This window comes from Cryphonectria parasitica, assembly GCF_011745365.1.
Source record: "Cryphonectria parasitica EP155 unplaced genomic scaffold M406scaffold_1, whole genome shotgun sequence".
Classification (NCBI taxonomy): Eukaryota; Fungi; Ascomycota; class Sordariomycetes; order Diaporthales; family Cryphonectriaceae; genus Cryphonectria; species Cryphonectria parasitica.
In genome coordinates this window covers 4,597,395-4,663,839 of record NW_024468909.1, presented here as the reverse complement: position 1 = coordinate 4,663,839, position 66,445 = coordinate 4,597,395, and the positions used below count along the sequence as shown (strand labels likewise).

Sequence of the window (66,445 nt, the reverse complement as noted above, 5' to 3'; positions counted from 1 at the left end):
TCGAGTCTAATACGGGACGCATACGGAGAGGAGAAAGGGGTCAGCGGAAAGGGGGAGAACCAAGCGGCACTGCATACAAGACAGGCTGGCGGCAAAGGGGGCCCGGAGCCAACCTGTCGTACCATGGACGGTCATAATGCATATCCTTTTACTTCTTTTTTTTATTCTCATTTCTCTTTCCTTCTGAAAAAGGCCAAAAAAAACCAGCACATTTTCTTGTTTTGTACATAGGACAAAGATTCAACACACTAAGGCGTTGTTGGGAGGGAGTCGATTCATATACCATGACCGTGCAATTTGCCTGGTATAATGCATATAGCATAAGGAAAAAAAAGGAAATGGCATTATTGAGCATTAGCGATCCGCTACTATGGTTTTTTTCCAAAAAGAAGACTCTGAAGACTTTCCTGGCAATAAGCCAAAGTGACCGCCTCCGCTGGTTGCTCTTGGACGGAGGGAGGGCTTGATATTATATTTGCTCGACAGTGTATTTGATCGCCACCGAACTAGGGACATTTTCATTAGCCTGTGGAAAGACTTCAAAACAGTGGATACGATCTGCACAGCACAATAGCAGCCCTGCTAATAATTCGCTGCAATTTGATTTCTCATAATATAGACAAGACGCCTTCTTGATGGTAGTCCGCATCCCGTCAACGCCAACGCTATGCAATTAATAACATGATCGACCGTCCTGCGCTCTTCTCTGACCAAATTGGTAGCAATGAAAATTCATCAGTCCCGTACCTCCTCCGGCTGAGACGCAGTCTCGTCTGGAATGGATTCCCCGCTCAAAACAGGCGTGTCGGCACCTTCTTCCACCGGCACGACAGTCACGGAACTTCTTCGTGACACAGAGTTGCCTTCCGATGCATCTTCGTCTCCTCGTTCCTTCACCAGTCTGGGTCCTCCCTCCGCCGATCCGGCTGCCGGACCAAGCTCCGATCTGACGACCTCGGGCTTCAGAGAAGACACCTGCGCCCCTTCTGCGGCCAAGGCCACCGAGCTGATTGCTGATACGCCGTCCTCTTCGTTCGTGGTAGCATTGCACAAAGTGGCGACAGAAAACTCAGACCATGAAGGCGACTTGTGACCTTCCTCGCCGGCCGTCGTGAAGGTCTCACCGGCGTCGTCGGTCTCCAGAGTTTCCCCAGGCGTCACCAGAATCGAGTTGGGATCGGTACAGTCGTAAAACAGCATAAACACACCTCCCTGCAGGAGGACGTCTTGCTCACTGACCTGAGTGACGGTCTCGTCGCTGAGGCGCCACCATTGCGAGTCTGTGTCCTCGCTGTATGGGTCTTCGACCTCTGCTGCCGCAGCGACAGCCTCATCCTGTTCGTCCTCGTGAAAGCTGTCAACATCATCTGCTTGTCCGTCACCCACCAGGTTGGGAGGGCGAGCAGCATCGTCCTGTGGTTTGGATCTCTTCGTAGATTTTGAGGTGTTGACAGGGTGCCTTCTGTAACACACGTAGTGGCCATTCTCGTGTCGACCGTAATGTGTCACCACGGCGCGTAGCTCGTAGATGGGCCCGGAGATCCTGGATGGATGTGCGTCGCCTGCCACCATCGAAGCGGTAGCATCAATCACCCACTGCTCATGGTCGCCCCCACCCTTAGCAGAGGGTGAGCCGTCGCCAGCTACCTTGGCCTCTGTGGGAGCATTGACACCCCCCGCACTTCCGACGCACCAGGGACCCAAGTCGAGTGTCTTAGGGAACTGAACAGCAGCCGTGTTCTTGTAGGACCGGAACGTCATCGGGTCGAAGACGGAACGGTTCATGTGCAGCACCAGGCTCCGTGGGGGTCGCCCGATTGCTACCTGTTTGGTCTTGGTGGAGCTGACCTTCTTCGCATCAGGTATTCTCAGCTTCTTGAAGCTCTCATCGTCAAACTCGTCGTCCTCCAGCATTGCCTCAACAGCACTCAGCCTGTCTGCTGCTGCGGGGATGGCCTTCGCCAGATGCTGCAGGCTTCTGCGGTATTCCAGAAGGGTGCATTTCACGCAGTCGACACTGAATATGGATTCCAGCTGCACGTAGTTGTCGAGGAGCTCGAAGAGGTCGTACTGTTCGACGCCAACCTCGAAATTCAGGGTCAGACAGTTGAAGGGAATCATGGAGAGCCCCTCCGAGTACCCGCACACCGTGCATGCAACACGCTGTGCAGAGAGGCCCTCAAGGGGGTTGCGAATAGTCATGAGTTCCGAGCCGGCCTTGGAGAGCACCGGCAGGCTCTGATATCCACTGTCATCACTGTGCTGGCTGGTCGTCGTGTCGTCCCTGCTCGGCTCCGGCTCGAAGCCGGGTGGTCTGTAGGCGGCTTTCGCTCCCTTTTCTATATCCTTATCCACCTGATCCATGAGCCGCGAGAAGTATTCTTGGGCATCTTGTTGTTGTATCGTGCTCATATTCTTTAGCACCCCTGGTGTGGACAGGGTCTTGCCATTGTTGGAGACATCGTTGAGGTCAGCGGCAAAGGCACGCAAGGCTCCAGCCGTGGTCAGAGTGTCACTGCTTGGTACAGCATGCCCCGGGGCCAAACCGGTCAGATACCGGGGCAGATGCTTCAGCGATGCCAGTCCCTGCAGCACACTGTTCTGAAAGCAAGAGTTGTCCCAGTTGCTGAGGCCAGCGGGCTGGCATGAACCGCCCTTGGGGCCAGAGAAGGTATTTGTGTAAGCCCGCCTACCGGCCTCAGACACCGACGCCACAATGCCTCCGGGCTGGTCGACGCGTAGTATCCGGCGCAGGACGTCGCTCTTGGCAGCGTGTGTGGTAGGCTGTGGTTGAAGCATCGGGATCGGGAAGGCGGGAGGGTTCACCCATCGATCGACGGCGTAGAGCAGGAAGGCAGGAGTGAGGAAGACGAGGGCTTTCCAGAGCAGCTCGGCGGGGTTGGGCAGCTGTTGACCGCGCGAGGCGGCCCTGCTCTGGGCGAGTTGGTATCCGACTCCGCAGACGATCGCAAGAACAGAGACGAGGACGCCGGGCTGCGAGATCCAGGCCGCCAGGCTGACGTCAGCCCGAGATGTTCCGTAGACGGGATGGTTCTGCAAGCGATCGAGAGGCCCCTGGTTCTCTGTCGTGGAAGAGGGCATCATGTGGCAACGGAGAAGAGAGATGAAGACGGGGAGGGCCGTCCCATCGGCTGTGTGCAAAGAGGCGGTCGTTTAGCTCTGCAAGTCTTAGTAGAGGGAAGTGCTGAAGTGGTTGCTAGTGCTTGTCGCCATGACCGGAGATGCTCTTGCTCATCATAGGAGTGGAGAGGCGATGCAAAAGAGCGATGGACTTGTGTTGACATTCGAAGGTGTTGGTCGTGGTCGATTGTGTTTTTGCCGAAATATTTTGGGTGCAGGATATGATGCTAATCTTGCAACGGCAGGTTGGAGGAGGGTTGTAGCAGGGGGTCCCCCCAGGTCATCCATGCGCTATAAGTATGGGCTTTCCGCTGGACACCCTGTATCCACTAAATGCCATTGTAATACGGCTACAGTGCTAAGTAGTAAGCAATCCTCACCCCTTCTCTCCACCCACTCCGGCGGCAGCAAATGACTGCTGTCAGTGCTTTAAAGCTCAGGCGCTATAGCTACGGTCCAGGACGATAGCTATCCTAGACACAGAGGTTGCGAACTTAAGTCACCAATCGCTCTTTTCCACCCTCCAACTTCCTCAGAATCAATAAACCCTAGTACGTACGAAATTTTGGTTTAAATGCGGCACTAACATCATTCAAATAATTATCGAGTCCTGGGAGGTGCCAATGAGATGCCATTCTAGGCGTTTCCTGCTGTGAGCGGCGATGCGCCCCCCCCCCCCCCCCGCGAAAGAACCGGGGGATCATACCCAGTGGCCGGCCTCCCCCACGGTATTCACATAGTAGTACCATGAGCCTTGATCACGAAAAGAAATCGAATGCTTCCTAAGGAGCCGCGTGCCATCGGGACACATGAAGACGCGTAAACGAGACACGACGAGGATGGCGCAAGCCTCGGTCCTGTATTGAGCCGCGCTGACCTACCCACGATAAAAGCTTTTCTCCATACGCCTTCAGTTGACAGTTGACGATGCCGTCACTAGCGTCTTGTCGTCAGCACCCAAAGGCCGCTAGTGTTGGCAATCTATAAAAGATGCCATGCTGTGTCGCTGAGACCGAGGCAACTGAACATCATCGACATCCTGAGTACGGTAGCTCTTCTTCTTGTCAAATTGGAGGTGTAACAATCAACAGTCCAGCCCCTCATCTCATCAACAATTTCTTCCCACAGCAATGTCGGCCTCCTCACCCTCCTCCGGCCTCCACATCCGCAGAGCGCACAAGGCAGACATCCCCACCCTGGTGAAGATATCCTCCGAGGCATTCCGCGGGCGCCCTCTTACCGAGGCACTCTTCCCGCCACACCTGAGCAAGGGGCTCGATCAGGAGGAAAAGCTGGCGTTCAGAAGGGCGTGGCACGAGAACGGGTTCGATAATGAGAATCGGCACTATATTGTCGTCGTGGACGGCCCTGATGATAGCAACATCGTGGGTTCGGCGTGTTGGCAGAGCCGGGACGACCCCCTTGAGAGCCAGCTGATGCCTGAGCAGCTGAGGGCGCAATGTCCACCCACCATGGATCTAGCTGCTTTGGACATCATTGAGAGGGACACCAAGGTCCTGAAGAAGAACCTGCTGGATGCCCTGGGCGAAGAGGCATACAAAAACTCGTGGTGTGAGTTGTCCTTCTAAAATTATCGTCACCCCCCCCCCCAACCCCTCTCCCGCCCCCTCTTTCTTTTCCCTCCTTTTCATGCGCTCTTGTGCTGGTCATGTTCGTATGCGGTCAATCAGGATCTGTGCTGAGACTTGCCTATTCTAGACCTTGCAGCTATCTCTGTGGATCCAGCTCAGCAGCGCCGGGGTATCGGGAGGATGTTGATGGACTGGGGTGAAGAACGAGCAGCAAAGGAGCACAAGAACATCCGTCTGATGGCGAGCGCTGCGGGGGCCAAGTTGTACCGGGCCCTGGGCTATGAAGAAGTGGGTGCAGTAGAATGTCTGGGAGGTATGGAATATGCATTTATCAAGAAGGCTGCATAGATAGAGAACATCAAAGCTAGAATAGGAGCAGGACAAATCTCGTAGGCTTCAATATGATGCTGTTGTGGAGATTGCCTGTGCAGAAAGTGTGCGTGGAATCATGAAGGCAAAGACTAATCGCATCGATATTGAATAAAGATTCTTGAGTCCATAACAGCTAGAAGGATGAAATGAAGGAGCTTATAAGAGCAACACTGTCCTCAAATCAAATCTATTCATAGATATATCAAGTCTTGCGGGTTTAGTTGAGTTCTATTACTTACCAAGTATTAGGCCACAGCTATGAACATGTTTGGTAGCAACTTAAATGCAGTCCAAAATCATCTACATTACTAGAGACAATAGACTTTCATACATTGTATTTGAACAAATGAAGGCTTGGATAGTGACACCATGACATACCCATAGAGCCCCTTGAGAACTTGCAAGTGGGCATGAGATCTCATGAATTCATTCAAAGCTAAAAATATCAGCTCTCCATGAAGCTTTCTGAACAACTTGACTACATGCTATTCTCTCAGCCTGGTAATAGCTGACTTTCTTATTTCAATATAATATACATATGGAATTTGGTGTCAAAGCTTATTTGAGATAGAAGAATGATGCTCCGTGCCGGGTTGTGAAGACTAGCTTACAGCATCTACTCACTTCCCGGACTCTGCTCTAACAGTCTACACCACAAGAGAGTGGAGGGCCTTATTTCATGTCATAGATACTATGTGGAAGTGTGATTGGGTCATCAAAGTAGACGTTTTGTCTTGCGTGTGTGTATGTGTGCGTATAGTCCAGACTTCTTGCCATTTTAACCATCAGACAAAAGCGAAGGTGATAAATAAGGGGGGGGGGGAGGAGAAGAGTGACACTATCTCAGAGCCTGGCCCTGGCTAACAGTTGAGTCACCAATGAAAAGCTACAATGAGATTTCAAGGTTGCCTGAACCGGCAGGTGGGCTCGCTTACATAAGTACGCTGACCAGGGACTCTAGCCAAGTCTCCTCCTTCTTGACATCTTCTCTGGATATGTAGTAGAGAATCTAGTGTGCCATAATGGCCCTATAATCTAGAGCTTCCTCTTCTTGGGATGGCCTGACTACTGAATGCACAAGTTTTCCACTCAGATGACCTAAGAAGCGTTTTCCACGCAGTAGAATCAGTGGAATCGTCTCACCTACTCGTACTTGATACATAAATCGAACGTGTTGGCTTTAAATCACAATGTTGTCAGCAAGAGCATATGAGACAGTATAAACATCCATACCCACCCAGGATGAGCCAAGGTGGCAGGGAAATATCAGTCATGCTAGTATTGATTGAATGAATGAGGAGAAGGCAGAGAACGATTCCGAGCCCTGGGAAGAAATTAGTCAAGATGGGACAGGCTTAGTGTTGAAAGAAGGTGAAGAGGAAAGAGACTGTAGGCTTCTAAAGGAAAGCACTAGGTGTGACCGAGTTTGTACATATGTGCTAATGTGCCCATTATGCCACTGGCACTGACTACTGACTCACTACTACTTGTATGGTACTCACTATTCCCTTGGCGCTACTGTGCCAATTGCTGAGTATGGAAACCCGCTAAATGCACAATAGCCCTAAATGCATGAATCATATCTGCAGGGGCTTATTGTTCTACCGGGTTGCTAAGGTCACGCTTGACGCAAGTCGAAGCGCGACTTCCAAGCTCCCTTTCTCTAACCTGCAACCTAGCGCATCTTCTTTCTCTCTCTTAAGCTGGGTTCCAACACGCACAGCCAAAAGACCCTCCCTCTTTTCATTTCGCTCTCTCACACCACAAAGACCTTGTGCCAGCCGACTTCCCACCTATCCTTGCACTTCCGACTCCCATTCACTACTTGCAACCTAATCAACACCAGGTTGTCCTCTTTTCTCAAGCCACGATTCATTAATTATGACCGACTACGCGTCTCTCAAGGTCCCTGACCTGAAGAAGCTCCTTTCGGAGCGCAGCCTCCCCCAGTCAGGCAACAAGGCCGACCTCATCGCGCGCCTGCAGGAGCACGACAAGAGTACGTCCCATACCGTTCTTCTGGCTACCACTACCACTACTGCCATCGACCGCCCGTGACCCGTTGCCCGAACTTCGTCAACCCTCGACTTCCCTGTCGCGCGCCCTCCCTTACTTTCCGTTGCGGTGCAAGAAAGCTTACCAGAACCCGCCGTGATCCAGGCCAAGCTGAGGATGTGATTGACTGGGACGACGATGACACTAAGGTTGCCGCCGTCGCTACCAAAAAGGAGGATCCAAAGCCCGCTGCAGCTCCTGTCGCCGCGGCGGAGGCAGCTCCCGCCGCACCTGCGCCTGCTCCCGCGAGCGCCGAACCCGCCGAATCAACCGTACCTCCTACCGCTGAGGCACCTGCCGAGACCGATTCGACACCAGCTGCTGCAGCGCCCGAGAAGAGTGGCGCCGCCGCCACCGCCACCGAGACAGCTGCCGATAAGCCAGCCGAAACCTCATCGTTTGCGCTAGGCCTCAGCGCTACCGAGGCCGACGCCGAGCAGAAGAAGCGAGACGACCGCGCCAAGCGCTTTGGCATCACTGTCGACAAAGAATCAGATGAGGTGAAGAAGAATGAACGCGCCAAGCGCTTCGGCATCGAGACCAGCGCTGTTCCCAAGGGCCTCGACGAAGCTCTCCCCGAGCGCCGCCCAAAGCGCGGTCGCGAGCACGGTGATGATGGCCAGCGCGGCGGCAAGAGGCAGAGCCTGGACAACCGCAATGGCCGCGGCCGCAACAACAACCAGAACAACCGGAAGTTCGGGGGTGGTCGTCGAGCTGGTGGTGGTGGCGGCGGTGGCGGCGGTACCCGAAACCAGGCGCGTGGTGGCGGCAACGTCCTTGATGACCCAACAGAGAAGGCAAAAGCTGAGCGCCGGGCCAAGCGCTTCGGAGGCGACAACTAGAATCTGTTACCGCATGGCGTTCTGGCTGACAAGGTGGAAATGGCTAAGGCTAAGGCGCGTGCTGAGCGATTCGGTGTGGTCACCTGGAATGCGAGCCATCGAACCAGACGATAGGCGGTGCCAGCAGGGAGCAGGGAGCAGTGACTGCATTTGACTCTGCACCGATCTCCTGTGGCGTGTTGCGGACTTCTCACCATGAAAGTCCGCCTTGGCAACTTCAATTGCGAACCGCGGTGCGTTTGTATACTACCTTGACCACAGTGAGGCGCCGGGATGGATTTGATAGGGAAGAATGACCGGCGTTAAAGGAATGCATCTTTCAAGACATGGACACAAACCAAGATTATACCCTCGATCTGCTTTGCGCACAGCCACACCGCGCATTGACTAGGTGTCTCAAGCACCAATACGTGACGCTTCCTCCACTTACACGGGATATCTTCCGGTTGCTATATTACGACGTGAAAAGGACCTGAACCGGCCGAACAAATCCCCGTGCACGGTTCCCAGGAACACAGCTTTCATGTAAAGAATCACTCCGAAGCGCAGATGCTATTGACACGAGGCTTCAATTTTTTCAATCACAAGACAAAAGAAGGCATTGCACCAGAACTAGAACACCTCATACACTTTGTCTTTCGAAACATCTTCTCACATGTTGCGTCCTCATATCATCACTCAACCAGCTACTTCATTGTCCATAAGAGGCGTTGTCTCCCCCTGCCCGGATGAAGGTCGTCCTGACCCTTCTTCTTCTTCCTCCTCCCGCCGCTGTGGCCGCCGCGCCCGACTCGCTACATACCACAATACAGCCTGCACCAGCACGAACAAGGCATTGTCCACGGCCGCCCATCCTATTGTCTGGTACCAGTAGCCCCAGGGGATGCCATGGAGGGGCATGTGGAAGCGGAATGGCCAGTACAGCGCCGCGACGAGGAACACCATGGCCTGTAGGGCTAGGCCGTGGGGGCTTAGCGCGCCTGTTCTACTGAGCCTATTTTGGTCGCCATCGTTGGCGATTACGTTGTTATCGTTGTTGTTGTTGTTGTTGTTGTTGTTGTTGTTGTTGTCGTCGTCGTCGTCGTCGTCGTCATTTCTGCGGTTCTCGCGCTGCAGCTGTCGTAGCTCTCGCAGCTGCGGGAAAAGGGCCACCAGAGTGAACACGGTGATGACGGGAGCGAGGAAGAGCGTATGGATGCCAATAAACATAGCCGCGAACCAGCGACGGTCGTTCTCAGGGCCGTTGAGGCCTTGGGCGGGGAGGGTGGCCTCGAAGATGACGGGGATGATGGAGATGCAGAGGAAGAGGAGGTAGAGGGTGACGACTGTGACCTTGGTGCCTAGTTGGCGGGGCGGATACCACAGGAAAAGGGCGAAACTGGTTTTTCCCTCTCGAATAGAGGATGGTTAGTTGCGTAGATGATATCGAGCGAGAGAGAGGGGGGGAAGAACAAGCCAAGGGCATTTATAACACACAGTACCAGATGACCCAACCAGACAGCGGCGAACTGCAACGTGTTCAGGTAGTCTCCTACATCCGGAGGCGATTTAATGATCCACTGGGTCCCGGGGTCACTGACGACGATGATGTGCAGCCCCAGGGCGAACTGCTCCGTCGCCGAGACGAGGTTCAGGAGGAGGTAGAACGGAGCGATCCGGACACATGTCTTGTACGATAGGATACGGTGGGCTTGAGGACCAAAGGAGGCGAGACTTGCTATGAGCAGGATGCTAGATAAAGAATTATATACATGTAAGTAGAGTACTCATCTGGGTGTAAAAGGTGACCAAGATATGGTCCTGCCTTACATGCGCAAGAAGTTGAGCACGAGGTCGAGCACAATCATTTTCCTTCTTCTTTGCTTTGCTTTATTTCTTTCTTTTCCTTTCTTGGGTATGAGAATTGGTCGAATTGATACAGAGAGCCAGTCTGCTTCCTCCCGCTATACTTCAAGTACCCGGTGAGATGATCAGATTCCCCTCCTCGTAATAATCACAGACTTGTTCCCACAAATGCGAGTTGTATTTCAAGCTCAAGTCGGCGTGGGTATGTTTTCTGAATCCTGTGGCTCTGAACACGAAAGAAAAAAAAGGCAATGCAGCGAGGTAAATAAACAAAAACCAAAACCAGCCGAGGCAGGATTATAGGAGGGAGGGAGGTGGATCTTGCTTATGCGTGGTCGGTATGACTCAGCGTTGATCGAAGAGGCTCAGAGGATAAGAGACAGAGGTTACCTTTGGAAGGGGAGCGTGGGAGGGGGGAAATATGAAAAGGGGCAGAGGCGAACTAACTGTAGCAATTGCACATGCTCGCCTGAAGGGTTGAGAGTAGAATGTGCCTGCGAGCGCGCGTGTTTGTGGTATGACTGCAGACGGGGCGTGGCGGTCTCCTGAGGTCGCTTGCAAACTGGGCAGCCAGCATGCAGTGGTCAATTGACGATAAGAAGATGAAGATGACGGGGCCTGGACTCTCTCAGCTTGGTTAGAAGCTTACTGCCAAGCTTTTTGCCAAGTCTACTGTTTGGCTGTAATTTACAGTATGAACCATCTCAAATGGCACTGCATCAGCTCAAGGCCGGGATTATCACGATGCAACTCTGAAAGGGCAAGGACTAATTTCTGTTATATTTAGAGTGTAAAGACAAATGTGGTTCAGTGCGGTTTCTCTAGACTCAATGGTGAAAAATTGGTCCTGGATCTTGAAAAGTCGTGGTAGGGAGAAGCTGCGTGGCATGCCATTTCGAATCAGAGCATGTGTCCAGATTCAGATACGTCAACAGCGGTCAAGGAATTACTTGCCTGGTCAACAACCGCAATGATTATATAGCCCTTGTGACGGCGTGCTTGGTGGGGAAAGGCGAAAATATATATATGTGGCTTTGTATGATTTATTCTTCCCTTCACCAACACCTACGAGATTGACTTCGCTGTTCCTCGTCTTCCGTTGCTCTCACTCCAATAAGGTTGGACGAAACTCTCTCCCTCGAACAAGATGAATTGATTCCCTAGCCCTCTTGTGAAAGAGACAAGGACCTCTCTGGGAGGAATTATATTGCCTTCCCCGCCTTCCTTTTTCGGCAGTTTACGGCCCTTCATCTATCTCGATCAAGACCGCTGCACAGACAAACAGATTGGCCGTCAGCGAGGTACACACTAGACATGGCCAGCAGACAGACAGAACAACCTTGTCCCAAGTTCACCCAGTCATGGAAAATGAATAGGATGATCACAGCAAACCTGCAGAAAGAGAAAAAGGAATCAGGACCGTGCTCAGGTCAAAGATTTCTCGCTCCACTTCCACTCTCACTCCCGAATAGCTTCACTATATCTCTTAACCGACTGACTCATTTGACGCGTCCAGAAGCCTCGATTCCTTACCCAAAAGGAAGGTAATCAGGCCCAGGAGGAGGCCGGAGAAAAATAGCTATGTCGCGTTGCTCCCAGGAGCTGGTCGGGAAGAAAATCAAAAAGCTCTTTTCTCTTCCGCTGGGAATCGAACCCGAGTCTCAAGCGAGCTCAGCTGCTTAGTGGAATCTGAGGCAACTGACAAGCTTGAATACTGACCTCCGTACTACCAAAGAGCACTGTTTTTGAGGGCATCTTGAGGTCTGGGCAGTCATGTGAGAGGTGTCCTTGTGTGGTGTGGTGTGGTGTGGTGTGGGGGAGAGACTCTCGCTGACGGACCAAGCTGATGCTCCCATGTTTGTTCACCTTCCTTTTTTCCATTTTAGAAGTAGGAAAAAAATATCATGAGAAGCAGAAGATGAAGAACAACAAGGAAGAGTTCATAACCAACCAGCAGAAGCTTGGGGCCTCTCATCGAGCGACAGCAACGTCGTTGAACAAAGCATCAACGACGTCCCGGCCACAGCACTTGCAGCGCTACCCATGGTTGCGTTCACTCTCTCCAGAACTGGAACCCCTTCTCCGTTCTTTCACCCCCATGTTACGAATCATCATAAAAGATGCTTCAGCTCTTGATGATCACCATGAAGGAGAAAACGAGAAAGAAGGAAAGAAACCTCATCTTCTTAGCCATAACCACTGCAAAAACGGCATCGAACGGCGAACCCGACGTCGGATCGTGCACCAATATCACACCCAGACGCATATACTTCCCCACCTTCCATGGGATTGTGATTAAAGACAAGAGATACCATGGCAGGTATTGAGAAGGAGAAATGACATATCGATTACTATCCACTGGAGCACCAAATCAGCTGACCCGGTCCTCATGTGTGATTTCCGTACCATCATGCAGCGGTTCGAGGGATTGAAGCCACCGGGAGGGGGGGACAGCGAGGAGGGGGGGATGCCGAGCCCTTAAGCGCCGTGGTGGAGAGTATTTGCTGGCTCTGAGAGGTGGTCCCACAGAGCGGGACGACCTGGGTTCGGTCACTTGCTTGTACTAAAACTATTAGGCCCAAGCCTATTGAATGAATGGTACTGATTCCGATCCGATCTGTCAGAAAGGACTACCATATAGTACGCCAAAGGGGGGGATGGGAAAACGATGCTATTCGCACAGAACATTGTTGTTGAATGAGTTTCCATTTTTGGAATGAACCGAACTAGGAGTTGGAACTTCTCGAATTGGTTCCCCTCTTCAGCCGCGCCTGTGAGAAGAAGACTCGGCCGGTCTTGGGACACTCGGAGCCCCAACCCCTGTCCGAAGAGACTTCGTCGCGGTGGGCGGCGCATGACAGGCATGGTGCGAGACCTCATAGGCCGTATGGGTAGAGATGAGAGTATCCACCTCCGGCACACCCCCGTTGAACAGGCCGCTGTCAAGATAAGAGAACAAGGGGACTCTGATCGTCGGGAGCCGTCGCGTGGAGACAAATTCCGAGAGACTGTGTGTGATAGATGGAGAGAGAGCGAGAGACAGACAGAGAGAGATGAAGGAGAGATGGGAACCCACCCCACTAGGTGAGGAAGGATCCTGACCGAGCGGATGCAGGTCAAATTCAGCCAGAGCGGGTTGCGCATGCATCTCAGCGGGAGATCCTGCTCGTGTCCACATGACAACATGATGGGCTGTACGGCGCGAGAGTGGTCAAGCCTGCGGTGGGCTGATCGTCCAAGAGGAGTTCGGGTCCTGCATATGGCGACTACCAACCTGCAGAAGCTGATAATTCATCTGAAGGGTGGAAGGGGGCTAGAGGGTTTCCATTGCTCACGAGCCTTACAGGCCTGTCCAAACCCCTCCCTCTCCCCTTCCCCTTCCCCGCTGCGAAGGAGCCGAGTAGCCATTCCCAGAACCGAGCCACGGCCCTTGGGGAGGAACGGAGGAAGGAGACGATCACGGGTTCCGTTCGAGTGGGCACGATTTAGATGTGCCACGGTCTCACAGGCCCAGAGCTCTCGATGCTGATATTACCCAGGGGACATCAAATATTGTGCTCAGGTGGCATGTGACCATCCTCACCGCTCGAGAGACAAAAAAGAAAACGAAACCCAAGCTCGGATGGGAGGAGGAGGAGGATTATGATAGGAAGAAGCTGCCGAGTGGACAAGCTATGAGATGATGCAAAGCTGCAGATTGTCTCAGATGATGTCTGACCTTGCCAGATCTGCAGTCATGTTGTCGCCTCCTGCGTGCAGCGGGGACGCCGGGGCTCACCGAAGTTGATCCTCGTGACGACTGACCTATCTGTACACGACCCAGTGCCAGCTATACAATGGTTGGACGGTTACTTCTTGTTAGCCTTTTGTGGTCCTGCGTGGAAAACCGGGATGATTTGTTCATCTGGTTGATGGATTAGGTGAGTGAGTATATGTGAGACCGAGTACGTACCAGCTCAGACCCAGAACCACCAGAGCCCCCAAACCATAGCACCTAAGCGCATGCGACCGTGCTTACCCAGGGACCCCAGGCAGTTCACGCTCACGGGCACTCACCTGGGGTGAGGGCTCCCACACACCGGTGCCACCCCTGTCTAGACGCCCTGAAGATCCAACGAGATATGTGCGCAGCCACAGGCCTCACCCCTGTACAGAAGATACTGTACGTATACTATAGAACACACGATTCTGTGCCACACAAACGCACGGTGCCTCGGGAGTCATTCACCCTTCCCATCCAAAGCCCATCAATGAACGGGTTCAAAACACCTAGCGGATAACCTTTTCCGATTTAAAGTTCTATGGCGGGATAATGTAAACAAAATATCCATCGGGAAAATAGTTAGGGACGTCCTCCTGCTATCCGTAACCATTGACCGTCGAAACAAAGGTCCAGTTCGTGACTTCTATTGACTTTTGTTCTGCGAGAACATACACAAAACGGTCATAAGTACCGAGTTTTTCTATCTCGGAAGATGATCAATGAGAGACAAGCCCCCAATGATGTCCGGAACGTCGCACTTCCATCTTTTGCGAGGTGCGGTCGCCGATATGCGACCTTTTAGCCGTCTCACGATATAATGGTTCTTTTTTAACCTTTTTTTGTGCCACGTCACCAGCCTTTCGCCCTCCGCATTGCCGAGCCAGGGCAAGAGTGGCAGGTATCAGGGTTTTTTCTTCCTTCTTTTCTCTCTCTCTTCTTTCTTTGTTTGGTTTGGGAATGCTGATCCAAACGTGGCAGGTTTTGCTGACTGAAGCTCGATTGTGGCGGAGCAGGGTAATCCAGCAGCAATGCATGCACTCGCCACATTCGTTGGCGAAACAAAATGTCGCCTCTGCCGAACCAACCAGTAACCAAACAAAACCCGAAACTATTAAGACGAGGATGAACGGCTCCCCTAATCATGCAGGACACGCAGAAGCGTTCTGCAGCTAGGAGGCGTGGGACCATGTCCCATGTCTCTGATGATCTACAATGCCGTGGGACCTGCATGCAAGGCTCAAGCCCTGCTGCAGCAGAATTTTTCTTCCATTTTCTTCCCTCCCCTTCTTGTATAGATGGTATTCGTCCCCAGTCCTTCCCCTTAGTATACGTTGCTATAGTAGATGATTTATCACAATATACGCCTACCAACGCATACAGAGGGCACCGCCACCTCTTGTCTCTTCTTCTCCTCTTCTTTCTTCTTCTCTATTCTTATCTCCACGATCGCCTGCATATTCACTTTTTTCAGCTGCCTCTGCTCGCCTAGCATGCCAACATACCACTTGTATATTCCTGGCACGTACAGGTTTGCCTCGCTGCTCAAAGGGGCAGACCCGGCGCCCCATTGTTTCTGGCAAGCCACATCCGCCTCGCGCCGCCATAGCTTGCAGTAGTAAGCTGGTGTGTGCGTTGTCGAGTGCGTGGAACCAATGCTTGAGTGGGCGGGCCTGGTCTGCTCGCTGGTAGTTATGGATAGATGATATGCAGGTGGACCGATTTACCTTCTGGGACCTTGTTTCTATTTTTATTCAACCTGTTTTGTTGATCGCTGGTTGTGATGGGTCCCGTCGTAGCGACGCCACTTTGGTAATTTGAGGCGTCTAGACTCTTTGATTTATGAAGCCTATGTGGATAACTCACTCAGCTAGTGGTGCCGGTGATGATGATTTCGGTGATGACAACAACCACAAAGCTGCCGTGGTCCAGCGAATGCCCTTTGAGAATACTGGTCTCGATAACTTTGTGTTCCAGAGATAGCCACATCGTTCCAGGGCGGTTCTCATCCACGGCGCGAAAACGAAATGCACGTACCATACAAGTAAACAGATGGATGGTACGACTGATGACTATGCAGGTATTTTAGCGTTAGACTACAGTACAGTAAGCTGCCTTTCAACCGACGTCCCAACTGGGTGACGCGCGTAAGGATGGGGGTGGTGTTGCGCTTATTGAACTAAACATTATCAAGAGGGGAAAGTAGAAGGACACTAAGTAGAAACTAAGAAAGAAAGAAAAAATTAAAATGGAAAAAAGATATGGAAGAAGGAGGAAAGGAGGAGAAAAGACAAGTCAAAAAGAAGGAAGAAGCTACGAGGGGAAGGATGCAAATCGCCCGATACGGTATGAGCCAAGGGGTGCTAGAGCCGTCTTAAAATCCGTGATTGGTTCTCAATCATTAGCAGGCGAACCAATCAGATGGCGGCAATGTCGTTGAGAATGGTCTCGATGAAATCCGGCCTGTCGTACCCGGGAGACGCGGCCCCGAAAGGGGTGACGAGTTCCGTTTGACCTTAACATGGTAGCAGTGAGATGGGTGGTGTATGGGTGGTATACGACACTGGGGAGGGTGCAGTCTGAGACAATCTCGTCGAATTGTATTGCTCGTCAACATGCGTGTCTGTGATGATATCGTCACTCACACAAGCGGGAGGGGACGACGAGGAGGAGGAGAGGAGGAGCAGCCATGAGTAATTCGGCATGGTGTGTGTGTATGTGTGTGTGTGGGAGGGAGCACCCTGCCGGGGAAGACAGAGTTCCAAGGCTCACCAGCTCGGGTACGTGTAGTAGAGTCTGACTGTATGTCAAGCGACCAAAAAGCCGCGACAGCCGCCAGGCTGCGAGGATAGACCTGTGTCTTGATCCTAGACTAACGAGAATCAAGTGGTGCTGAAGAACTGGAAGTCCCTGTTAATTGTGGGAACGTACTATAATAGATGCGCAACGGCTCGCAATCTACATAATAAAGAGACGGCGGCCATGGCATGGCGAGCTGACCACCACACCATCACCGCACCGTCGTTCCGCAGACCGCAGACCTTGTCCTGGTCTCTCGTGGGCTGTGAGCAGACTAATGAGAGCAATACTAATACAGTATACCTAATACTAGAAGCCTTATCGCCAACAAATATGGAGGGGGCTCAGAGCTATGACGCTGAGCATTCCCCAGTTGTCGGGACCATAGCAGTCAGAACCTTGACCGCCTCTATTCTTCCTTTGTTGGTGGTGACTGTCTGACTGGCTGACCTGAACTGCACTTTTGGCCAGATAGAGATAGGTTAGAGATGTGGTCACAAGAGTCCCTTTGGTGGTCTGGTACCTACGATGGAGTTTCCCGATCGAGGGTTCAGTTTTATTATCCTTTTTTTCTTCTTTTCTTTTTCTTCTCCAGGAAACGATTGAATTGAGTGGTGGTGGCGACAAGTGGAGCATCCATCCGTATCCCCGGTCCAGCGCTTGTCTGTGGGCCTTGAATGGAGGGAACTGTCACGACCCCTGCGGCGTGGTGGAGGGTGAGGACTAGCAAGGGTTGGACTGGAGAAAGAGGAGGGGAGGGGGGCGACTAGGGCCACAAGAGCCATTCGGCTGGTGCAGCGTGAGACATTGTCTAAGACATGCAGATGGATACAACCGCTGTGACGGGTTCGGGTCAAGTTCGAGCGTGCTCTATGGCCTTGAATTCTAAGACAAGAAAATAATACACGAAATAAATAAGCCCGATCTGGTCACGTAGGCCGAGGCAGTTGTGTGTGTGAAGTTTCAGTCCCAAGTCAAAGGTTGACCCGTTAGTATCCGTTGCCACCTCCGTTTTCTTCTCTCCTTCGCTTCTCGACCCTGATCCATGGGAAGTCACAACCCAAGATGCATAGCACAGTGGTACTATAGCACAAGCTAAGGAAAGAGAAAAATCGTCAAGGGAGATTTCCCTTTTCGTCAACAACGGGAAATGTTCATCAACATCGTTCCTTCCTACCCCCTCCCCTGGTCATAGTGGCCATGCCCGATGTAGCTTAAGGTGCAGGAACCACTCCTCCTCTGCAGGTTGGATTTCGAAATTTATCACCCAATGGCATCACCAAGTCTCAGCCCCAGCTCTCCTATAGGGCCTCACCGTATGCACGATCCAGGGCTTCTGGGTGTTCCAAGGGTCTGTCCCCGTCGCTCTCGACTTACGCGCATGGCATGGCGCAGCTCTTGCAGATTTGTGGGACATTCCAATTGCTCATCGCCCATCCGCATCCGCCATCCACTCACTTTGGCCCAATGTCTGCTGCTTGCAGCTGCAGTTTCTTTGGTCGCCCACCTCTGCCCAGCGCTCGAGGTCCACAGGCACTCCACCCAGGCTGGTTCCTGGGTGCTGCCCTTCTCGCCTTACTTTTCACACTGTCGGAGGCAACCCTCTCTCTTGGTAATGTATTTTTCTGGATCCCAACGGTACGAGTCGTTCGCTGAACCACCGTCTGGTGCACACGAGACTGACTGGCTGCCACTTCAGAGGGTTGCCTCAACAGATTCATTCTCATCCGCCTCAAGGGTTTTCCTCACCGCAATTGACAGATCAGCCCTCCATCAACAATCGTTGTCCAGGCTTTTGCGAGGTGACAACAACGCCACATCCAGGCCAAGGATAGTACCATAACCCATTTCTGGATTATACAGTACCCGCATTTTAATCCTGGCTGCCCAGTTGCCGGTACTGAGAAGAGTCATGGGATGTGGCCATTATCGATATCCTGGCGCCTCTTTTCCCCAGCTCTCGGTGCCTCGATCCTGGTCTCTCTCTTTCTCTCGGGTAGCATAAATCCCATCCCCATCTTGTCTGCACACACACACACACACCTACCCATACCCACCCACACCCACCTAAAAGCTACCCTTGGAAAAAAAAGTAAGAGACGCCCAAAGGAGGGCTTACACCTAAATAAACTGCTCTGCGCGTCCTCTTGTCTCTCACCTTTCCCCTTGACCCTACATCCATCGTTCTTTAATTTTTCCTCTTTTCTGCTGGTGGTTCTCTGTCTCATTTCCTCGTCGTCTCTCTTACCCACCTCATTTTCCTAACGAGTAAACAACGTCCCACACTACTACCACCCACCACTACTACACTTGCACACACAAGAACACCAGGGGCCAGAGGCTTTTCATCTCGCTTTGAGCATATATTGGTTGCCCGTTTCCTGGACGATCCCCTCCAAGAAGGAAGAAGAAAAACAAAAACCCCTCAGTGTGGCTCACAACGTCGTCTTAAACGCCCATCTCTTTCCCCTCCTTCACAAGGGTGCTACCATCCATCACGTTTAGCGAGCTTACTTGCCCCAGTCCCCTCCAGTCAACCCTGCCTGGTCGCCCCCCTCCACGACACCCTCGGATGCTACCTCAACACACCCTTCCGATATCGTCTTGTTGACTTTTTTTTTTTTTTAACCCTCATTCTTCCCCAGCTCTGGAGCTTCTTCACTTTCAACTCTGATTAATTTTGTTTCTGTTCTTCTATTTTTTAATGTGCTTTTCCGTGCCACCGTGCCGAGATTTCTGACGTCTTCAATTGCTCCGTTTCGGCACTTGAAGTCTCATCTCCTCCACACATACACGCAAGGCTGGTGTAGCCTCGCCCTCGTGGATCGTGTCAGATCCTCCTTCTCACTTGGGGACACGATCCCTCATCGACTTTGTACGTCTTACGCCCCTCATGTATACCGTGATATCATAGCGTGTCAAAGCGTGACGCATCCCACACCTTCGCGTCATCTCAAGTGCCTGAGACTTGCAGACATATATTTCTCATCATACGTCAGTTTCTGGAGGTCCTGAGCTAATCACTACATCCAGATTATTAATATCGAGTGAGGAATTCTTTCGCCTGGCATGGAGGACGATGTGTAATTGAGTCATTGTCAAACTGCTGCGACGCTGTATACCTACAAGATGGCGTCCTCAAAAACAACAGCGTCATCGAGGCGGCAAGAGATACCCGCAAACACAATAGCACAGTCGCAGCGGTCGGGTGCCTACATGGATGCGTCAGCAGCAGCAGAAGGGGTGGCCCCTCTCAGCCGAAGAGCCAAAAAGGCAGCCGAGTCCGCTCGGATGGCCGCAGCCGACCCTCAGCCTCCTCAAAATACCAGCAGGATACCACAGACCTCTTCACGACGCGCCGCTACTCCGCAGACTTATGCGTGGAAACAGACGCTCACGCAACAGCACCGACCAGGAGACTCGAATGCCAGTGATGTGTCGGGAAAGACGACCACTACCAGCACTAGCAGCGCCTCCTCTATCCCTTCGAGCCGGTCGCAGGAGAGTGCAAGACAACCCAGGAATGTGCTGCGGAGGAAGCAGCCTGCTGCGGCTGAACAGGCGGCTGGAAAGCAGCACCACGCTCGAAGCATCTCGTCGCGATCCGAATCTACGTCCTCGGTGCCTTTGTCACAGTCCTCGCTGGACATAAGCAGAGATGGACCCGTGGATAGGTGCTATACAGACAGTCCGGCCTCGATCAGGGTTGCACAGAGAGTCGAGCTTCCGACCGGCAGCGCGCAGCCTGTCACCATCTACCCAGAACTGGACCGTTATCGAGACTTCAAACCTCAGACAATGATGGGCCATCCTCACCTGGAGTTGCCCTACCCGATCACGACCGACCTCCCTCCACCAACGCCTTTGTTCTCAAGCACAAGCAGCCAGCACAGCGCCTGGAGTGGCAGTCCATCCACCAGATTCTCCGAGTCTCCTGGAGGCGGTCCCTACAGCCGCGACACGACCCCAACGTCTATGTCCTCTGTTTCACCAGGGCTTGTCGCGCCGATGAGACTCCCCCTCTCCAGGTCGAAGCAGACTACCAGCCCAGCAGAGACCAGACCACCTGTCACCCGCAGGAGGGCGGCAAGCTCCTCTCACGAGGTCTCTGATGTGAATACTGATCGTGATGGTCTAGCAGCGGTGAGGGAGTCTTCCAACTCATCTTCGTCTGGCTCTACCATCCGCGCCGCTGCCTTCATCAGAGACCAGCAGCAGCAGCAGCAGCAGAAGAGCGCCCTGCCCCGTGGCGCTGCCATTTCTGCTCCACGATCATCATCAGAGCACGCCTATAACCAGGTTCGTGGAGAGGCCGAAGGTGTCACGCACCCCTCGCGGGAGATCGCAGGGTCACCTTTATCCAGGGCCACCCCGCCCATCCGGCCCAGTCGAGAAGGCATCACAGATCTGCAATCGCAGATAGGCTTGCCATTGCCCGTGGTCCACAGCAATCTATCTTCGACTTCTCTGTCAGAGAGACGTCGAAGCGGCCAAAACATGCCGACTCCGACTGCCCTTTCATCTGCTCCCAGGATAGGAAGAGAACCTACGCCAGCCCCTCATGCCGCAGCCTCGGGACCTGACCCCCCGTTGGCGAAGCAAGTCTCCTCACGTGCGCCAACTCGCACACCAAGCCCTAGTGTGTCTTCGAGCCTGAAGTCCCGGTTTCCGCTCTTTGGTAGGCGCAACAAGAGCACAACTCCCGCTGAGAAGAAAGAAAAGCAGCCTCGTAAAGGCCCTGCTGCTGGTACTGGTCACGAGGGGTATGGCCGTCTTGGCCAAGTGCGGCGACGGAGCAGCAACCTCACCAACGCCTTGCGAGCCATCCCTGGAACTATGTCCTCCCAGGAGAGCCTTGCCAGCACTCTACCGTCGGACCCTTTCTTGGCAGAGCGCATGAGCCCCGTCGTCATTGCTGGAGGTGAGATCATTCACAACCGCAACGTTAGCTCGGACCTTGATCGGAGCGAGAGCAATCAGAGCATGGCCCAGTCCCGTCCCAGCCTGAGCGCTTCGAGGAACAACTCCGACGTGTCAGTGTCCTCTCAGGAAGCTCGCAATACCCTGTGGCCTTCTGCCCTACCCCGAGGAGGCGCGACCGCTGCCCCATTTCGGGGACACCGACGACTGCCTTCTGACTCCAGTGACTCTGACGTCCTGACCATGAAGCCTACCTTGGCTGTTCGGAGATCGATGCAGCGCCTGAAGACGTCCAATCCAGCGAGTGCACGTGTACCGAAGCCTATCACTGTGCGACCAGGAACAACGACCCCATCTATCAACAGCTACGACACGACGCTCATGTCGGACGATTCGACGCTCAACCCGAGGCCGTCAATGGGCAGAACCGACTCCGAGGCCTCAGTAGTAGTGCCCAAGAAGCTGACGAAGAGGCCAAAGTCGCCCCGAAAATGGAACATCTTTGGGCGATCCACCACGCAGCTTGTCAGCAGCAGCAAGAAGAAAACGTCTGAAGCATCTCAGGTCTCAGCCAAGGTCACAGTTGTTGAGAAGCAACCTATGGCGTTCTACACCATGATCGATTCCTCGGAGCAGGAAGAGGAGACACTCGCAGATGTCGAGGATGTGTTGCGTGAGGCGCAGGCTTCAAGGCCACCCTCCCCCAAACCAGTCGCTGCTGCAAGCGAAGGTACGCGGCCACAGCCTGCTGCAGTGTTGCAAAATCGTTCACAGGAGTCCCAGCAGAATGTGACTGTTAGGCCGGGACAGCCCAAGACCACCCTTCAGCAGCCGAGGCGCATCACCACGGTTCAGTCGTCCCGAAACCTAAGGAACGCTCCTTCACAAGCATGTCGGGTACCGCAGCCTCCTGTAACGACATCCAAACCGCCCAGTGCCCGACCAAGCAGATTACCCCAGGTTGGCCGCATCCCGAAGGTTGCTGGCCGCTCTGAGCCTCCACCACCCTCTCCAAGGTCTTTCTCCCGACCCTTTAACCGTAGCAGCGTGCAGCTGCAATCACCGGCCGACAATCAAAAGCCGGCCGAGGAACCTGTTGCCAAGGGCCCAAGCCCTCCCGAACCGCCCAAACCAGTTCAAGAACCTGCTGTTCAGGAACCCCCTCAAGCCTTGACCACAGACGAACTGAGCAGCGGCTCGTCACCTCGGGCTTCTCATGATCTGCAGGCCGAAGTCAGCCCTCCTCAGAGGGAGTTTATGGTCTTCCCTCCGCGTAAGAGTCTCGAAGGCACGTCTTCCACAGACTCGAGCTGTTCAGGCAAGCTGAACTACTCCGAGGCCACAGCCGTGGTTCCAGACCCGAATGCGCCATTGGCCGAGGATGAAGTCTGGGACGAGTACAATGATCTACTTGGCGAAGATGTGTCGAGGGGCCACCCGTCTACAAGCTCCTCCCTCGGTAGGCCCTTTCATCTCGAGGTATGGGGCCGACGCCTGGCCAAGACAAGTACTGGTCAGCCGCTCGAGACGCCTATCATCAACGGAAACATGGGTGCACAGATGAACGCACAGCTCGACGCCGCGGAATCGGATTGTGAGACAGAGTTTGAATTCGATGCCCAGTATGAGGTGGAGCAGGAGGAGCAGGAGGAGGCTGCGCGTCAGACTTCGTCCAGTGTGTACAGCTCCGACACGACAGCCAAAATCAACGAAGTCTTGGAGGCGGCCGGCGCTCCCAAGTCATCACCGTTCTCATTGAGTGAGTTTGTTAGTGGGTACGGCAGCAGCACCAACAGTGTGGAGGTCTCTCGCCCTGCCAGTCATCGCATGAGCACAGCATCATCATCGCAGAAGGGACTGCCAGCCCGTCATTCTCACACCAGCTCGAGCAGCCAGGGCTCCGACGACCACTCAACGACAGCGCAGGTCAACCTTCGCGTGGGGTCCATGACAGTCAGCAAGTGGCTCACCTTTGGCCATGTCCTCTTCAGCCCCGTGCGAGATGAGCTGGTTCCCGTTGTTGGCTCCCTCAAGCGGCACTCCATTCTCGTCATCGATGGCCTCGGGAACGATGACTGGTCTTTCTACGCAGCCGAGACCTACCCAGCAGCCACCTTCTTTAACCTCTCGCCGCGGGCACCGCTCCCGACCCCCGAGCCAGACGCACGCTCTAGCTTCCCACTTAGCCCGCCGAACCACCACCAGATCCAATTTAAGTCGCACGCCGACAAGCTACCCTTTGGGCCCCAGAGCTTCACCTGCGTTGTCTACCGCTTTCCTGCGGCGGCGCCCGAGTCGCACTACCGCAACGTCATCAACGAGGCCCGCCGCGTGCTCAAGCCCGGCGGTTACATTGAGCTGTCTATCCTGGACGTCGACATGAACAACATGGGCAACCACGCGCGCCGCGCAGTGCGCCGGCTCAAGGAGCGCATCCACATCCGCGCGCCTGAGATCAGCCTTGGGTCCAGTTCAGACCTGATCCTCCGGCTGCTGGGACGGAAGGGATTCACCGACATCAAGACTTGCCGCGTTGGTGTCCCTCTGGCCAGCGCCACTGCCCCCTCGCCCCCCTCCACTGACAACAAGATGGACTCGTCGTCCTCGTCTTCCTCGTCCTCCAGGGCGGCGGCCGGTACTTCTTCTGCCTCGAGGGGTCCCGCGACGGCAGCGGCGACCACCCGCAGGAGAAGCAAGAAGGAGACGCGCAGCCTCGCGGAGATGATGAACGCCGAAGGACCCGGCGCGGACGAGGGCATCACCAAAATGGTTGCCAAGGTCGGGCGCTGGTGGTACGAACGGTGCTACGAGAGCGTCGCCCCGGACGGCAGGGGCAAGACTATGTGGAGCGACCAGGCCCTGCTTGCTGAGTGTGAGGAGTGGCAAACAAGCTTGAAGCTGATGGTTTGTCATGCGCGCATCCCGGATAGAAGTCGGGTTGCCAGCATCTAGAGGAGCGAGTCCTCGGACCTCTTCGCGATAAAATTGAAAAGCATATGCTGCGGGCATACAACGGACATCATTCACCTACACACACCACTCTAACCTACGAACCACCAACGATCAGACAGTGAGACGATTCATGCTACGACTTGGATCGAAGCCTCCATCTCTGATCTTTTCGTTTTATCGCTACCATTTCACATGAGCACGGCGCAGGACCAAGACGAAATTGTTCAAACAATAACAAAACGACATCGGCATTTTAGGTTATTCCCCCAAGGCCATTTCACACATCAAAGGATGGAGAAAAGAAAAGTACAAGACGAAGAAGGCGCAAGCCTAAACACAGCCACCAACACTGTTGAGAGGAGTGATGCAACTATCAATTTGGAAGCCCAAGCATGGAGTGGCACACAGGCAGTACATCTACAAGCATTTCCAGGGGTCAACATCTCAGTCCTTATGTTTCTTCTCATATTTTGCTACGGGTTGGCAGGAAAAGGCAGTCTCAGCGGGTCGAGATTCGGTAGTCTTCACGGACACTCTGCTATTTTCTTTTCAGCTTCTTCCTGGGGGACCATGGAAAAGATCAGGGAACATTCAACCTGAGTAATTAATGATGGGGTATATGGACTGGATCCGTTTCATTTTCTTATTCATTTTCACCTTTTTTCTTCTTATTCTCTCTTCAACCTTCAACACGCATCGATTATCGATATAATCCAGTCCACAATCGTCTGGACACGAAAAGGGGAGGATGGAGTGGAATGACTGCAACGACAGAAGGGATTGGATGATGACCTGGGATGACGACGACGGAGAGAGAGAGAGAGAGAGAGAGAGAGAGAGAGAGAGAGAGGAGCGATGTATCGTTCTGAGGCATTGGATGATGGTTGATAGTTTGAGCGTGTCTGGTGTGCGTTGCTTCTGTTGTTTAGGACCTTGCTTTAGTAGCGTTAATAGAGATACCCCGGTACGATCATTTTTGACGATTTTTTCTTGTCCTATTGCCCGTATCTACGAGGGGTGAAATGCCGTGTGGAGTGCCATGGAAGATATCCAACGAAATGACTGCGGATCAGAAAGATGTACGGAAAAAGACTAAAGGGGTGTGGGCCCAATCCTTATTTGGTAAGTAATTCCTTTAGTAGTTATGCCATGCTCAATCCTCGTATTGTATAGCATTGAATCACTGAGTCCTTACCTAGTCTACCAGCAACAACAAGGGAAAGCGTTCTTTTCCTTCTTCTCTCTTTCTCTCTCTCCCCCCATCCACACAACAATAATGGAGACGACGCCCCCCACCAAGCTAAACCCCAACCTAAGCGGCGTCCCAGAGACACTCCTCGGCATCCTCTACGCCCGCGCCGTCGACGCCAGAGCAGCCACGCCGATCCTGGCCGACCGCCACGCCGCCCGCCTGGTGCAGCAGCTCGACTACCACTGGACAGGGCTGCGGCTCACGGGGGCCCGGTGCGCCGTCTTTGCCCTCCGCGCGCGGTTCCTGGATCGGTGGGTGGGCGAGTTCTTGCGCGAGGCTCGGGGCCGGGGCGAGCCGGCTGTTACGGTGCTGCATCTGGCTGCGGGGCTGGACACGCGCGCGCTGCGGGTCCTCGAGGAGTATTGCTGTCGTGGTGGTGGTGATGATGATGATGATGATGATGATGATGATGATGATGATGATGATGATGACGACACTGGGCTGCTGGTGCACTGGGTGGACTGTGACCTGCCGAACGTGGTGGAGCTGCGAGAGAAGCTGGGTATACCACACCCCAACAACAACAACACCACCACCAAGGCGTCGTCGTCGTCGTCGTCGTCGTCGTCATTGTCGTCAGCTCGCGTGCGGTACGAGTGCAAGGCCGTCGACGTCACGGAGGCGAACTGGCTGGCGAGGTTGGCATTGCCTCGCAGCCGGCCGACCATGGTCGTGTTCGAGGGGCTGACGATGTACCTGCAACCAGCGCAAGGTCGGGACCTGCTTGGTCAGCTGACGGGATACTTTACGACGGCGGCGGCGGCAGGAGGAGGAGGAGGAGGAGGAGGAGGAGGAGGAGGAGAACAAGGGGGAAGGAGGAGCGGTGACGGTGGCGGTGGCAGCAGCAGCAGAAACCAGGTGTGTTTTGACTGCCTGTCCTGGCTCGCTGTGGTGCTGCAGAGGCTCGAGCCCATCGTGGCGCAGACGGGGGCGAGGTTCTACTGGGCCGTGGACGAGCCGCGGGAGCTGGAGGGCGGCGAGGCGGGGTTGAGGCTGCGGGACGAGGTGTTTCCTATTGCTGCGGCGGAGAATGTGGAGTTGCCGTATCTGGCGCGGTGGGGGTTCTGGTTGGGTTCTTGGATCCCTGGGGTGAGGAGGATGGGGAGATATGTCAGGTTTGAGTGGTGAAGGGGAACCAGGACTAGGGCGCTATCGCTCTGAAAGAAACGATGAACATCTCAGCAGTGGGCAAGAAGAGCTCATGCAACCCAAGCGTGCTGGGAGAAAAGAGGACAGCAAACTAAGGCTACATGAGCACAAGCACAGGGTGGAAAACCTGCCTTGGACCTGTCCAGAGGGTTCAAAATAGAAAGGAGAAGAAAAGTTGCTGGGATTGTTATCATCTCGTCAAGAAAATCTAAAGAGAATGATTTCCTTATATGTACGAGGACCCATGCCCTGTTCCACTCAATATCCTGAGGGCCTCCACACCCTCCACCAGAGCAAAACATAGTAGGGCAGAAAATAGTATTCCTAGCAGCAGCTGGAAATAAAAATTTTGCAGCAGGAAGTTGGGAGGTGCAGAGATGGAGCGGGTCTGTCCACTTGAAGGCAACTGAGTGTGGTACTCGCTGTCCCTCATCTGGGCAAAAGCCCGGACAGCTTCCATTGCTTCCTCTTTTCTCCAATCCTTGTCTGGCCAGCCAAACTTGTGGTACAAGTGACGGACCCACCTCCCGTCCTCCTGCGAGCCAAAGAACGTCCCAGGGCTGCTGGGCGCGCCTCTGCTCTCCAGCTCCTCAAAGCCGAGACGGTGCTCCCCTTCCTCCTGCTCCTCTCCGAGCCGCACGACACAGCCGTCACACTCGGGTACAAACAGCGCCTGCAAGCCGGCGTACTCCTGCTTCTTTTCCCTGAGATACCTCTCCACGGGGAGGACCTTGCCAGAGTCCATCCGGATGAACTCCTCATACACCACGCCCGTCATGGTGTCGAGCATCATGTCCAGCCCGCCGCTCTCGTACCCCTCGAAGATAACCACCCTGTGCCTCGACACCGGCCCGTTAAACGCATGACAGGTCTCGCCCGACTTGAGGTCGCTGCCGCTAAAGTCCTCACCGGTGGCCGTCGAGTAGTCCAGGACGTCGCAGTTGAAGTCGACGCTGTGGAGGTTGCGGTGCTCCTCGATGTAGGGGAGGTGCCGCAGCACGTCGATGACCATGTCCGTCTTGCCGAAGCCGCTGCATGTCTCGCGCGTGATGTTGGGCCAGCCTCCCTTTGGCGGGTGTTTCAGGGCCGCCTCGGGGAGGTACAGGGTTGTGAGGAAGGTGTAGTAGTCGCGGAACGGCGCGACGAGGTGTTCTATGAGGGACTGTCTGATGCGCGTCTCGTGGGCGAGGTAGAGGTTGTTGAGTTGGTGGCAGGTCAGGCGCAGGGCGATGACACTCCACTGGTCCGGGAGGGACTCGAATACCTGCAGCATCAGCTCAGGAATGAGTCCCTGGAGGGTGTGCCTGTAAGTAGAAGGGGAGGAGGGTTGTTGGTTGGGCTGAGCAGCCATTGTGGCCATGTGATTCTTTGTGTGTACAGTAAGTTATCACAAGTTGTGCGACGAGGTTCGAGGAAACTAAAAGTAAAAAAACGGAGGTCTCGCAAAAGGGTCAGTAATGAATTGCTGTAACGGGTATTTATTAGTTGCCGACAGGGTTTAATCGACCAACTAGGACATGGCCAAATTTAGGCAGCAGTGGGTTGAAATCTCAGCCCTGTTCTAGCCAGTCATTCCCCCTCATGGTTGCACTGTTCTCTATAGAAACCGCACCAGTGAGAATCTTGGCCCCAAGGAATCTGCCCTTAAGACTTGTCATGTACGCGACAGCAGCCACCATAGCTGCGTCCTCTCGGCTCTCTCCTCGGGTGTCTGCAGATGCGTCTTCGCATCAAGGGCCCGCTTCAGCACGCTCGCTCTCTTGGCAATGGCCTCGACAAGATCTGTCGCGTGGCGTCTTGCCTCTGATGCCTCTTCCATCTCCTGTCCTGCACTGACACAATGTGTCTCTGCCGCCCTCGCCGCCGCCCGCAGAGACACGGTGAGCACCGTCTCGCAATTGTCGTCACCGAGAATGTCCCACTTGTTCAGGAACATCATCAGGTCGGACCTGAGATCGCTGGTCTGGATAAATTTCTGCTGCTTCTCCTTCAGCTCGGCCTGCCTGCTCTCAAGGTCTGCCTCCCTTGCTTCGAGCTCGACCAGCGTGATGGAGTGCTCTGCATGCAGCACCGCCAGTCCGTTCGGGGACAGGGACGCAGGCTGTGGGGAGATGGCCTGGAGCTGGTCCTCCAGCAAAATGGGAGGCGAGGCAACGACGTCTGCTGTTGTGGACACGACCTCTGGGGCTGCAGCAGCAGCAGTAGAGTCCACATCTGCCGTGGAATCATCGTCGGGAGGGGGGCTCCAGACATAGTCCACCGTGTACCGCGGCTTGCGATTGAGCTGGTGCCTCTTGAAGTGTGCCAAGAACTTGTCATGGCGACGAAACTTGTGGTCTCGAGCGTCGCAGCCCGGTACCAAGCAGTAGTATGCTGGACTCTCGTCCGGACGGACGTGCTTTGCTATGCAGTGTCTGAGAAGAGCATCCGCCCTGGAGAACTGTTTGCCGCACTGAGAACAATTCTGGCGCTGCCGTGACGGAGGGCTGGGATTCAGGTTGTTAGCGAATAGGTTTATTTGTCTTGATTGGGGTATGACGGCTACGACGCCACACAAAACAGACACGGCTGTGGTGGTTCAAGATTTTTTGACAACGAGAAAAGTCAACGCACATGGAGGAGTCCTTGTTGCGTGTCCTAGGCTTGTGGCCTGACCCAGCAGCACCCGTCTCAACTTCGCTGGCTCCAAGAGACTTAAATGCGACTCGGCTGCCGCGGGATGGCATCTCTTGTGTTTGTGAGGAGGGAAGAAATGCTGTGAAAAGGGACGGACTACCTTCAAGGGGTTCACTGAGGAGATCCAAGTTAGTGAGTGGGTGATCAGGGAAATAAAATGCTCAGGAATCTGGGGGAAGGCAAACAGGAATTATGTCGAGACGCAATGCGAAGCACCTCGTTATATATTGGCCTCGAGAAGGAAGTGTAGACAAGCCGCAGAGCTTCGGTGAATGGCCTCCTAGTAACGGGGCGGAATTGTAATATGGGTAACGGGGTGGAAATGTCAGTAAGCTATACACGGGGTGGAAGAACGACCAGTCCACGGGGTGGAAACGTCAAGATCAGGGAAACACCACTGATCCTACTGGACCAAGGACGGGGTGGAAAGTTTCCAGAGGAAGAGGTGGAAGAGGTGGAAGAGGTGGAAGAGGGGACGGGGTGGAATGAGTTCAAGAGGAGGGGTGGAACCAGACCAAATAGGCGTAGAGTGGGGTGGAAGAATTGCAAAAGCAGGCTAAGATTGACACTGGTTGGTCTGGTTGGGTAAGTACAGACATACGTAAATACTTAGCATAGTAGATTTCTCCTAACAAGGGTGGCAGGGCAACAACGGCGGGGGTGGTAGTGGTGGCTGAGCACCGTTGACCCCAGGCCCGGAGACCTCACTGACAAATTGACAAAGCCACAGACTGGCAACAAGACGAAAGAAGAGGCTTCGACTGGCCTTGGCAAATTGGTAATACCGCATCTGCAGTACAGTGCATGTTTACTTGCGCCTTGCCAGGCGTCAAATTAAAGCCACAATCACAGAAAGATTCACGATTGGGGGTGGACGACAATGCAGCGGATTCTGACAGGGATTTTCATACGTACCGTCAACTGCAGCGGGATGGATGCTGCATGGGGTGGAAGACATATCATGACATCCCAGAGTCATTCTTCAAGTCCTTGGGCAGAAAAGGTTCGATACATATAGCCAGCGCCCATCTCCAAACATCTACACATTGTATCGAGATTCCCACAATAGGCCACTGCTTACAACGCTTTTTTCTTATTGTGAGGAACGATTCATCGTATACCACAAAGCATTCCTCTTGAGCCGTCTTGGGGATAGGATTATCATTCATCAGCCCGTGAGTCTCGTTGTTCCTTGCTCGAATATCTCACCACCTGGCCATCGCTCAAAATCGGCTGTGATGAGGAAAAAAAAAAAGTGCTTATAAGGGGAAGCTCATGGCACTGAGAATGCAGCATACAGACGCTACTGCAGGCTCTGCTTCACATCCATCTTTGAACCGACCCAACACCATCTAGCTACACTCTCCCGACCTCAGCGTCATGAACACATACAAAGCCGTCGGCCTTGCAATCCTCATCGTACTGGCGTCTCCAGCCTATACGATGCCAATCGTGAGTAACGCGTTTCCTTTCATCGGAACGAGAACGGACAATGGGACAGACAGCTGAGAGAGAAGATAATGAATCAGCAGAGAGACAACGCCCCGAGGTCGTTCGACCCTGGAACACCATTAAGCCTCGGAGATGCTCTACAGGTGACCATTGGCCTGCTCAATTTATTGTGTGCTATCACGTCAGCCATCTGGGGTCCATGTTTTCGCAGCCGTTAGGAAAGCTGTGCCGAACAATTTCTTCAGTCTGGGGAGAGGAAGGGACACATATAAAGGACCTTGAAGACAGCCAATAGTGCAATGTAAGAAGCCAGAGCAAAGAAGAATATACGCTGAGAATATTGGAAAAGTACTCTGAAACCATGAGCTGTATTCGATACCTCATATTCAATCAGGTGTCCCCTCGTGTGATTATGTCGACTTGCTGCAAGTACATGAGGCATGCCCGGCACAGTGCAAGTCGGGCCCGGTGGTCATCACCATTTGACACATTTAAATGTGCAAGACATACCGTGCATATTCTCTGTAAAGTATACATGCTTGACTAATATATCATTCTGTCTCGCAATGATAATCAGGTCCATGGCAACTGTCTCCAACAAAAAGAAAAAGAAGAAAAAAAAAGGTGCAAACGAGAACCAAGGCTCCTAGAGGCTAGGATTGAAGATACAGCTGCCTATAATGGCTGAAGAGCCCAGGGGACTGTATCTTATAATCACCTCGACCACTGCACTACATGCACGGCCCTGATTCGATAAGTGACAGATCAACTGTTGGACTAACCCATCTACCAACCATTGCTCAATTGTTGCAAAGACTTCTTGGATTACTGGCTTGTCTACTGGTTTTGCAGCCTAATTACTTATAAGTACTCAGCACTGATTGTATGACCTTCTTGTCCATGCCTATGCCCACGTCACCATTGCAATTGCACTGATTGCACTGTTTATACTTACAATTCCACTCAAGTATTCAAAAGGTTTCAACTATGGTACTCATATGACTCCTTGAGCTCTTCGGAGACATGTGCAGCAGTCACACAGCAATTGCTTTTCAATTTAATTGTTCAGGAAGCCAGTGTACACATGTTGAAACTCGCCCATTAAATTGCTAGTCTGAGCACTTTTGCAATGCAAACAATTGGGTATCCTGAAATAGGAGGAGATGAGCATCTAAGCCGCCAAAATATTCACATAGCGGATGGCAGGGCTAGAAGCAGCTGTTGAAAGGTTGTACAGATTGGAGACATCAGTCGTGCATGCGGGCTTTAGCATTTCCTAATTGGGAAGGCATGATAGGACACATTGCTCATCCTCAAACCTCTTTGCCTTGGTCTCAAAAGAGACCCTTGGAAGATGTTTCAGAACACGGCAAACAAATGATCCGTTCCTCACACTGTTTGAGATTCACTAGCTCCTTCTTGGGTACTCTTTGCAGACCAAATCTATACCAAACATTTTGTAGAAGACAACCCTCCAGTGGCAAGCCGCTTTTGGCCTGTCTCCACTCCCCATTCTGCAATCATATTTTGGCATATAAACCTTGTGAATAGTACCAATATCACGTACGACCATACCTAGTGGAGAGCTTGGGATCCCGTCTGCTCTCCTCTAAATAAGCCACTAAGGGCCGGATGTCCAGTTCGATAGATCGTGGTCCGAAAACGTAGTCTTCCGGTCGAATGTTGCGGCCTGGCGAACGCTGGGAGTTCCGTCACGTTGGCGTTTTCGGCCCGGCGCTTGAGTATCAAACTCAAGGTTGCGGCTCAAGCCATGCCTAAGCGCTCGAGATCAAGCCCTGAACCCGACCTGAGCAAAGTTTAATGTCTAAAATAACCTCAGCTGTACCTAGGTAGCTTGCATCCAAGTAGTCCTTCCAGCAAGGTTTGCCACGCCGTGCGTGCATATGCACGTTTGGCTCAGGTCAAGCTTTGATGTGTTATTTCCAGCCTTTCGTTTTGAAGTGCACGCCGCTGCCTGTTCTGGGTGGCAGCGTGCATTGTGAACGAGATATAGCATGTGCAGCAACAAGCCTCTGTGCTTGTCTCTCCTACCTACTCAGGTAGGCATGCTATAATATATTACACCCTCTTCTATAAGACTGATGGGACCTCGGACGTCCCCACTTATCTTACATAAGCAACCAGGGACTACATATTAGGGCATCACATATAGCCACCGCTAGCTAGCCTCCTCTCCTCCACACTCTCTCTTCTTTTCTCTTCATCTTCCTCTTTCATATACTCTCCCGAATAAACTGGCCTTTTCTATGCACTGTTACGATTCGAGAGCTAGTGATACGGAGACCTCCTTGTTCACAATAAAGACTCTGGCAATGCAGCCAACACAAGAAGATGAGAAGCCGTTCGCCCACTTTCATCGTGTTCAAACACCCGAAGTCTGACTCTCGGAACTTCCGGGTGCTGCTCTCCTATATAGATATCCCTCCCCACTACCTACTGGCATCAACATGCCTCCAAAGAAGTTGTACTTCTCTAAGGGTTTCGTGGATCCACAGGACCGTCAGCCAGGAGAAGACTCCCTCTTAGCTGAGGGCTTCGACTGGCCAGCCATCCGCTCTGATGTACCACCACCGACGTACTCAACACCAGTGCCATCTGCTGAGGATGTTCTGGCCTACAGTACAGAGTTCATCATCCAGGAGACCGGTCGGACTTCACGAGCTAAGGTATACATAGGAATTCATTGCTGTGCTGACCTATCCTAGTCAGCATCTAGAATGTCAATAAATCATGATAAGACTACCCTTTGCATCCACTCTTCCTTCGTGCTGTTCCCCTGTGTGTATATCCAACTATTTACATTATACCTAGGTTCATATGTAAGTAATACTTGCATGTTATTGTCAGGCTGTCTATTCGACATATCTTGCCAAGTTCCTTAGCGACCACAGCATACCACTTGGACACATGGGTTTTAATATTTATTGCAAGAACGAGGCATAGAAGAGTGACGTAGAACTGACCAAGTTGGCCAACCACGACCGAACTATTGCACTAGAATGTGTAGTGTTAGGTGCTAGGATGTCAGCAGCATATGATATCTACATGTTATGACATCGTATTGGCTTGGCCCCTATGGGCATGGTGTGCTGGAAGCTTGACCAAGCTGCAACTCTGGGTCCTGTTCCAGATCATAGTCCTGGTCGTGGTCCTCCTTCGATCTTGCATGCTCAACTGGCAGGCTTGGACCTAGTCTTGGGCTTACACTTGAGACAGAAGCAGAAGAGCCAATTTCTGCCAACGACGGCACAGCAGAGATATCACTGGCATAGACACGCCGCCGTTTTCCATGCCGCACATCCTCGTCGCGTGTCCTCTTGCGACACCTCTCCTCATCCCGAGAGACAGTCGTGTCGCGCCACCCGCGCCCGTTCCAATCGTACGCGCTGCCCCATTCAACCTCATCCCGGCCCTGCTCAGATGATGTACGGCTGCGCTTGCGAGGGCTAGCACTTCTAGTGCCGCCTCCGCCGTAGAGCAGATCAATATCCTTAGCAAGCATACCTTGCTCCTTCACCCTAGCCATACCATCCTCCCATACTCGATATCTTGCCAATGTAGTCATCGGTCTTCCCATCAAGATAAACCCTTTGACCAGGCAAAGTACTGTCCAAGCAGATCGTACGAACAAGTATTCAACCTCTGTCCCAAACATTCCCCCGGGCCGTAGGTACCGGCCGTGATACTCGTCAACAAATTCGCTCAGCATGTTGTGTGTAAGATTTTGGGGAAGGGAAATCGTTTGAACCGCAAAACGTTGATGCCGTGGCGCAAAGGCCCAAAGTTGTTTGTCCATAGCTGTATGTAAAGAACAGTCGAGAATGATTTGGTTGGAAGGACAATCGGTTGGGTTGGAGGCTGAATGCGAATCGTATATGGTCATCGCATTGTTAAGAAACCATGTTTTTTCTTCCCTTGGACTGAGGTGAGCTACTTCGACTGTAAAGCGGCCGGTTACAACACAACGCTGTTCGCCTGGTACGTCGCCTGCCAAAGTTATGTCGTCTGCCAAAGTAGCTGCTACCGCATCCTGCCATGCTTGAGGAGCACTTCCAGGAAACTGCCACTCTTGAAACGATGGTACAACAGCGTATATTGGTTTGTCGGGAACGATAAAGAAGTATTGATTGTGTGTGAGGATGCTGTCGTTGTCTGCCACGATCCGGGGTCCGTCGGCCTGCTCTGCAACGAGATAGCCGTCAAAGGCATTATTGGCGATAATCTGGCAGGCTGTAAGCGCGGTCAGGTAATGTACGCCCCACGGTCCCCGCGGCGAGGCGCTCTCAACGCGAGGCAAGGAGAAGAGCCTGTTGAATGGTGCATTGTAACCAGGGTGGCAAAATGCGACGGAGCTTCTGGGGAGAGCTGTTCGTGAAGGTATGTCGTGATATGTACCGGGCGGGATGGCAGGAAGGCCGGAGTCGAGCGAAGGCGGCGTAGCGGGTGCAGCTGGTGCGACGACGGATGCGTTGGGAGTAGTGAGGAGCCGATGGCGGCCGCATAGTTATAGGAGATGGTGGTGTTGAAGAGAGGTTGTAGCGATGGTGATATTACTGGTTTGGGTTCCGAGGTTGTCCCGGAGTGGGCCGTGCACGCGGGATGCACTGTGTGAATACAAGATACATACTGTCTTTTCGCACATGTTGAAACTCCGAGATAAGGTACAAGACAGGATCTGCTGCATGCTTGTATCCACGCCGAATTGGCAATACTAAACTGGAATGTTGCTGTATTTAGGGGTCTGCAGGGTTTCGTTATAGTGTCTGACATCGTCTTTCAGCCCAGGCCTGCAAAGGTCGAGATGACGGGCCACAGCCGAATTTCCGGACCACCGCAAAATTACAGAACCTCGATCCGAACTTTTCAAAGGGGGCCATTTTCGTGTGTCTCATAGAAGGTAGCTAATTGCTTGGATAACGGGCGAGTGGACCACGTAGAGAGACTCTAGTTAGTACCTGACGGATTTGAGCGTGCGAGGGCATCTCCGTGTCGATGCATTCTTCACTGCAGCTAGAATATAGGTAGCTGTTCAGCCACGTCCACACACAAGAGGCATCTCGGGAGGGCGTTGCCTTGTGTCCACGTGCCTCGTGCTGATCAAGAATGTGTAGTTGGCGTCCACAGGGGCAGATTGTGGCCACGGGAGATCTCTTCCTTGTCAATGATGATTGTTGTCACATTCTGAGATGTTGCATGCACGTCTTGCCGGAAGTTTTTTCAGGCGGAGAAGCCTGTGAGTTGAGATCACAATTCTGACAGGCAATGTCAATGGAGGCAAAAGATTGGCCCATGGAGGAAAAGGTGCTGACGGGGGAGGGGTGAAAGAGAGCCAGAAGCTTAAATGCAAAATTAGCATCAGCACGCGAGCATGGCTGGATCTTGACACAACCAGCCACTCGGGGCAGGCGGCGATCTGAGAGCCTGTATAAGTGATGAAGGTAAAAATAAGATCGCAGTATGCACTGCACGTTGAGACCTCTGGAGAGACATCTCAGGTAGATTAAAAGTCCTGCAGCTTGGCGTATCGCCATATGATAAAGAGGTCGCGAGGCCGGTCGGCCCTGGTCTTTCATGAAACCACCTGCGCAGGGCCAAAGCCTCAACAGAGGGTCTTTTACACCAGACCCGCCCCGGCCTTACGGCAGCCAGCATGAACGAGCAGGGGCCAAGGGGTGGGGTTCCAAGGGCTCTCATGCTATACGCTGAGGGTCGTAAGCTCATATCCAGCATAGGCTCTCTCTGCAGCACCAGGTTCTGGTTCGAGAGAGCTGGTGACGCAGATATAATGAAGGGAATGGGATCGACCTGGGGAATTTATATTGCAGAGGACTGACGGCCAGTCGGCTCATTTCGACATTGATGTTCCGGGTTCTTTATGGAAGCCGATGAGATGAGGGTAATTCATAGGGGCATTGACCAAAATCGTTCCTTCTGCGACTCCCCTGTCCTGTCAGGGCTCTTTTCCACGACCATGGCTTGTCTTGAGACCAGATCCCACTCCTAAAACACGCTGCGCGGGCCAGCATTATTGCTGTCTTCATGTCGACGCTCTATGTATCCTTACAGGGTACGTGTGTTAGTATTTCCAGTGAGGGCCTGACGTAGCAGCTAGCAGTGCACGGGTCATGACTACCTTGGGATACCTTGGCTGACGCTGCAGGTGGGCCCTGTAAAACGGAGGTGGCGGGCTTCGGGTCCTTCTCCAGCAGTTACCGTAGTATTCTTGTACTATGTATGGTAATACACTGAGCTATTCACACGGATTGGGCGACCCTGACAGCGCTTATGCCCACTGTTCTCCAACACCAACAACCACCATACTTACCCACACCCCATCCCCATTGTCCCCTGTGGTCGAACCTTCGACCGCCAGCCATCAAGCCTAATTCTTTCCCCCTCATCCCGCTTCTTCCGCTTCTTTCTCTTCGGATTGGATGATTGATATCATCCCCCCCCTCTTCTCACCTGACTTGATCGATCTGATTTTTTTCTTTATTTTTGTCTATGCTTCTTCTCATCGACTAGTTAAAGCCCCTACCCAACACTATTGACCTCCTCAGATGGTTTCTTTTGTCAAGCAAAAAGTGCCTTTTCATCTTTCTTCTTGGGATCTTGCCCTCTTCTCCGAAACTGTACGCTGGGACAGCACGCTGCCCTGGTGCCAGCCGTCTCATCTGCAACCGCTACCGCTTCAGCCGAACCTGCTCCGCCGCCCACAGCGCAAGCCCACCTATTAGCTATACTAGACTGCTTTGGGCTGATTGGTCTTCATTCCAAGGTTAGACGGGATCGACCCAAACAACTTGCAGCAGGCCTTGTTCCGAGCCTGCTTCGCAGCGTCCCGCTCTTGTGTGGCACGGCTCTGAGAGTCCAACCACCAACCACGCACATCATTACCACTCACACGACCCCATTCTTTCTCTTTACCTGTGCCTCCCTCCACCGACGCCGGCATCCTCTTCTCTTGTCGACGGCGACTTTCATTCCAGCTGGTTGCTGTTTGACTTCCTTCTTCCCTTTTCTCTTTCTCCTTTTCTCTTCCCCCTTCAGCCTGTTTCCTCCTTCTGCGAAGCGACTCTCCCTTCTCGAATGATTGCGTCACGGCGGTAACGCCACCCTCGCATCAAAGTCCCTAGGACCTACTATCTCGCCATAGTCCACAACGCCCCCCGCGCCTACGACTGTGTTGCGATCTTCCTATCTCAGCTCGCGATCGCGCGGCTCACAGATCGACCATGTCATCGAGATCGCCCGACGCCTTGAATGGCGTTGTTATCGGGCTACTGTCCTCCCTCGGCTCCGCCGCCCTAATAGGCATCATCTTCGTCCTCGTCTACTTCTTCAGATACACAAATTCAGGCCGCATTCTCCTCGACCGCATCGGTCGGCCTGGCGAGTACGATGATGAGCAGGCATTTGCGAGGGAGGAGGCTGAGGCCCTCGAGACCATGGACGACATGCAGAGATCAGAGTATCTCCGAGCCAAGGGTATGTTGTCTCTCTTGTCGACTTGGGCGATAGTGAGGGAGTTATCCATGATGCTAACAGCGCACTACTAGCCTTTGTCACATCCAATCCTGCCGAGTCACTGCAGACCGACATATCACTATCGCAGTACCTAGCCATACAAGAGAAGGGTGTCTCGGCATGGGAGTTCGAGCCAGAACTCGAGATCGCCAACTGCTTCGTCGAGGGCCGCACAGAAATAGAGTTCTTCGACTCCGAGTGTACCGTCATGACCAACCTTCCCGTCCCCAAACAGAACGAGGTCTACTACTGGGAGGCAAAGATTTATGAGAAGCCTGATGCGACCATGCTCGCGATCGGGATGGCCACCAAGCCTTATCCGTTGTTCAGGCTGCCAGGTATGTGGTATAAATGGCAACAGCGGACCTCCCTCGGCTGTGATCTCAATAGAGGCATTATGTACTGACGCTTAATGGCAGGCTTTCACCGACACTCTGCGGCTTACTTCTCGAATGGTTACAAGCGCTTCAACCAACCGTTCCACCAGGCACCATATGCTCCTCCCTTTGGCCAGGGCGACGTGATCGGGTGTGGATACCGACCACGAACGGGGTGCATCTTCTATACCCGCAATGGAAAAAAGTTGGACGACGTCGTACACGGCATCAAAAATCCCAATTTCTTCCCCGCCATTGGCGCCAACGGACCCGCAACTGTACACGTCAACTTTGGGCAGGCTGGTTTTGTGTTTATTGAGGCCAATGTCAAGAAATGGGGCCTGGCTCCGATGACAGGGTCTTTGGCCCCACCACCACCCTATGGATCGGAGGCCGGCAGCATCTTGTTGGAGAGTGGCAGGAAGGATGGTTACAACGGATCCCAGCGTACCCACGCTCACAGCCAGTCTGTCCAAACGTACTTCAGACCACAGCACCAGCAAGGCCTGGAGCCTCATCCTGGCCACGGTCGCACGCGCTCCGGAAACTTCAGGATGCTCTCTCCGACGAGTCCCGGTCCTGCTCGCAGCCCTACGGACATCTCACTCGCCCAGCTCGTACCCAACGATGACGACGGCGGCGAGCCTAGCAGCGCCGCCGCCACCGGTCCCGCCGACGACGCAACCACCACAGTGCCATCGGTCGGCCTTGGTCTGCAGGAGCCGAGCCATCCGCCACCCGAGTATACCAGCCCTGAATCATCTGACGCCGAGAGTCGGCGGGATAGCTCAGAGAACGAACACGCACCCCTCATACGTATCTCTCGGAGCAGAGGGGCGTCCTCCGTGACAGCGAGCGGGCGGGGCAGCAGGAGGAATACTGCGGGGCGGGAGAGCCCACCAATTCCAAGTTACAGCGATGCTGTGCGGCAAGGAGCCGGCCGTGACCGCAGCGACAGCTCGAGGTCAAACCGATGAGAAGCCGCCAGATCTCTGGGGGGGGGGGGGGTAGACAACTATTTAGCTGATGGTGATAAGCATGGGGGGCATAAAACACCTGGCGCATCAACGGGCCTCAGGAGGACAGGGTTATAGACAGCGGGCAGCTGTGCGGCAGAAATACCCAGACTGTGATAACCGACAACGGATATTCATCATCACACTGAGCACAGAGCGAGCGACATCCCATAGTGGACACATACCAGGAGGCGAAGAATTGTTTTCGATAGGGGAACATGGAGCATTGGCGCACAAGGGTGGACGGATGTTTTCCTGTGGGGTCTTGATACACACCACACTCCGATAGGTGAACGACAGTCGTGAGATATTTTGCAGGTTTTGGATGAAATGCTTTGGGAACAGATCAATTTCTGGCGTGGCGAAGTTGGAGTTTCTCAAAGTCTTGAGCCGCTTATGACGACGGCCTTTCATACGTGGTATCATTTGGAAATACAGTTTATCCGTACTCATATCCACATCACCCGTGTCTTTTTGCGTTCTAGTGCTTCCAAGGTAGATTATGTTGATGAAGGAAAAGACAAGGTCAGTGTTGAGAGAGTTGATGATGCTTTACTTAGGGACATGCGTTTCAATTCTTACCACAAGGCTACAAATCCTCGACGGACGATACCTCGAAATCTATACGAGATAAGATCATTTCGTTAGGAGCTCTTCTATATATACTCGAATGGTTGAATGGCAAAAATGACACGATTCCAATGGGGAAAGGAGGAACAAGAGGCGATCGATGCTCCCTGGGGTGTTTTTTTCTTTTGCTTTTTCTACTGGGTGTAGGTAGATCAGGTGTAGGCCATCTTCCGTCCATGTTGGGCACAACACGCACTCCCCTCATTCTCTCCTATGGTACCCGGCACGACCACCGTCCACGCCATTCAAACGAATCTACCTAGGAGATAAATCCCCTCGCTCTGTGACAGGCCATAGATCTTTCATTCCGTTGCCCCCCCCCCCCATCCCACCGAACCCATAATGAATCTCTCTCTGGCATGTTTCTCATTGACCGTGTTCCCCCTCCCCCCTTTCCTCAGTCGAATACATCTGGTCCCTCTCCCGGCCCGTTTCATTGGGTTCTGTCTGCTGTCACCCTTCACACACAAGAAAGTCTGTGCGCTCGTCTGTTTTGCTGCCCTTTTGTCCTTGCATAGGATGCAGATTCCCCCATGGATCTTCGAATTTAAAAGGGCCCATGAACCCTTCAACAACAAAAAGAGGTGGATATCAAACGTATGTATATGTGTGTGTGTATATGTATATAGATAAATAGATAGATAGCTGAGGGGGGAGGGGGGTATGCGAGGAGACAACAATCTCTCCCCCCTTGTGACGCCATGGAACGCCCCTCCTTGTATTTTTTTTATTCCTGTTGCTGCGCGCTTGTGTGTAATTGCCCATGAGTAGCAGGCCAGCTCTGCAGGCCAGCTCTCAAAGAATATGACATTCAAGACAGTAGGCAAGTCGTCGGAAGCAGGCTAAGAATGTTCTAGCGTGTCTAACGCGACGAGCGTTTTCGTAGTGATGATGAAGAAAAAAAGGACCCAGCTGGTGGATAAGCGACGCAAAGCCAAGAATGATGATCATGATAAGAATGAGGTATAATCCAAGTCCGGCCGTTTCAAATGCGTTTTTCCTTTGGTCATGGAACCCCCCCCCCCCCCTTCTTCCCGGTGTTCCCTTGAAAAGAGAGACCCTCGTATTTCCGTTCCTTTTTCTTTTCAGCCCTGCATGACCGCGATCGGTTTTCCTGCGTCGACGATGATCTGCTCATCCAGCTTCTGCTTGGTTTCGCCCCACTCGACCCTTTTCCAGGTGGTGATTCTGCCCTCATTTGTATCGATATCAAATACCCTGATCTTGCGGTGATATCCGCCGTAGCCTCCGTACCCGCCGAAACCAGAGCCGCCCGCGTAGCACATCCAGAGGGCGGGCTTGTTGGACTCGTCTGTAGACAGGGCGCAGTACTCATTTGCGTGATCGCTGAGAAGGGATTTTTGTCAGTTCTAGTGAGACAGAACAAAGGGAAAGAGAAGAAGAAGGGGGGATTTACTGTCCACAGCTGACCATGACGACGCCCTGCTCGACCAGTGCATCTCTGAAACCCGAGTTATACGTCGGCGCCGTCACACCTTCCCTCCATTCCCCAACAACCAATTGGTCCTCATCCCTGTACTCCGGGAGCGGGATATGTATAAAGGCAAGATCGAGGTGGATGTGCGTGTACTCGCTGTGCTTCTTCTTCACCCCCTGCGCTGTCTGCCGGAACCAGTCGATCTGGTTCTTCTTGATCCAGTCGTAGCCCTTGAAGCGGCGCTCGTCGGGCGAGTATGAGTGCGAGTCCAGCATGTAGACCGTCACGGCCGAGTGTTTCGAGCTCCCCTTGGCCAGGATCTCGATGTAGTAGTTGCCCACGCCGTCGATGTCGTCGGGCCCGGACTTGGAGAGGGAGTAGGGGAGGGTCTCGACGAGGGCCATCTGGTTGGCGCGAGAGAGGCTCTTCCCAGCTGCTTTCTCGTCGTCGTGATTTCCAAAGATGGAAATGTAGGGGATCTTATGCTTGATAAAGAGCTGAGCGTATTTGAAAATGGCCTAGAGGAGGAGGAGGGAAGGGGTGGGAGAGGTTAGCAAGGATACACAGCGCAATATCCAGGGGTTTCAGCCAAGGGATAATTTCTCACGGATTGCGCATCTGGAGCCGTGTCCCCATTAATCTGATCGCCGCCCAGAACGATCAGATCCGGCTTCTCATCCTCCAGGACCCTCGTGACAAAGTCAAGCGTCCTCGGATCAGCCTCACACTTCTCGCCTTCTGGGTGCTCTGGCATCTCGTCCCGGCATGCGCCCACGCCCGTGCTCAGATGCATATCCGAGACCTGCAGTATCTTGAACTTCCCGTTGTCCTTAACCTTGAGGTCTGGCTTGTAGGGCTCCTGCTGGCTGCCCCTGCGCACCGTGAGATGCGCCGAGGGGATGTGCGGGTCCGCGTTCAGGATGAGCGGGGTGCCCTTCTCGGGCAGCTCCCAGCCGTCGCGCGCCTCGACGGCATCGTCGCCAAACAGCACGTCCACGGCAGTGATGGTCTGCTTGGAGTCGATGGCCTTCTTCTTGGCGCTCCGCTTGATCCAGAGACCCGCGTCCCTCATCTCCCACCGCTCGTCCGCCTCGCCCTTGACGCCGGTGCCCGGGTCGAGGCGCCCCACGGCGAGGTCGATGACGACCTTATCGTCCGAGGTGAGCTCCTCCTCCTTTTTGCGCTTGACGTGGACGTATGCGCTGGTGACGAGCGCGCGGCCCAGGTACAGATCCTTCTCGACGCGATGCCATGTGTCCGGGTCGAGGCGGCAGGAGGAAAAGACGTTGACCGAGGAACAGGACTTGATGGCGATGTCTGTTATGAGCAATCCCGCATGGTGCTGTGGCATGTACTCATGTATGGCGGAGGGAAGAACTCGGAAATTTCTGTCGAGGAAGAAGATGACTAGGAAGGTGAGGGTGGCTAAGGCGGATGTTTGGACTATTGTCCTGACCTATTTTGTTTTGGCAACAGCCCATGGTTAGCAAGATGGATGCTCTCTCCCTCACTCTCTCTGTCTGTCTCTAGCTGCCTTGCGTGTGCGCCTGGCCCTGATGTGGAAAGACAGTGGTGGTGGTGGTGGTGGTGGTGGTGCTCGGGGAACAAAGCTCACGATTCTGCGGGTCATCGTGTGAAGGTGCTGGAGCTCTCGGGCGGTGGCAGACCCAGCCCGGCTCGTGGCATTGGAATACGCTGGCGCGTTACCGACCCAGTACGAAGATCAGCTGCGGTCGTCTGTGGTCGTGATCGTGCGTGGATGCTGCTGGGTATAATGTCCAGGGAGTAGATTCTTGGGCTTGAGGAGCAAGTCGTGTTGCTTCCGACGGACAGCACACCGCCACCATGTCCGTGCTGTCTCAACTGTCGCGCGTGTGGAGGGATTTTCTTGTGGTAATTCTTTTTTCTATGAGGCCGAGGCGAACAAAAGTTGGAAGGTCTGGTTCGTGGACTTAAAGTTCTGTAGTAATCGCATCAGCTCGACGTGTTGAGCTGTCGGAAGGGGGGGGGGGGGCGGGCGCCGAGGAAAGATAAAGTAGTTTATGATTGGGGATAAAGTCTCCAGAGGTAGCTTGTCACGAGGAGCACTAAAGTTGCCAGCAATGCAGGTAAGCCGTCCCGCTGAACATGCATCGCACAGGGGCAGTCCTTACGCCAATCCGGGGTAAGTGTTCTGGGCGTCTAGGGGGGCTGGGCTAGGCGAGGGGGGACTCTTTTAGGTGGCTGGACCCCTGGAGGGTTACCTCCTACTGTTGTACTGCACTGTATCCTAGCACAAGTAGGCGGTGGGTTCTTGATGCAACGGCTGGGGTAAAACTAGGCGCTGCTGTTTCTGCGCTGATCTCAATAAGTGACAGTAAAACTACAGCAAGAAACATATCCAACCTCTTTCGAAAACAACTATCCTGCCCAGAGCACTGCCATGGCTGCAAAGACGCTCCCAGCCACTCAAACGAAGGGTTTTTCTGATACCATCAGTCCAATGTGCCCAAATCTGATCGCTACACTGACACACAACTCACAAGCCAAACGTCAAGAGCTATTATTCTCCATACTACCACTCACAATCGCACGGAAAAGAGACATCTCAAGCGACCGAATATGCCTCGAATTGTTTGTTTGTACATGCTATCTACAATGCTACCCCGCGAGGCTGTCGCTGATGACCAACGCCATGAATTGACCGTGTCCCAAGTGAAGAATGTAATGTCGTGATCGACTTAACAAATGGAAGAAACCCATTTCCGAAGCAAAGCCCCCAAGACCATAGCCAGCCCGTTATTCCTTTATCGTTGCCCTCGTGAAAAGAAAATCACCTTTCGTTTGATTTGTGACACCTCACCGGTCCCGCCTGTACCCGCCGCTCCGCCTGTTCTTCCTCCTCTCCTCGGCATAATCCCTCACGTCTGTGCCGCCGGCCGACGAGCCCGCAGACGACAGGCCGGGGATGTGGTGCTGGTAGACCTTGGTGCCCACCTCGCTCCCGACGTCGCTCTCGGCCCAGCTGCCAGGGATGCGCGACTCGACCTCGCTGGCTGTGTAGCTTGGGGGCGCGGCCATCATGGCGGTATCCTCGGTGACGGTGTTGTCGCGCTGCCACGAAAAGGTTCTGCGGGGCCCGCCGCCCGAGCTTGAAGCGGCGGCACGGCCCTTCTCCTGCAGCTTGCGAGCCTCAGCGCGGATACGCTCTGTCTCGCGCATGTCGCGCTTGTCGGCGGTCGAGTAGACCTTTCTGATGCCACCGCTGGGGGCCTTCTTCTTGGTGGGCGAGCTGACCGGGCTGGGCTCCTGGTTGGCCATCAGCTCCTCGGTGACGCCGCTCTCGCTGTAGCCGCCCCTGCTGCTCTCGGTGGGATTCGTGGAGCCGTCCCAGGTGCTGGCGTCACTCTCCCTATTGATGCCGCCGACGCGTGCCGGCCGCTCATGGCGGTAGTTCCGCAGGTATTGCTCTGCCTCTGCCTCGGCCTCCTCGTCGACAACGCCGCCATCGTCACCAACCTTGCGCTTTCCTTCCCTGCTGCGGTGCTTCTTCTTCTCGTCCCTCTCGCGACGCTTCTCCTCGCGGCGGCGCTCCTTCTCGCGCTCCTTCTGGACGCGCTTCTGACGGCGCTTCTCGCGCCCGGCAATGTCAGAGACGCCGCCAGTAATTCCAGTCAGAGTAGTGCCGGTGACCTCGGTGCGGTTGTCGTCGTCATTGTCGTAGATGTCCTTGTAGACACTGCCGCCGCCCAGGTCGGTCGCTGTGGTGGCGCCGCTGAGGGTGGTGCCATTGGGGCCCTTGCGACGCAGCACGGTGGACTTGTAGTCATCCCAGTCGTCCTCCTTGAAGTAGAAGCCGCCGTTGCGGGCCCAGAAGAAGAACCAGATGCCGACGGCGACGAAGGCGACGCCAATCAGCCCAAAGAGCACGAAGATGAATTTGTTGTTGATGTCACCAGGGTGTATGATGCCGCTCTCTGGGTCGGGCCTGCTGTCGGTGGTGGTGTCCCGAGCGACGAGGAGGTTGTGAGCCTTGCGGGGTCCCAGGGAGAGGGCGTCGTCGTCTGCACGGGGGTGGAGGAAGGCAGATGTGAGGAGAGAGCGCGCGTAGGACGCGAGGGCGGGCGCCATCTTGCGTGGAAAACTGAGAAGCGGAAAGGGCTTCGTTCGGTTTTGGTGATGATGATCAAAGGTTGGTATGTGTGTCTCACTGAGGTCTTTGGAGAGATGAGGCTAACCTGGCTGGTCACAAATTGAGAGACCAGCCAAAGGGCCAAATGACGTTTTGCAATGGGACAATCAACACCACAGAGTGTTGAAAGTCAAGTGAAGTCGTCAAGGCCACACGTTGCTGAACGGATTGCCTTGTGATTGATGATGGGTGACGACAAACGAGCTTGGACGTATGTTTGTCGTTAGTTGATCAAAAAGTGCATTCGCTGAAATGGCAAGGCAGACGATAAAATGGGGTGCGTGGTCCTGCACGTCAAAGTTGGCCGAGGGTCTGTGGTGGTGGTTTTGTTACGGTGGAAACGCGGTGGCTGGGCCTGCACGTACCCTTGTTTCTTTGGTGGTTGGGAGGAGCTGGGGGGAAACAGCCGCAAAATCCCACCAGGCAAGGTACGTACCGTCGTGCTTTATGCAGTGCACACAGCAACAACAAAAACAGCAAGCTGATCCTTCCAAGAAAGAAAAAAGAACGTCATACAGCCTTGATAGCAATAGACCCTGGATCATATTATATTATCTCATCCAAAATAGATACTATGGATACGAGGCTTGGTGTTCTCTCGAGCCAAAAGCCTGCCAAATCAACAGGACGTCATTCTGACCAGGCAACGGTGCACAGGCCACCCATTCACGTACGGTGCAGTAAGTGACTTAGGGCCCATTTAGCATTTCTCATCCCACACCCCAAGGTACTCTTCCCTACACCCCCCATTTGGCACCGCCCAACCTATCAGGTTCCTCGAGTTGCCCTCCTTCCCGTCCACCTTGTAGCAAGCCCATTCTTTCGACGGAGCTGGAGCTCTTGTCAAGTCGGGAGTCGACATGTGGCAGATGTGTAAGACTAGCCGCCCCCATTGCACGTTTGATTGCGTCCAGGGGATCATGTCCCCTCCCTCCCATCAGGCAAAAATGGCATGCGAACTGAGAGGTGTTAGGAAGAAGAAAAAAAGGGAAAGGAAAGGAAGGAGGGAAAGGTCTTGTTCAGGAGAAGAGACACAGAAGGAACATTGTCGACAGAGTAATTGTACACAGCATGTGAATGGAATAAAATTTTGTCTGTTCCTTGACTAGAATGTGCTCTGTACATCGAGAGTACAGAGAAAGTATTCTCTCGCGCCCTGCCCCGAAAGCCAGCCCCAAGTTTGAGCAGAGTGGTATATATCAAAATGAAAACCACCACTCAAGATAACATCAATATGACAAGACTATTACAGATAACAGCATCTCCTCTGGTATCCAAAGAATTTCCCAATATCCCTAGGCCGGCCTGAAAAAGAAAGAGAGAAAAATATCCAAAATCCTTCTTTTGTCTTTTCCCTACGCCATGCGATTGCGTACCAATGCCAGAAAGGAACACCATCGCACAAGCCAAAGGGAGAAATGGAAAACAGCAGAAGGAGAAGGAGTAGCAAAAGAAGAAACATCAACTCATTATAACAGCCCCATTCCTGCTATAGCCTCATAAAACGTAGAAGGCTTTTGTTCGTCCCTCCCACCTAACTCAATTCGTTGCCTGAACAACGTCGCACATAATGGGAAAAAAAGACAGGGGAAAGCAATTGAGGTATCCAAAACTTGAATCGCCGTGTCATGAAGATTGAGAAGGACAGAAGAGGAAAAGGAAAAAAAGAAACAAACGCAAAATATAGCTCGCTCGCTCGCCTGCAATCATCCAATAGCTCATGATGCGAAGAAGAACAAACTCAGAAAATCTGGGCTCAAAAAGAAGAAGAAGAAAGAGAAGAGAGATCATCATCATCATTAGCTGTGCTTCGCTCGTCGGTTCGTTCGTTCGTCATACCATCATAAATGAAATCATTCACACCCGCACGCATCTCCGCCTGCTCTTCTGCTCCTCCTCCTCTTCTACCTCACACACCACAACTAGCTCGGGTACGGAAAACCGTGAGACCCATATGGCGCATACGCCAACGGCGGCTGCGAGTGGTAATAGTGGGATCCCAGGCTCCCGCCACCATACTCCAGCGGGTAAGGCGAAGCCGGTATGGCCTGCCCGTGCCCGTGCCCGTACCCACGCGAGTGCGAACCAGCCCTCGAGGTCGCGCGCCTGTCCCGAGCGTGCTGTGTGGCCGTCGTCGTTCCTCCACCGCCGCCGCCGCCAAGGCGTTCGCGCTCGTGCCTCGTCCGTCGTCCTCCTTCTTCAGGGCGCCGAGAGTCGCGGTCCCGCTCTCGCTCCCGCTCGTCTGCGTACGAAGAGCCCTGATCGCTGCCCCCGCGCGAGTTCCTGTCCCCGCCGACGCTGGTCGGGATGCGAATCTCGGCGCCGTCCTTGACGTCCATCTGGGCATCGCCGATCGTCAGCGTCGCCGTGCCCTTGACGAGGATCCGCATGTCGTCCATCATGTCGATGCTGTTCCTGTTGGTAGGCGCATACCCGCTGTCGCCACGGGACCTCGTCGCACTCCTGGCACCGCCGCCCTGGCCGGTGATCTTGGAGATCTGGCGCAGGCTGTCGGTGGTCAGCGGGTTGACGGGACCGTCGACCTTGTCCTGGTAGCTGCGCGCCAACCGCATCTTGTCCTCCAGGTCGCGCTCCGCCGATTGCGTGCGGCCGCCCAGGTGCAGGGAGCTCCGCCGCCCGCGCCTGGCTTCGCTTGTCACGGCCTGCTCATGCAGAGATGGGTCGATGCTCGGCCGCCGGACCGGGTGTGGTCGGTAGTTGTAGTGGAGGCCCTGCTCTGAGGGTGAGTAGAAGCTCTCATCATCCAAGATGGACTCCTCGTCGTAGTCTGCAGACGCGATGGATCCAAAGGACTGCCGTTTCTCTATGGGCAGCGGTGGTGGGAAGAAGGGGGACCGGGTCTGGATGGTCGTGCTTGGTCGGCGCCCGCCTGGCGGTGGCATGCGTGCTCGGTCGTCCAGCTCCTGTCGTGTGGGCCTCGTCTTCAGCGAGGGTCTTCTGAGGAGGACGCCACCCTCTTCGGGGTCGTCGTCGTAGTCGAGAGGATAGCCAATGCCTGGTGACGGCTGGTAGGAAGGGCGTCCCAATGCCGACGATGGGCGTCGGTAGTCTGGACGGTGCAGAGGGCGAGGGGCATGGTTAAAATAATCGGGAGCCTGCGGCGGTAGTGGTGCAAATGGCGACGGGGCGTGGAGATAGGGTCCAGGGCTCGGCGGAGGAATCGGCACAAAAGGTGACTGCGGAGGAAACGAAGTGCCCAGCGGAGGAGGGGCATTCGCATAATATCTTGCGTTCGCTAGGGGCGGTTTTGAGGCAGAAGGGCCATAGTAGCTGGACGGTCGCTGGTTCGTTGAGGTGTATGCTCTTGGTCGGCCTGATGTGGCGGCTGCTGTGATGATCGGGCTCGGCACATGTTTAGTCGGGCTGCCTCTGGGCTGTTCACCTTGTTGCTTCCGCGACGACGACGACGTCGTCGTCGTCTGAAGGACTGGAAGCGCTGTCCTGCTGGTTCTTGGCTTTGGTCTATCTTTTGAGGTCCTCTTTTCTTTCTCTCTAGCTTTCTCTCTCTCCCTCTCCTTGTCTCGAGACTCCCTTGCTCTTCTCGCGTCCCGCTTGCGAGGGCTGCTAGAGTGGTGGTTGTTGTTGTTGTTGCTGTTTGAGTCCGAATCGAGGTGGAGAGGACTTCCCATCGGTGATGACGAGCCACTCCCTGCTGCCTTCAGCCGATGGTTATCCTTTCTTGTCCTCGACACATTGGCCTCTTCTTTGACACTGGGCGGTCCAGTGGAAACATAGGTCTTGGTATCATCAATCACGTTCCCTTCCTCGTCGGCATCCTCCATGTAAGGTTGTTTCTCTTGGTGGTGCGCCATGACGAACGAAAGCGGGGCTGGCGATGGCGATGACGGCGCTGCACACTGACTGGGTTGACTCGGCCGTTAGGCGGGGAGGGGTCGCCCTGCGCTTGGGTCTGAGTCTGGGAAAAGGCAACTTACACTCTCAATCCAGGAAAGATTGAGAGCTGTGCTGCGACTGTAGAATGTGTACGAAACCCGGGGCCCAGGCCGGGAGAAATGGTTCAGATAAGTAAAGTAGGACGAGTACAAAAAAATTGGTGGGCCAAAAAGGTTCGGGGCGGGAACTTGACGTCGCAGGTCGGTCCCTCGGGTGGAGCAGGGCCGTTATAGAGCTTGCATATTCTTGGAAGGACGATGTAAACTCGGTATGAGTCGGGTTGTTGTTGTAGGAACGGAAATGCTCGTTTCTGTCTGTCTTGTTTCCGTTGTTGTCTTTGGGAAAGTATCTGATGGGCAGTCATCTAACTTAGAGAGCCAAACATGTGTGAGCTTGAATCTGCACTAGAAACAACTCAAAGAGGTAAAGAAGAAGAAAAAACCAAATGTGAAGAAATAACCTGAAGCGGGAACGAAACGCAGCGGCTGCTGCGAGTTTTATTCTCGCCCTTTTCGTCCTGGTGCCGGTGGGTGTGGGGGGGAGTGACTGTATAGTAGTGCTCAAAGTACCATCGTACAGTACATAGTACCACTCTCTAGTACTTACTCATGGTACATACATGCATGGTACATAGCACGACCAGATAAATTGATCGCATGGGTTGGGATGGAGGGGACAGATGGGCTGGGGTACAATGTGGAGCGGCAAAAAGAAGCCCAATTCAAACCCCAGGGTGACGCTGAAGGAAGGTAGGGAGGGGCGTGCGACAGCGACGGCCAAGGGAAAATCCAAGGCTGACGAGAAGGGACCCCCGGGAGAATGAAGAGCAGCGTATGGATGGATGGGCTTAATGGATGGCAACGATGAGAGCGTTGCTCGGGTCGCAAGCTGCCAGACAACCCAAACCGTGTACCATTGCAACGCAACCTTCTTTTCTCCCTCCGCCTCCCTCTCTCTTTCTTCGGCTTTCTCCATCTTTCTCTTCCTCTCTGTACTCTTCTATTTCCTGCTTCACTCCCTTCCTTTGATGGTTGAGCAGGAGGGACAGCCGAGCAGAGTACAGCAGATGGTCCGCCTCCCATCTCCCCAGAAGGCGCTGACGATCTAGGACATGTTACTCCCACTACTGCATACTATAGTAGTACTAGTAGCAGCAGCAGTAGGACCAAGACAGGCCACCAATTGTCTTACCCTGGGGGGGGGTGTCTCCGGAACATGGCCCGGTAACAGGAGGCACCAGCCCCGGAATCTGAATCCGAACTTTGTAGTCGTGCTGTGTGCTAAATAACAAAGAAATCGCGCGCAAAAGTTAGTCCTCATTTTGTGAGAACCTTGCTACAGTATGTCAGCGTCGGGCCCATCGTGAAGAATGGAAGATCTCAGATGTATGCTGCTGTTCCCATGTCGAGATGCAGGCAGCCTCGGACAAGGATGGTAGTGGATGGCAGAGTGTAAGTGTGGGTGGGTGGATGAGTGTGGAGCAGGGACGGGAGCGAGGACGGAGGGAAAGATCCATCCCATGGTCTGGCACAATAGAAAAAAAAAAAAAAAAAAAAAAAAAAAGCTGGGAGCCTGGTCGTGAGAAAAGGAAGGGAGAGAGAGAGGAAAGGTCTCGGCCGTCCCTGCAGTAGGGCATGGGCTGTTTGTCCCGCGAAGATGTCCTTTCTACCAAATCATATCGCAGCAGCAGCAGCAGGTAGCACCAGTGGGCCTATCCATGCATGCACTCGTCACTCTCTTCTTGTCTCCCGCCTTACTAGTACTGTCCACTGCATCGTTCACCCTTGGCGATGGTGGATCCTGTGGGGGAAAAGCTGCCTGCCTGCCTGCCTGCCTGCCTGCCTGCCTGCCATCTACCTGAGTCCGTCCAACAATGATTCCCAGAAAGAGAGTCTTCTGATGTCCTACATATGCGCGCACGATGAACTCCTGACCAACGACAGGCAGCAATGACACATACAAAAACCAGCCAACAAGGCAAGCAGACACAAGCCCCAGAAGGCGCTAACCCCCTTCGTGGCTCGGAAAGATCCAGAAGAACGAGGAAAGAGAGACGTGGCCTGTTGCACGTCAAGGACGCGAAGTGACTGGACAGGCAAAGGTGGCTTCTTGTGTACTGTAGACTGGCTTATAAAAAGAAAAAGAAAGAGAAGGAAAAAAAAGGGGGGGGGGGACCGCACCCTGGGCTCTCTTCTCGTTGGTCGCAGTGTGCAGGCTGTTGCATGAATCTGATCCGATCGGTATGGAGGATCGGGACTCGAACAATGCGTAATGCGAGAGCAGTCAGGTCGGGGCCCCTCCCTCAGCTCTAACGCTTCTCTCTCTCCCCACGGTCAAATGCGCCATTGTGGGTCTTTCTTCTCTTGAGGCTCAACGGCTTCCTCGGGATAGGTTGGGGCTGATTTGGCCGACAGACTCACGTGCGTCGTCGTCCTGCCGAATGACGCCGTCCCCGTATGGCACACATGTGCTTCATGCTGACAGACAATGCCAACGCAGCAACATTGCATCAGGATGCAGAGGGATGATCCCGTTCACACGATCTCATGCAGGCTTGGTCTTTGCCAAGTATCTACCATCCCAAGACGGGACAGGCCTAATGTTTACCGATAACTGTAGTCTTTTCTGAGATCTTGATCAGTTCAATGCTCCCCCAACCTCGTTGTAGTGACGGGTCACCACCGAAAGTGGGCCAGCACGCTACGTAATCAGGTACTGTATCGTGGTCCCTTTCGACTTTGTTCGACCCAGGTTCGAGAAAAGATGTAGTGGATGGGTCATGATGCCAGAATCCACATATACAGCCCGCGCCTTGCCATTTCAAGGACAAATATAAAACAACCCACCCCCCCAAACATCCATCAAGGGAGCAACCGCGTGGGTGCAGAACAATTCGTATTATAGCAAGGCTTGTATCAAATGACGAGTGGATGATGTACACAAGATTGCTGATTCCACAATAGAATGTATAATTGTTATTATCGTTGTTGATGACGACGAAAAGTCCTCTGATACATGCTGACCCTGTGGGAGGGTGGAAAGAATGAAGGTAAACCCACCTTGTAGGCACCTAGCACTGTACTGCAGACCCTGGTCATGGCTCCTGGCCACTATTGTGCCTACCTAGTATAGCCTCTCGCCATAGCAACGAACTTCCAGATCTGCCCCTTTCGTCGTTACTATGGTTCGATTAGGCAGCTACTAAGAGGATTGCCGTCTGCGTCTGGATGATCCTTGTTCTGCCCACATGACCGAGATCCTGTCTCGCCGCCTTTTTTTTCTTTCTTTCCTTCCTTCGTCGTTACTTTTCACGTCCCTAGAGAGGTGAGTTCATCAGTAAGCCCGCCAGCCCGTTGAAGCCGAATCCAATCCCAGAGTGACACGCACTCCGGCATGAGGAGAGACGAGAGAGAAAAGCGCCACGCTTGAGGGAATTTTGATCAGGTTCCTGGGCTCTTCGGTAAAACGAACACACACGTCGTCTTGTATCTTCAGCTCCCTCGTCTCACAAACACACACACTACTGCACATGACAACTCATAGTGAGACCCATGCTCGATGCTTGAGTGGTACCAGCAAAAGCAGTCACCGTGCATGCGCAAGAAGTCCAAAGACCTAACGAGACGACAGGTGCATGGGCTGCTTTTGTCCCCCGCATGCAATCAATGCATTGTGCTATGGTATATGCGGAGACGGCTACCCGAGATTGACTTTTCTCTGATGAGGGCGCGATTGCGCGACGTTGCTTCTGCGCTGCACCGCTGCCCCGAGAAGACGGTTCCGAGCTCCAATGACAGCACCCAGTACGGATGCACGCGCCCTTGTGATGATGGCAAAGACGTTTGCTTCGCCACCACCCTGCAGAACAAAGGCCGGGGGAACATGTACGCCAATCTCCTTGGGTCCTCGTCCTCCTCCTCGCCATCGTGGTATGCACATACACGCACCAATGATGCACGGCCTAATGCGGGGGCTCGCGTGTAGAAACCACCCCAGACGCATGGAGAGCGTCATCTCACCTGTTTTCAGCCGTGTGCTTGACTGCTGTGCTGCTGTTAGACATACGCACGCGGTTACGCTGGGGGGTCCTCAATGCAAGTCTAGAATGGGGTGGATGTAAGTGAGCAGTAGTTGAGGATAAGGAAAAGGCGGGAAATCATGAGACCTTAGGGTGGGTCGTTGAAGAGTTCGCCCGTCTTGATTTGAGGCTGAGAAAGGGTTCTCCTGTTGACTTTGACCTACCAACCCTAATTCTCCCATTTCATCCCGGTGAACCATCCACCACCATTGTGTTGCTGTGCATCCACACCAAATCTGTCTTCCAGAGAGGGGCGGGGGCGGGAGGACAGTTTGTTCCGTCATGCCACCAGCCGTTGGGTGGGATGGTGGAGGTGGTATTCACTGCGACAAACGACGGCAGGTAAGCAATAAACTGATTGTGTTGTCCATCGCCAATTGGGTGGGTGACTGAAGGAGGGGGGCAAACACACGTACTTACATATGGTGTCGTGAACGGGTTTGAAGCAGCGTCTTCGTTCACACAAGCACAACCACCCTCCCCCTTTCCTCCCCCATGGATGGAACACACTACATCATGCCACACCACCCTTTTCTTCGCCTTCTTCGGCACTCAGCCTCGCGCTGCACTAAAGAATATACATCCATGTCCTGAGAGCCGGTGCCAGAGGCAGTTGGCCTCAATAGTTAGTTGGGAATCTGTGTTGCCTCACCTCTGAAAGAGCAGAGCTGGCATGAAACCGGGCAGATCTCAGCGGGTACCCAAGTTTGAACTTGCTTTCCCGGCAGCGTGGAGGACGTGGTTCTTTTCTCAGTGTCCTCACAGATCAAGAACATTGACAGCGCGCGGAAGAGGTACGCCAGCCGTTCTTTGGTAGCTGGCGTGACTCTCTAGCGACTGCTGTAGGTGCTGCGCAAGTAAGCGTAGAAAACAAAAACAGCCGAATTCACATTATCTCCAAGAGACCATTTTTGAACAAGAGTTGGCATCATTGTTGTGTGTGAGGGGGAACGGAACAAGAACGAGTTGCACAATATGGAGGGTGGCTTCTGTCGCTGTAGCTTTATCCACTAATGTGCAATGGACAACGCTGGTCCTTTGCAAATGGGGAACCAGACCACAAGCACGAAGTGAACACGAGTTACCTCGTCCAGTCTGTGGCTGCTGCATGCTCCTTGTTCCCACTCGCTCGTTTGTGTTCATGAGCCTTTCGTGGCTCTTCAAGGGCCGCATGATGATGTCTTAGATTGTGGCACCCCCTTCTCTCCCATTGCATCTCAGACCATATCTCCCCGTATCGAGATCTCTTTTCCTCACGGACCCCCACCCTAACCCCCCCCCTTCTACGTCTGTCTCTTCCTCAGCCTGACACGAAAGGACAAGAGAAAAAGAAAGAAAAAAGACGCGTACCAGCTGATGACGAAAGGGTTGGTAACATGGAAGCACGCCACCACTAAGAGGAGAGAAGAGTGAAGAATTTGCACGGCACCGCCGCTCCTGATCAGCTCGCTGATGAATGATTCGTCACCCTTTCTGCATGTCCTGCAGAAATAACGCGAATAGTGACACCCTACCAAACCGAGTATGCATGCGCCCAAGACGAATAACATACGCGCGCGCGCGCGCACGCTCACCCACATACAACCCAATCTGCCCATTCAGGACGAGGGGCGCTGCCCTCTGACGGGAATCTCCATGTCTGCAACGGTGGCCCTGTGGTCTGACAGAAACACGCCATCGTCGAAGCGATTGGCCAGCACCCCATACGTGAGGAACTTGATAGCCGAAGTATCCTTGACAAACAGAAAGTCGATCCGCTTGGGCTCCTGGTCCGGTTGGTCGAACGAGGTGTAGGTCAGCTCGTTCCCGTACCGCCTCCCTTCTGGGATCAGGGTCGCGATGTCGGTCATGCCGGTGCCAGGCGCCGTCATGGTCTGGTAGGCCGGGTCGCTCGTCTTGCTGTTGAAGTCCCCGCCCAGGAACACGGGGGGTTTCGCGTGGCCCTGTGCGGTGACCTCGCCGACCCAGGCATCGGTGAGCCTGAGGATCAGGCTTGCGCTCTCGGCCCTCGCCCTGATGCCCACGTGGTCAAAGTGCGTGCTCAGGACGACGACCCGCGTGCCCGTGTCCCTGTGGCGAAACTGGCCCATGGTCACGATCCGCGGCAGCACGGCGTCCCAGCCCCGGGAGCCTGGCGTCTCCGGGGTCGGGCTGAGCCAGTACGTCCTGTCGCGCTCGCACTCCCACACGTCCACCTTGTAGAAGACGGGCGAAAACTCGCCCGCGGCCACGCCGTCGTCGCGGCCGACCCCGATGTGGGCCCACGAGGTGCCCATCTCGGCCTGGACGTCCTCGACCTGCTGGGCCAGCGCCTCCTGGAGGCTGATGAAGGCGGCTGGGTGGCCGGCCACGGCGAAGCGCAGCTGGGTGCAGAGCCTGGGGCAGCGGACTTTCCAGAGCTCCTCGTGCTTGGCGGGTCTGGGGTTTGCGTAGCGCACGTTGAACGTGATGGCGCGGAAGGACATGGTCTCCTCTAGGTCGTGAGCACCCATCTTGAAGGTAGCTTGCTTGTCCTCCCTGTGGATAGTATTGGGTTATGATAGTCAACGAGGGAGGGTGTTTGTGTTTTGTGTCCCGTCAAGCTTCCAAAACTTGAAGTACTGTGTGAGAGCTCGTGGATTGTATGCCTCCAGCCGTGTCGTTGTACAGTAAGTTGCCAGCCTCTGTCGTACTCTGAACACGGTGATATGTTCGACTTTGGGATCTGAAACCTTTCCCGTGCGGGGAGGGGGTGGTTTTCAAAGACGTTGATCGACCTCGGAAGCGAGGCCTGCAGGAGCTTGTCAATCAAGGTTCGGAAATACGTAGCCGGCTACGCGTCAGTCCACGTTCCTTCTTTCTTCAGCCACGTGCACAGACACATGCTCTCAAAGGATCTACTACCGATCGTCAGTCAGTCCTTGTGGTTGCTGTTTTCCCTTTCTGGGATTCAGAAGACGGATCGCAGCTCAGAGAGTACAGTGTACACATCTTTAGAGAGCCAACCTAAGGAAAGACCATCCTGCAGCATTAATGTGTACACGCAAATGGTCGCTTGACCCTAACCCTCCTCACCAGCACCGGAGAGACGACCCAATGGATTGCTGAAGTAATGAATAAGTATGTTGGAACAACATAGGATGAAGATTGAAAAGAAGGAAGGCTCAGATGCGAGGGTTCTAAATATTCAAGGCATGGAGAAAAGGAAAATATAAACAGGTCGTGGAAAGGCCATCATTAGGTGCAGGTTGAAGCTGGAAGTTGAATGAAGAGATCGACTCCGTCAAGGAATACCGTAGGTCGTGACGACTTTCTCTCTCACTTGTCCTTCTTTTCCTCTTTGAACCCCCCCCCCCCCCCCAACTTGATAGAGACCAGTGTTGCATGTTCATTCTGTATTGAATGCAAATATGTATTTGCCCTTTTGTTGATCTATGGCCTTGCAAACATTCCTCTCTTCCACCTCATGTTAAAGAAAGGATTGCTTAGTAGATGGACACATTGAAGTTTCGTTGTGCACAGAAGACCAAGCAAACACAAATGAGCATGTTTATTAGGCAATCACGTGGCTGTGACTCTTTAACATGCCTCTTTCTAAAATGCATAAAAAACCGGGTTAATTACATCCTTGACAATGTGTAAGAATAGGCAGACGTCCATCTGGCAGTTTAGGATGCCTTGTGATAACATGGGAGTCATAGCTTAAGAGTCATCACTGTAATCAATAATACCTAATTACACATACATAATAGCACAGTGGCAACCTCACTCGTGACCAAAAGATCCTTACCAGGCAGACTCAAGGCAAGATTGAAGCTCAAGGCAGTAGGATCTCTGTCATATCAAGTACATGGCAGCTGTGTGCTTGTGTATAGTTTTGTTGTGGTAGACAAGCAGGCAATGAAAGCCTTGTTAACCCAGGTGTCATTCAGTATTGACAATGACTGTGTTGGTACCAAAAGAAAGAACATGCCGCACACATCCCGCCGCATATCAGCGGATAGATTGACAAGTCATCCAAGGTCCACAGACATGTTTGTTCCAGCCTCACTACTATGCCCATATAAGAGTTTGCACTATTGACTTTGTAATTTCCGTGACACAAGTGAGACTGTGGAGTGATCAATACGCCTTCTGATCAGTAGACGGTCGTCCAAGTAGAGTGGCGTCTGGTGTAGCCTTACTACCCACGCCTCCAATGCATGACACGGAAGCAGGTGTGTCAGGAGCCCGCCTTGCCATCTCTGTGGGTCGGGAGGCGTGGCGCAGGTGGCGACGGGATGTGGGAGTTTCCAGAGAAGCCACACTCTTGTGTTGAAAGATCCCGAGTTTATTGAAATTGGATCGGAGCAGTGATCGTGGGCCTGTATAGTACGGGTGTTAAGCAGGCAGCAACCTCGACCAGCACCGCTTTGACAAAGTTTGGAGACTGTCAGACGGGGATATTAGAGTTTGGATGAGAATCATCTCATGTTAATGAAAAGGTTTGCAGCGAACATACCAAGGGATATGCAGGATACCAGATCAAAGAGTTGATAGTCGTTGCTCTCAGCCGAACTACTACTAAATACCCTGGGTAGACTACATCGAATAGTGTCGGGCCCTCCGAAACCTTCTGGACGGGTCTCTTATTAGTCCTCGCTCTCCTCAACAAGCCATGGGCGATGCGGCCCGTCTCTCAAGAGCCATCATACCAATTAAGAAATGCAAATTTGCTCCTCCTATCCAGTTATAGATGAGCTTCTGCGGGCGGAGCAGGTTCATTGGCTGAGCTGAGACCAAGCACGCCCATCGAAGCCTTGAGTTTCAGGGAGAAGGAGAAGATGCGCAATGAATGTAATCTGACAACGACAACAGTGGCCAGATCCAAGCCATTGTTGACCTATGATACTCATTTCCGCGGTTATTGTTTTTCCCCTCCCTCCCCCCCCCCCCACCAACCGTCCCGATGCTGATTTTATCTTGCCACAGAGAGAAGTCTGGCCAAGAGTGGATTGAAAGTTTGTTGCAGGAGCAGGATGCTCGCAGTCATCTTGGAAATTTGTTTGCATCTATACGAAAAGGTCAAACGATAATCTGCTTTCGTAAGACTCGTAAGGTTGATATGAGGTGTTTATTTGTGTGTAAAGATCGAAGCTCAGGCAAAGTTCCTTTTCCAGCTACTCTGCACTTGACAGTCACGATAGAATCGGCACAAAAAAGGACGTTGAAGACTCAAAACATACAAGATCAACACTAAGCGAGCAGAGAGACGTGAGTAGAGAAACAGCACAGATAGAGACTGAAAAAGCTTGAAAACAAGACTGTACTCTGTATTTCTACATCCTTATTACCTTCCTCCCACCATCCAGCGAAGCAGTGTGTAATGCGCGAGCAAAAGCTTCCAAGGTTCTACCAAGTATGACGACCAAGCCATGTGTGTAAAATAAAGTACAGATTGTAATAACACATCTGAAAGGAAGAAAAAGAAGGTCCGCAAGGGGGGGGGGTAACGATATTACCAGCCCGCCAGCCCGTTGTTGCCTGCTGCCTGAGCAAGGCGGTGCGGTGCGATGCGATGAACGGGAAAACAAGTAGATGCGACAAGACAAAACCGTCCGCCGGGAATACCTTCCTGGTTGCCTTTCCCTCTTAGTTACCTCCCAGAGGCCAGGATATGAAAATGCACCCAATCGATGAGCAAGGAAGAGCAAGAGACAACAAGCAGATCCAACGAGAAAAGACCTCCCAAGTCCAAGCACCATAAAAGACAAGAAAACACAATCCCATGCAGTCAAGTAAAACGCCATCTCTCCAAGTATGCTAGTATCGTGTGTATCAATCACCATAATCGACTACATCCTCCTCCAGTCCTCTTACACTCTCAAGGAATCTCCTCCCTCATAGCCGCAAAGCGAACCCTCTTCCCCGCCTTAGCCGTTCGTCGAACATAATCCGGCGCATCCACCTCCCCCTCCATCTCGCTCAACACCTCTCCCTCTGCATCCTCCTCGATGCTCCACACATCTGGGCTCGGCTCCCGCCACGCCCGTGGGGAGAGACGTCCACCACTCCCGTGGTACATGTTGTCGTTCGCACCCGACCAGCTCCTCGGCCTGTTTGGGAGACGCGAGAGCGGCGTGGGTGCGGGCCGGCCCAGTGAGGTCATCGAGCGGCCGCGCGTTGCGGGTGCCATCTTGGGCCTGCTGCTGCTGCTGTGGTGGTGATGTTGTTGTTGATGATGGTGGTGGTGAATGGATGGGCTGGGCGCCAGGTACATATTGTCACCCACCATAACGTCGTCGTCATCATCATCATCATCATCATCATCATCATCATGCGCTGTCGTTGGTCCTGTCGTCGGAGGCGTGTAGCCACCACGAACCATGGCCAGGGCGACGCGGTCCTGCTCCTTCTCTCGTGCCTTGGCGGCGGCCACAGCGGCAGACTTGCCTGACTTGCGAGCCTTGTTGCCGTGCGAGATGAAGCTGCGGAGGGTGAGGGGTGGGGCGGCCAGGGTGAAGCCCTGTGGTGTGAGGCGGACGTAGTCTTCTCCGTCATCATAGTCGTTGTCGGCGCCTCCCATGTCTGTGCTGGGGGTGGCAATCTCAGGAGAGTTGCGAGAGGGGGGCGACCTGGAGCCTGATCTGAGGTAATGGGGCGGGGTTGGTGTCCTTGGGGATGGTGGTGGCCTCAGGCCGCCGGTGAGTTTAGACGGGCTGATGCTTCGGACGGCGGGCGAGGGCCGCTGTGGGTCCTCGATGCCTGCGTCAAAGGCCATGTCCATATCCATGTCCATGTCCATGATGTCGTCGTCGGTGTCACCATCTTCGAGGAGGGGTGTGGGTGTCAGGAAGGAGTTGATAGGGTCGTCATCAACGGCGAGGGACTCGCGGTGGCGGGCGGCCATCTTGGTATCGTTGCCTTCGTCCTCGATGCTCTGGTAGAGAGAAATCTGTGTAGGCGGCCAGGAGTCACGCCGTGAGGGCTCGGGCTGATTCCTTGTGGTCCTCGGCATGGCTGACGATGGCTCTAGATGTGGATCTTATATATATTTTATGGTGTGGTGTGGGTGTGCGTGGTACGCTTGTGCTTGTGCTTGTGTGTGGTGTGGGTACACCCCGTCCAATATATATGAGCAGATGTGTGATCCTACGCCCTTCTCAGTATCGGTGTGAGGTCGATAGCCATCCGGTATGACAGGGCGGGCGTCTCGTATGTGAAAGACGGAGGCGAACCCTTTCTCAACCAATCCACCAGAGAAAGAGAGATATGAGATTCCGCCGGCCTTGCCGGCTCACTTGACCTGTCAGGAGGCACCAGAGGGATATCACATATGACCAACAAGCTCGTCAGCCTCTAAGACTTCTCTTCTCCTAAAGGTGAAGAAGAGTAAGAAGATGAACTACTCCGGCACTTGAAGAAAAGAAGGACGAGGGATACGAGGATAGAAATAAGCATGAACAGAGTGAAGGAGGATGGGGTAACCATGACTCGAGGGGGGACGACAGAAAGGAGATTGATCATCCAGATCTTCTTATACCCATCCTGGTAGTTACCCTTGACCCCACGGAACGCGCATGCAACGCACACATGCATGCACACCATCAGCCATCACGAACATTGCAAGACCTAGTAGTCTAAAGTCAGAGACATCCCACCGCCATGACTACCCATCCACAGCCCACCAAGGGCTCGTAGTGCTCATCCACAAGCCACCAACTTGCCCAAAGCGGGCCCGCTTGGTCGCCTTGTGAGAGCTGAAAACCCAAAGGCTGGTGTGTGGAGGATCCAAAAGGGCTGGTGGTCACCGGCAAGACCGCCTCTGGTGAAAAAGAAAGAAATCAAGAAAAAAAGTTAGCATTCCACAGCTTGGTCGGCCGCGTGCCCTGCGCAGCCTCAGCTGCTCGTAGGCAGTGTCTCAGGTCTCACTGGTGACTGGGGTTTTGGCACACTGGCACGACTGGCATTTGCACGGAACAGGCTACTACCTCTATACCCTTGCTGGTTAAAGTAGTAGCGCTGGAACCGCACCAGGTGCAGGAGGGCCACGCAGACCACTCACGTGCTGCCTTTCATTCCAAGAGGATGATACACTGGCACATCTCTCCCCTAGTCTGGGATGACCACAAGAAAATTCCGAATGGGGGTGAGAGACCCTTGAGGCGCATGAGGCGCGAACTGGCCGAATTTGGCATCATGCATGGTGGGGGATGGTGTGTAGAGAGGTGTGTGTGACCATGGGACTCCGCTTATGGCTTGGGAAAGATGGACAGACTAAGTCTTATCCAAAAGGCGAATCAAGGAATTTAACTGGAGAATTCTGTCGCAGGGTTGAGAAGGGGGGGGAGCCCTCTCTTGACTGTCTCGTGCGTGCAGCGTGACGGTTATAATTGAGATGGGCCGAGCGTGGGATGGTCTTGTCATTGAAACGAAAACAAGAATACCGCAAAGCGCGCCTATGACAAAATCCCATGATGGCCGGACGTCTGCACGAAATGGGAAAAGAGAAGGAGAGAGAGCGTGAAAGAGTCCAAAGGTCCAGGGAGGGCCCTTGGCAGGCCTGGCAAGGTGTGTGGAGAGGCGTATGCGCGATGATGTGAGACAGGAGGGTCGGTCCCCCCAGGGTAGGATACGGTTTGCCCATTCTGGTAATCTCTGGTCCTCATGCAGCCATGGCAGATTGAGTGATAGTGATGCTTCTCGGCAGTGCACACATTATCTCGTCCTCGGCAGGCGAGAGGGTCGTAGATAGGAGGGGCACCTGATCGTCCTGCACACCATCACGGTTCGTCGATATCCGCGCAAGCCGATCTGCCCCATGGCGGAGACTGGGGCTCCTGACTCAACGTCCTATTCCCGAATGAAAATCCGTCCGTCCACCCGTCCACCCCTCAGTATTCCCCTCCTCCTCGTTGGTGAAACAAGCTGGGCACAAACTCTACGAGCTGCTGCAGCATCCAAGAAAGGACCGAGAGAATCCGAGAGAGTCAGTTAGAGACTATCCGTCTAGCTGGCCAATGGCAGGCACGGCGGAGATCGACAAAGCCGCGGGAGCATCGTACATAGTACACGAGTACCTGCATGGCGCGCGTCTCAGAGACGCCTTTTCTTGTGGCGGGTCTCGGGAATGTTTGCTCGTCCTTCTCGACTGACATTTTGATTTTGTCTCTGCCTAGTGAATTTGGGAAGCGCATAAAAAGAGGGTATGGGCGTGGGGTGTCTGTCGTTCGTCTGGTCGGATCTGGCGGCTGTAAAGGACACCAAAAAATGTTGGAAAAATAAAAAATAAAGAGCACAAAGGCAAGATGAGGTCGTAAGTACCGTGGCTTATACAGTGAGCCTGACACCTTGGCCACATCCGCCTCAGCCGCCCTATCATGGGCGCTGACGAGTCATTTCGGTCCTGTCAATCGTCCTAAGCAGGAGTGCAAAAAACGCGTGATGATGTAGGATTTTCGTGAGCCTGGGCGGTGAAGTAATTACTGTAATCAGTATTGGCTGGCCACTTTATTTATTATGTAAGCGCTCGACAGCTCACCTCCTTCCCTCTATAGAGTTGAATTGTTCGAGGAAGGAACAGAACAAGGGATATACCTTCCAAATTGGTGTGCCGGAGTTTCTCTTTGTTGGTCTGCTTTTTTCTTTCGGGGTTTGTGAATGGGGGGAGGGGGAAATGGTAATGACCCAATTCGGACACAGACACATAATTACAATATTGTGTGATAGACAATGAGTTGTCCAGCCTCTGGCAACCAGTGACAGTACTATGGTCAAACTGGGAACATGGAATCAAGAATGAAAGGCTTTTCTTTGACAGCAATACACGTTCCATTGCTCTACCGTACTTCAAACAAAAGCTACCACTGTGAAAAGGCATTCAATGGTTCAGTGGCATTGTCTGCACGATTGATACCAATGAAGAAATCATGTTGATCTGGGAAATGATCATTACAGACTCCAAACAGTCCACTTGTCACTGACTTTCGATCACCATATATAGTGCAGTCATGTCCGCCAGGTCTGAATCACAAATGGATAAAATAAAATTCCTTCACTAAATAAGAAGGCGAGCACAGAAAGGGCGGGGCAAGGGAAAAAGAGCAAATAAGAAGAAAGACAAGACCCAAATGGCAGCCACTAACCCGAACAATAGGTTCAGCTTCGGCGTGGAGCTCGAGTTCGCCGTTGCCTTCATCCAGGAGTCCCAGCAAGATGAGCTGCCCCTCGACGCCGAGGACTTTGACCAGACCTACAGAAAGCTCATCGTCGTCCCCAACGAGCCAGAGCCAGACCCAGGCATGTCCCCTCCTCCTCCTGCTGACGATGAAATCTTCCTCGACTCCAATGAGCGGAGCTGCGGTGTCAAGGCTGCGTACGAGCATGTCCAGAAAACCCTCGACCGCCTCGGCCTGAATCAAGGCACCCCGACGTGCATCTTCTATCCCAACGAGCTCGAAGAATTCCACATGTTTAGCAAGTGGTGGGCTGACAGCGACGATTCCATCTGCCTCCCAGGCGATCTGGACATCTCCCTGCCCTATAAGGGCGTCGGCTGGATCGCCGTCGAGGTGACCTCACCTGCCCTGTGGTCCGACAATCCGCAGAGCTTCGAAGAGGTTCGCAAGGTATGTAACGCCCTGAAGAACGAGTATTGGACCATGACAACGCCCACCTGTGGCCTCCACTTCCACATCGGCCGGGGCTTTGACTGGATGAATGCCAGGGATCTGCGTCGTATCGCGGCCCTCCTATTCGCGGCTGACCCGATCCTCAGTCAGCTGCACCCGGAGCACCGGCTGGGCAACAGGCACTGCCCGAGCATCCGCGACTTCAGCTGCGTCGCCACGGGCCTGACGCAGTTTGAAGCCCGGCGGAGGCTCGACAAGCAGCTCCCGAGCTGGGCGTCGAGCGTGGAGACAGAGTCCGAGCAGTTCATCACCGCCCAGAGCAGCTGTCCCAGCACCAGCACGTCTTCCTTTGATGAGAACCGCATCATCCCTCGCGGTGCCCTCAATGGCTATTCGTCCAAAGACCCAATCGAGATCATCTCCTGGACGCCAGGCACCGCAGTCTTCAGGAACCCCTCCATCTCTCACCCCACCACCATCGGCTGTGCCGCGGAGATCCTGTCCGCCACCCGCGCCGGCGTCGTCCAGCGCCTGCTCTCTGGGCATATGCTAACCGGTAGGCTGGCCTACCACTTTGGGCACTTTGACGAGTCCCTCTATGCTGAGCCTGCCACCCAGCGGACCATCGAGTTCCGCCAGTGCGCCGCGACCCTTGACTCGGACGAGGTGGTCGCCTTTGCCAGGCTGTGGGTCGCGCTCTGTGAGCGCGCCAGCGATGGGCCTCTCTCTCTGACCTGCCAGGCGATCCAGAAGTGCTCTGACGCCGAGGTGCGCCGGAAGCGAGGTCTGGCCGCGGACTTTGACGTCTTTGACCTGCTCGCGATGCTCGGCCTGAGCAACGAGGCGCAGGCGCTGCAGACCGTGCTCCTGCAAAGGTAAATACTCTTCTTGACGCTGGTCCCGGGCGCCATGTGAGTCTCAAGTGGAACGTAAGCCTCTGTTTCCTTTTTCTTTTCTTTCCCAGAATGAATACTGAATTTCCTGAAACCCGCCCCCGTCCCAATCAGAGCCCAAGTGACTTTCTTGTAAATTAAGACATTTCCAACGTAACCATCTGGAATGATAGGAGACATGAAGTGCTTCTCCAAGCGTTCACACTGGCTTCTCAGCGTAAGTAGGTGTTGGACGTACTAGGACTGCACACCCCCCCCCCCGGACTATAGCCTCACTCTTGACTCGTGCTGTTGCCCAATACATATCATGATTTTTGCATGATGATAGCGGTGACAGAGGGCATGAACAACAGGTTTCAGAGAGACTGAGAGAGGGGGAACGGGGAAGGAGGGGCCAAAGGTGACCCCCACGGACCATAACCCTGAAACCAGGGGAGGACAGGGACGATTCTTGTTTTTTGTATTCACTAGTGGCTGCATACTGCCAGTGTTGAGCAGTGATTGGGGTTATCTTGGTGTAGCATTAGATACCATGTGTGCCCCAGTACTGAAAGCACGATCAACTCATCATGTAGCAGGAGTCCTGGCTTCCAGTCAATATCCAGCTCATCTTGGTCTGAACCTTCATCTTCCGCTTCATCATCATCTTCTTCACCACCATCACCAGGAGATTTGCCCACCAAGGTGTCATGCTCACCAGTGACATGTAACCTGAGGGAGGGGTCTGTTGGCCTTATCTCCTGTCCCAAGTCTCGCTTGAGCTGCGATCAGACCAGAAGAAGCGTTGGCCTTGATCTCAAGGGGAGTCCAGCTGCGATAGCCCGCTCTGCTGTGTCTTAAGGCTCCGGCAGCGATGGTGATCAGATAGGTCGAGTGGATCTCAGCCATCCTGGAGCACGTCTTGCCCAGTCCACAGCAAGGGCCCACTAGGATGCAGAGCGAATCGACCCGAACATCTCCATCTCGAGAGCTCAAAGGCCATG

General features: G+C 53.6%; 20 protein-coding genes and 1 non-coding gene across 21 annotated transcripts; 9 read left to right on the top strand and 12 right to left on the bottom strand.

The window, feature by feature from the left end:
- Positions 1–673: 673 nt before the first annotated feature.
- On the bottom strand, positions 674–3,102 carry M406DRAFT_336262 (cysteine proteinase; the record flags this gene model as incomplete). The annotated part of the gene is made up of 5 exons (XM_040921129.1): positions 674–706; positions 976–1,028; positions 1,125–1,617; positions 1,648–2,934; positions 2,965–3,102. 5 exons carry the CDS (start codon positions 3,100–3,102, stop codon positions 674–676), a joined length of 2,004 nt encoding a protein of 667 aa, XP_040781602.1.
- A 1,169-nt stretch (positions 3,103–4,271) lies between these two features.
- M406DRAFT_67026 (uncharacterized protein) lies at positions 4,272–5,081 on the top strand (the record flags this gene model as incomplete). The annotated part of the gene is made up of 2 exons (XM_040925037.1): positions 4,272–4,713; positions 4,861–5,081. 2 exons carry the CDS (start codon positions 4,272–4,274, stop codon positions 5,079–5,081), a joined length of 663 nt encoding a protein of 220 aa, XP_040781601.1.
- Positions 5,082–6,986: 1,905 nt separating this feature from the next.
- M406DRAFT_248892 (uncharacterized protein) lies at positions 6,987–8,002 on the top strand (the record flags this gene model as incomplete). Its single annotated transcript, XM_040916570.1, has 2 exons — positions 6,987–7,118; positions 7,337–8,002. The coding sequence occupies 2 exons, from the start codon at positions 6,987–6,989 to the stop codon at positions 8,000–8,002; spliced, it is 798 nt and encodes a 265-aa protein (XP_040781600.1).
- Positions 8,003–8,788: 786 nt separating this feature from the next.
- On the bottom strand, positions 8,789–9,741 carry M406DRAFT_232898 (uncharacterized protein; the record flags this gene model as incomplete). The annotated part of the gene is made up of 3 exons (XM_040915921.1): positions 8,789–8,996; positions 9,165–9,393; positions 9,492–9,741. Coding segments are annotated over 3 exons (687 nt in total), but the record flags the coding sequence as incomplete, so codon positions are not given.
- Positions 9,742–11,480: 1,739 nt separating this feature from the next.
- On the bottom strand, positions 11,481–11,583 carry M406DRAFT_t13. The gene has a single exon. It is a non-coding gene; the product is annotated as a tRNA-Asp (tRNA).
- Positions 11,584–25,554: 13,971 nt separating this feature from the next.
- M406DRAFT_248133 (uncharacterized protein) lies at positions 25,555–26,658 on the top strand (the record flags this gene model as incomplete). Its single annotated transcript, XM_040916510.1, has 3 exons — positions 25,555–26,032; positions 26,111–26,242; positions 26,339–26,658. 3 exons carry the CDS (start codon positions 25,555–25,557, stop codon positions 26,656–26,658), a joined length of 930 nt encoding a protein of 309 aa, XP_040781598.1.
- A 919-nt stretch (positions 26,659–27,577) lies between these two features.
- Positions 27,578–27,832, bottom strand: M406DRAFT_224494 (uncharacterized protein; the record flags this gene model as incomplete). The annotated part of the gene is made up of 1 exon (XM_040915687.1): positions 27,578–27,832. A coding segment is annotated over one exon (255 nt), but the record flags the coding sequence as incomplete, so codon positions are not given.
- Positions 27,833–28,333: 501 nt separating this feature from the next.
- Positions 28,334–29,629, bottom strand: M406DRAFT_105453 (uncharacterized protein; the record flags this gene model as incomplete). Its single annotated transcript, XM_040915146.1, has 3 exons — positions 29,541–29,629; positions 29,293–29,469; positions 28,334–29,165 (listed from the first exon to the last, which is right to left on the bottom strand). The coding sequence occupies exons 2-3, from the start codon at positions 29,403–29,405 to the stop codon at positions 28,334–28,336; spliced, it is 945 nt and encodes a 314-aa protein (XP_040781596.1). The 5' UTR covers positions 29,406–29,469; positions 29,541–29,629.
- Positions 29,630–33,275: 3,646 nt separating this feature from the next.
- On the top strand, positions 33,276–33,608 carry M406DRAFT_67019 (uncharacterized protein; the record flags this gene model as incomplete). The annotated part of the gene is made up of 2 exons (XM_040925036.1): positions 33,276–33,494; positions 33,534–33,608. Coding segments are annotated over 2 exons (294 nt in total), but the record flags the coding sequence as incomplete, so codon positions are not given.
- A 293-nt stretch (positions 33,609–33,901) lies between these two features.
- On the bottom strand, positions 33,902–34,354 carry M406DRAFT_336259 (uncharacterized protein; the record flags this gene model as incomplete). Its single annotated transcript, XM_040921128.1, has 1 exon — positions 33,902–34,354. One exon carries the CDS (start codon positions 34,352–34,354, stop codon positions 33,902–33,904), a length of 453 nt encoding a protein of 150 aa, XP_040781594.1.
- A 75-nt stretch (positions 34,355–34,429) lies between these two features.
- On the bottom strand, positions 34,430–35,176 carry M406DRAFT_222621 (uncharacterized protein; the record flags this gene model as incomplete). The annotated part of the gene is made up of 1 exon (XM_040915624.1): positions 34,430–35,176. A coding segment is annotated over one exon (747 nt), but the record flags the coding sequence as incomplete, so codon positions are not given.
- A 2,887-nt stretch (positions 35,177–38,063) lies between these two features.
- On the top strand, positions 38,064–39,709 carry M406DRAFT_245034 (SPRY-domain-containing protein; the record flags this gene model as incomplete). Its single annotated transcript, XM_040916299.1, has 3 exons — positions 38,064–38,316; positions 38,388–38,693; positions 38,775–39,709. 3 exons carry the CDS (start codon positions 38,064–38,066, stop codon positions 39,707–39,709), a joined length of 1,494 nt encoding a protein of 497 aa, XP_040781592.1.
- Positions 39,710–41,463: 1,754 nt separating this feature from the next.
- M406DRAFT_326059 (Metallo-dependent phosphatase) lies at positions 41,464–43,446 on the bottom strand (the record flags this gene model as incomplete). Its single annotated transcript, XM_040920042.1, has 4 exons — positions 41,464–41,725; positions 41,796–42,334; positions 42,424–43,272; positions 43,432–43,446. 4 exons carry the CDS (start codon positions 43,444–43,446, stop codon positions 41,464–41,466), a joined length of 1,665 nt encoding a protein of 554 aa, XP_040781591.1.
- Positions 43,447–44,663: 1,217 nt separating this feature from the next.
- On the bottom strand, positions 44,664–45,779 carry M406DRAFT_231170 (uncharacterized protein; the record flags this gene model as incomplete). Its single annotated transcript, XM_040915863.1, has 1 exon — positions 44,664–45,779. A coding segment is annotated over one exon (1,116 nt), but the record flags the coding sequence as incomplete, so codon positions are not given.
- Positions 45,780–46,259: 480 nt separating this feature from the next.
- M406DRAFT_67015 (uncharacterized protein) lies at positions 46,260–46,960 on the top strand (the record flags this gene model as incomplete). Its single annotated transcript, XM_040925035.1, has 4 exons — positions 46,260–46,415; positions 46,557–46,667; positions 46,797–46,860; positions 46,902–46,960. The coding sequence occupies 4 exons, from the start codon at positions 46,260–46,262 to the stop codon at positions 46,958–46,960; spliced, it is 390 nt and encodes a 129-aa protein (XP_040781589.1).
- Positions 46,961–47,049: 89 nt separating this feature from the next.
- M406DRAFT_100944 (uncharacterized protein) lies at positions 47,050–48,593 on the bottom strand. The gene has a single exon (XM_040914929.1). It carries the CDS (start codon positions 48,558–48,560, stop codon positions 47,910–47,912), a length of 651 nt encoding a protein of 216 aa, XP_040781588.1. The 5' UTR covers positions 48,561–48,593; the 3' UTR covers positions 47,050–47,909.
- A 2,019-nt stretch (positions 48,594–50,612) lies between these two features.
- Positions 50,613–51,325, top strand: M406DRAFT_100943 (uncharacterized protein). The gene has a single exon (XM_040914928.1). The coding sequence runs from the start codon at positions 50,744–50,746 to the stop codon at positions 51,008–51,010; it is 267 nt and encodes an 88-aa protein (XP_040781587.1). The 5' UTR covers positions 50,613–50,743; the 3' UTR covers positions 51,011–51,325.
- Positions 51,326–53,149: 1,824 nt separating this feature from the next.
- On the top strand, positions 53,150–53,886 carry M406DRAFT_67013 (uncharacterized protein; the record flags this gene model as incomplete). Its single annotated transcript, XM_040925034.1, has 2 exons — positions 53,150–53,226; positions 53,595–53,886. The coding sequence occupies 2 exons, from the start codon at positions 53,150–53,152 to the stop codon at positions 53,884–53,886; spliced, it is 369 nt and encodes a 122-aa protein (XP_040781586.1).
- Positions 53,887–55,578: 1,692 nt separating this feature from the next.
- Positions 55,579–56,445, bottom strand: M406DRAFT_59564 (uncharacterized protein; the record flags this gene model as incomplete). The annotated part of the gene is made up of 1 exon (XM_040924640.1): positions 55,579–56,445. One exon carries the CDS (start codon positions 56,443–56,445, stop codon positions 55,579–55,581), a length of 867 nt encoding a protein of 288 aa, XP_040781585.1.
- Positions 56,446–59,822: 3,377 nt separating this feature from the next.
- On the bottom strand, positions 59,823–61,418 carry M406DRAFT_285367 (uncharacterized protein; the record flags this gene model as incomplete). Its single annotated transcript, XM_040918611.1, has 2 exons — positions 60,397–61,418; positions 59,823–60,144 (listed from the first exon to the last, which is right to left on the bottom strand). The coding sequence occupies exons 1-2, from the start codon at positions 60,954–60,956 to the stop codon at positions 59,823–59,825; spliced, it is 882 nt and encodes a 293-aa protein (XP_040781584.1). The 5' UTR covers positions 60,957–61,418.
- Positions 61,419–64,068: 2,650 nt separating this feature from the next.
- On the top strand, positions 64,069–65,448 carry M406DRAFT_67010 (uncharacterized protein; the record flags this gene model as incomplete). The annotated part of the gene is made up of 1 exon (XM_040925033.1): positions 64,069–65,448. One exon carries the CDS (start codon positions 64,069–64,071, stop codon positions 65,446–65,448), a length of 1,380 nt encoding a protein of 459 aa, XP_040781583.1.
- Positions 65,449–66,445: the final 997 nt, after the last annotated feature.

What these genes read in the sequence shown, in the direction of transcription:
- M406DRAFT_100944 (XM_040914929.1), bottom strand. Translation starts at nt 48,560, where the DNA reads ATGCGGTTGGCGCGCAGCTACCAGGACAAGGTCGACGGTCCCGTCAAC.
- M406DRAFT_100943 (XM_040914928.1), top strand. Translation starts at nt 50,744, where the DNA reads ATGGGCTTAATGGATGGCAACGATGAGAGCGTTGCTCGGGTCGCAAGC.